The sequence below is a fragment of the Aegilops tauschii genome, chromosome 2, assembly GCF_002575655.3.
Source record: "Aegilops tauschii subsp. strangulata cultivar AL8/78 chromosome 2, Aet v6.0, whole genome shotgun sequence".
NCBI lineage: Eukaryota > Viridiplantae > Streptophyta > Magnoliopsida > Poales > Poaceae > Aegilops > Aegilops tauschii.
The window spans coordinates 484712444-484784532 of record NC_053036.3 but is presented as its reverse complement, the minus strand read 5'-3'; the positions used below and the strand labels follow the sequence as shown (position 1 = coordinate 484784532).

The window sequence follows — 72089 nt, the reverse complement described above, 5'->3', positions numbered from 1 at the left end:
ATAGCGCCCCTAGTTCGGTCTTCCGAACACCAGGGGCTTCGCCAACTTTCTTAATTGCCAAACTCCTATGGCTAAGTGAGGGCTTTAAAGGCCGCATAGTCTGATTGCCTTGTTCGTTGCGCTAAACACCTCCTTTAAGGACCAGAATGTGGAGTAAAGAGTGTTTGGATCTATCCCGAACACCCCCGTACTATCTACGTGGGAGCAAAAGCCGACGACTGGTCAACCCTCAGATTTAATAAACGGCCGCACAGGAGGTAAATTTAAATCATAAGCATTATACTGCATAACATCATTGTTCCACATTACAGGGCAAGGCAATACACATGTTCTCATGGGAATATGATATCCTTCGAACATTGCTCCGCCACAAGGCGGGACCCCTCCAAGACACCATCAAAATAGAGCTCGGGCCGACGATGCTCCTTGCCCTCCGGCGGCCCCTCGGTCATTAGCTTCTTGGCATCCAGGTTTGCCCAATGCATATTGACGCGGGCAAAGGCCATACGCGCACCTTCAATACAGACCGACCGCTTCACGGCTTTGAGCCGCAGACAGGCACTCACAAGCCGTTGCACAAGTCCGAAGTAGCTGCTAGGTATAGGATCGGCAGGCCACAGCCGGACTATCAGGTCCTTCATGGCTAGCTCCGCCAACCTGTGCAGCTCGACCAACTGCTTTAGCTGGTCGCTGAAGGGCACCGGATGTCCGGATCCCAGATATTGGGACCAGAATAGTTTTCCGTAGACATCCCTTCTTCGGCTCTATAATGCTCGGCAGCATCTGATACACTGTGTGGCAGATCTGTAAACGCCCCTGGAAAATCCAAATTCAGGATAAGTACAAGGAACGTTTCTTCTACATACTTGCTATGCATGGTGAAGGACTTACCTGCCGTAATCTTCTTGGCCGCCTGAATTTCCAGGAGGGCGCTCTGGGCTTCGGCTCGTGCATCTTGTGCGCTCTGGTGGGCCTTCGCCAATTTGGACTCTTGCGCCTTACAATCGCGCTCCAAGGACTCAAACCTCTCTATCGCGCCCTGGAGCTGTTGCTGCACCTCGCCAACCCGGGCATCGTGCTTCTCGCGCGAGGCGCGTTCCTTGGCCGCTTTGTCGTCGGCCTCGGCTAGCACCTTCTTAAGGGCCGCCACCTCAGTCGTGGCCCCTAATGAAGTTTATGACACTTTAGTCCGGTTGGACTACTCATTTTTTTGAAATGTACCCATAGGTTACTGCATACCTTGGCTATCCTCCAGCTGCTTCTTCACGAGGCCGAACTCCTCCTCGGCCCGCTCCAGTTTCCGCTTCAGTCCGGAAACCTCCGCAGCATGAGCAGTGGCAGTCTACAGCGATACCTGCTTATTCACGTAGACAACTCATGTTAGACTCCTGCGATATTTATTCTTGATCCTCTGTTCGGTTTCTCCTCCGGAACACCAAACAGAGCATCAGGGGCTACTGTCTATACTGTGATATTTTTCCTACAATCACATTACTTACCTCAAAGCCCGTTAGAAGGCTAGTGCAGGCTTCGGTCAGTCCGCTTTTGGTGAACTGAACCTTCTCTATTACCGTGTCCATAAGGACACGATGCTCATCCACGATAGAGGCGCCTCGTAGCGCCTCCAGCAGATTATCCGGTGCCTCTGGTTGGACGGAGGTCACCGGTGGAACAGGCACATTCCCTCCTTGGGGGGAATGCCATTCACTGGACCCCGGAGCCGTGTAGATCCCCGAAATGGTATCCGGCTGAGGCCCGAAGGGAACTCGGGCCCCGTCACCAGTCCCCGTGGGGACTTTTTCCCCCGTATTTCCGGCGGCCGAGGAGTCATCCTGGGACGTCACCCCGATGATCTCCGGAATCTCCCTCGGCCTGGGAAAGTCTTTTTGGACACCACCTCATCATCACCCTTGGGTGAGACAGAATGAGCAGGTGGCGGAGACATGCTAGCCATCTCCTTCGAGTCCAGCGAATCCTCTGTCGAGGATCGCGGGGAGCCATCGCGTGCCGGACTGCAGTGACAAAGTTTACAATATGTCAATATTACGAACCGGGAAGGCCAGACGTTTGCATATTCTGGTACTTACGAAGCGGCCCAAGGCTTGGTCCGGTGAGGTCGCTCCGGACTGCTGTCAACATCCCACGCGGAGTTATCCGCGAGGGAGCCTTTAACCCTCTTAGGCGCTTTCGCTTCCGGACTCGTGGGGGCCGCTCTTTTCTACTTCCCCACCTCAGGTGGGGAGTCGTCTTCTTCCTCCTCCTCGTCGTCGTTGTCGGTGGACGAAGAAGAAGTTTCCTCTTCGGACGTCACGTCCGGAGCGCCTTTTCGGCAAGGGCCCTTCTTGGCCCCTTTGGCCGCTTTCCTGGCCGTCTTCTCTGGCACGTCATAAGGCGCCGAAAACAACATCTTCGTCAGAAGTGGGAATTCTTGCTCCTCAGGAAGCGGAGCTGGACAGTCGATCTCCCCCGCCACCTCGATCCAGGCCTAACAAAGTGGGTGGAAGAGCTTAGAATCCATCCTCAAAATATGCCGGTGAAAGGTATACTTTGAAAACATTAAAAGACTTATCGGATTGGGCTGACGCTTTAAGCTAAGCCCGCGAACTTCAGTCGTGGGCGGTGGCGCCTCGCCAGCCTTGAAGAGCGCTTTCCAGATACCTTCATGCATCGGGCCGAAGAGTTATAGCAGCGTCTGGTGCTTGACCGGGTCGTATTCCCACAAAAAGCAAGTCCGGCGTTGGCACAGAAGGATCCGGTGAATGAGCATAACCTGGATCACATTCACAAGCTTGATCTTCTTGTTTATCATGTTCTGGACGCATGTCTGGAGCCCAATTATCTCGTCCGAAGACCCCTAGGTTAGGCCCTTCTCTTGCCAGGAAGTGAGCCGCATCGGAACTCCATATCAGAATTCGGGGGCTGCTACCCAATCGGTGTCACGTGGCTCGGTGACGTAAAACCACCCAGATTGCCATCCCTTCACCGTCTCCGCGAAAGAGCCTTCGGGCCAGGTGACGTTGGGCATCTTGCCCACCATAGCACCTCCGCACTCTGCTTGTTGACCGCTCACCACCTTCGGTTCCACATTAAAGGTCTTCAGCCATAGGCCAAAGTGAGGTGGGATGCGGAGAAAGGGCTCGCACACGACGATAAAAGCAGAGATATTGAGGATAAAGTTGGGGGCCAAATCGTGAAAGTCCAACCCATAGTAAAACATCAATCCACGGACAAATGCATGAAGAGGGGATCCCAGCCCACGGACGAAGTGAGTGAGAAACACAACCTCTCATGGGGCTCGGGGGTAGGGACGATTTGCCCTTTTGCCGGGAGTCGGTGAGCAATCTCCTTGGCTAAATAGCCGGCCTCCCGGAGCTCTGTGATGTCCTTCTTCTTGACGGAGGAGGCCATCTAATGAGGACATAGACCTGGGGTCGGGTAATAGGCCTGACCTATACGTCCTACCTAAGGTCCTTGTCCTAGAAGCAAAGAGGTTCAAGAGTAAATAGAGGGGACCCAACAAAGGTGTCGAGTGCAATCCACTCGACCTACCATTGACTCGGAGACCCCCCCCCCTTATTTAGGTCACTCGACCACTAAACCACTCGACGTGCAGAAGACCTAAAGCCACTCCGCACAGCAACGGTCGGGCATTTACCCTTAGACTTAATAGTCATTTATAGAACTTTACTACGGACGTTACCTGTAACGCTCCTTCTTTATGAACATTGAACCCTGTGTAACGGAGGGGAGTTGGGGTCCTGGCGCACTCTATATAAGCCACCCCCTCCTCTGGGACAAGGGTTCGCACCCCCTGTAACACACACGCATATAATCCAGTCGACCACCTCCGGGCTCCGAGATGTAGGGCTGTTACTTCCTCCGAGAAGGGCCTGAACTCGTAAAACTTGTGCGTACAACTTCTCCATAGCTAGGATCTTGCCTCTACATCCCTACCCCCCATTCTATTGTCAGACTTAGAACCACGACAGTTGGCGCCCACCGTGGGGCAGGTGTCTTAGCGACTTGTTGGAGAAGTTGCAATTTTTCCGATCCCCATCAGCATGGTTTCAGGCGGAGGATTGGCCGAGGGCCGTGAGATCCATCTCGGTGCGCTCGTGTTCGTCGCCGACGACTCCGCTTGGCTCCAAGAAGCTCCACTCGACGTCGAGGCGCTCCCATCCGCAGGGCAACGCACTTTCGCGCGTGCGTCCGCGGTGTCCTCCTGCGGCAACCGTCGACCCAGTATCGGTCGGCTCCTGTGGCGTCTTCACTCCCTGCTACTCGCCGGCACAAGCGTTCCAGTCGGTCGAGGCTCCAGCGGTGAGTGAGGCACGCGGTGGCTCGCCAGTCGGCCACCCCCCAAGTCGCAGCAATCGAGCCCAACGAAACTCTCTATGGCCTGTTCGACTGGCTCCGTTGAGACCGCATCTGAGTGCGACAGCAGTGACCCCGCGGCGGAAGTCCTGATGGTCAACAGACCGCGCAATCCTCCTAGCTTCCCCCGCGATGACGGTGGTGATGGCGGAGGCGATCCGTCGCGGGTCCACGAGGAGTACCGCCCCGAGCCCATCTCTTTGCAGCAGAGGGAAGAGCTTCGCCGCCGTAACATGGATGCACTTCACACTCTTATCGTTGGAGAAACCCCCGAGGCCCGGGCCTTGGAGGAGGTGCGCCTGGCCAACTTGGCTGAGCGCACTCGACTGGAGAATCTCCAGCACGCACTCGACGAGCGTGCTCGGCAGCGAGTTCCTGAATCCAGTCGACGACAACTTTTTCCGCCTCCAACCCAGGTATATCAAACTCCGATCCAGAATCTCACAGCTGCTGCCCGAATAGAAGAGTCGATTCAGCCTTCCCAGTCAGAGGCTGGTAGAGGTTTGATGCAGATCCGGGCTTTGCTCCGGGCGGCGGGGGAGCAGAACACAGCAGTGTCACAGTCTCGGAATAGGATTCATAGTAGATCTGTAATGGCAGACACAGTTCAGTCGGCTCACAGCCCAAGATCACCTCCAAGGCGTGAGGGGCGTGGAGATCGACAGGATCAGTACAGAAACTGTGAGCAGTATGATTGTCGTCGAGTACCCACGCCTCCCCCAAGGAGTGGGTCATACGCGCCTCGGCAACACGATGACAGACACCCTCACAGTGGTGGGCGAAGGATTCCAGTCGACCCCCGGGAGCCGGGCTTTGACGCAAGATCCATTCTCGTTCAAGGTCTGGTTGACAGGAACAGAGCACATAGAGATGGCCACGATAGAGATTACCCGACCGGCAGCAGGATGCATGTTTCAGGTCCCGAGTGTTTCAGCAGAGCCATCAGAGCAGCACTGATTCCTCCCAACTTCAGGTTGGCGACTGGAGTCAGCAAGTTCACTGGTGAGTCCAAGCCTGACACTTGGCTTGAGGACTACCGACTGGCTATGCAGATTGGTGGTGGCAATGATGAAGTGGCCATGAAGCACCTTCCTCTGATGTTAGAGGGCTCGGCCAGAGCGTGGTTGAATCAGTTAGCACCTGGCAGTATTTATAGCTGGGAAGAGCTTGTCCGAGTGTTTGTCAGGACATTTGAAGGTACATGCAAACGGCCAGCAGGGCTAACAGAGCTACAGTCTTGTGTGCAGAAGTCGAATGAAACTTTGAGAGATTATATCCAGAGATGGATCACGTTGCACAACACGGTGGAGAATGTGTCTGATCACCAAGCAGTTTGTGCCTTCAAGGAAGGCGTCAAGTATCGAGAATTGAATCTGAAGTTCGGTCGGACCGGAGATATGTCTCTGAGTCGAATGATGGAAATTGCCACCAAGTATGCTAATGGTGAAGAGGAGGATCGGCCCCGGAGTGGCAAGCACAAAATAGTCGCCCATGAAACCAGGGGAGGGAACTCCAGTCGGAAGCAGAAGCGCAAAGCCGAGCCAGCTGCTCCCGGAGAAGCCTTAGCCATGACTCAAGGAAAGTTCAAGGGGAAGCCCAAAGGGCCATGGAACCCCAAGAAAGTAAAAGATCAAGATGGAAATGATGTGTTGGATTTACCATGCCACATTCACACCAAAAAAGATGAGGAGGGTAATCTCATTTACCCGAAACATACCACTCGACAATGTCAGCTCCTAATCCAGCAGTTCTGAGAGAAAAAACCCAAAGAAAAGGAAAAAGAATCGGAAAAAGTTGAGGATAAGGAAGAGGACGATGATGGTTACCCCCACGTCAATTCCACTCTGATGATTTTTGCTGATGTTGAGAACAAGAGTCGACTGAAAGTCATCAACAGAGAAGTGAACATGGTCGCTCCGGCGATGCCCAGTTATTTGAAGTGGTCTCAGACTGCCATGACATTCGACCAGTCTGATCACCCGACACACATAGCCACCCCTGGGAGGCAAGCGTTGGTGGTCGACCCAGTCGTCGAAGGCACTCGGTTGACTAAGGTTCTGATGGATGGTGGTAGTGGCCTTAATATACTGTATGCGGAGACCTTGAAAGCAATGGGCATTCCGATGTCCAGACTCAGTGAAAGCAATATGAGTTTCCATGGAGTTATTCCTGGCAAGAAGGCTGAGTCACTCGGCCAGATCGCGCTCGATGTGGTTTTCGGTGATTCCAAGAATTACCGCAAAGAAAAGTTGACATTTGAAGTCGTCGATTTCCAGAGTGCTTATCATGCTATTCTGGGCAGGCCGGCTTATGCACGTTTTATGGCTCGACCATGCTACGTGTACCTCAAATTGAAGATGCCTGGTCCTAAAGGAGTGATCACTATCACTGGCAATCGGAAGAAGGCAGAAGAGTGCTTCCAGAAGGGCTCAAAGATCGCCGATGCGCAAATGGCAGTAGTGGAATTGCAGGAGTATCAAAAAATGCAGATCCGAGTGATTTGTTGCGAGCTAAGAAGCCTGCCACGGATTCAGCATTTCAGTCGTCTGGTGAAATGAAGCCGATTCATATTCACCCGACCGATCCCAATGCTGCTCCGACTCACATTTCGACAACACTCGACTCCAAACAGGAAGAAGCGCTCATCCAGTTCCTCCATGAGAACTGGGACATCTTTGCATGGAAACCTTCTGACATGCCGAGTGTTCCCAGGGGGCTGGCTGAGCACCGTTTGCGAGTCGACCCAAAAGTGAAACCAGTTAAAGAACATCTTCGACGGTCTGCCGTACAGAAGAGAAAAGCAATCGGTGAAGAAGTGCCTCGGCTCCTAGCAGCTGAGTTTATCCGAGAGATTTACCACTCCGAGTGGCTAGCCAATGTTGTCATGGTCCCCAAGAAGGACGACTCACTTTGCATGTGCATTGACTTCAAGCATATCAATCGGGCCTACCCAAAAGATCACTTTCCTCTCCCCCGCATCGACCAAATAGTCGACTCGACCGCGGGGTGTGAGCGCTTGTCCTTTTTGGACGCTTATTCCGGGTATCATCAGATCCGACTGTACGGACCCGATGAGATAAAAACAGCTTTCATCACCCCATTTGGGTGCTTCTGTTATGTCACCATGCCATTCGGCTTGAAGAACGCTGGAGCCACATTCATGAGGATGATTCAGAAGTGTTTACTCACTCAAATCAGTCGGAATGTGGAAGCATACTTGGATGACATTGTGGTCAAGTCACATAAAGGTTCCGACCTGCTGGCTGACCTTGCTGAAACTTTTGCCAACCTCAGAAGGTATGATATGAAGCTTAATCCATCAAAGTGCACATTCGGAGTTCCGGGCGGAAAATTACTCGGTTTTCTCGTTTCCGAACGAGGGATCGACGCTAACCCATAGAAAGTTGGTGCCATTCTCCGAATGAAACGCCCTGTGCGTGTGCATAATGTCCAGAAGCTTACAGGTTGTTTGGCCGCCTTAAGTCGATTCATTTCTTGCCTCGGAAAAGGCATTGCCTCTTTACCGACTGATGAAGAAGTCTGATAAGTTCGAGTGGACTCCTGAAGCTGATGTAGCATTTGCAGAGCTCAAAGCCCTGCTTTCCACCCAGCCGGTGCTTGCTGCCCCAATCAGCAAAGAGCCTTTACTGCTTTACATTGCAGCCACTAGACAAGTCGTCAGTACAGTACTTACGGTCGAGCGGGAAGAAGAAGGAAAAGCCTGTAAAGTTCAGCGCCCAGTATATTATGTTTCTGAAGTTTTGACTCCATCAAAGCAAAGATATCCACATTATCAGAAGCTTGTTTATGGGATTTATATGACCACAAAGAAGGTTGCACATTATTTCTCTGACCACTCCATTACAGTCGTCAGCGACGCTCCATTATCAGAGATTCTGAACAACAGAGATGCAACTGGTCGAGTGGAAAAGTGGGCGATTGAACTCCTTCCCTTGGATATTAAGTTTGAGGCAAAGAAAGCTATCAAGTCCCAAGCAATAGCAGATTTCCTTGCCGAGTGGATCGAACAGCAACTGCCGACTCAAGTCCACTCGGAGCACTGGACCATGTTCTTTGATGGTTCCAAGATGTTGAATGGTTCCGGTGCTGGGGTGGTACTGGTATCCCCCCGAGGAGACAAGCTCAGATATGTTCTCCAGATTCACTTTGATTCCTCCAATAACGAAGCGGAATATGAAGCACTCTTATATGGGTTACGTATGGCCATCTCACTCGGCGTCCGTCGCCTCATGGTCTACGGCGACTCAATTTGGTAGTCAATCAAGTGATGAAGGAGTGGGACGTCAGAAGCCCAGCTATGACTGGTTACTGCAATGCGGTGAGGAAGTTGGAAAAGAAGTTTGAGGGGTTAGAGCTCCATCATATACCCCGACTGAAAAATCAAGCAGCCGATGATTTGGCAAAGATAGGTTCCAAGAGGGAAGCCATTCCCAGCAACATGTTTTTGGAACACATTCATACACCTTCAGTTCAAGAAGATCCTTTCACTGAAGAGCCCCCGCAGCCTAAGAGTGCCACAGATCCGACTGAAGTCGAAGTCCCAGCCGTGGTCAACCTGATCATGGAGGTTTTGGTCATCACTCCCGACTAGACAGTGCCATACATTGCGTATATCCTTAGGAAGGAACTCCTAGAGGATGAAGAAGAGGCTCGACAGATCGTCCGTCGATCCAAAGCCTTTACTGTGATAAGAGGACAACTGTTCAGGGAAAGCGTAACCGGAGTCAGCCAGAAATGCATAACGTACACCAGAAGAAGGTCGGGTGATCCTCAACGACATCCACTCGGGGACCTGTGGTCACCATGCGTCCTCTCGGACCATTGTGGCCAAAGCATACCGAGCTGGATTTTATTGGCCACGAGCAAATGAAATGGCGAAAGATATAGTCGACAAATGTGAAGGTTGCCAGTTTTACTCCAATATGTCCCACAAGCCTGCGTCAGCCCTGAAGACTATTCCACTCGTCTAGCCCTTTGCTGTTTGGGGATTGGATATGGTTGGACCCCTGAGGACTGGTAGGAGCGGCTTCACTCATGTGCTTGTAGCAGTCGACAAGTTTACCAAATGGATTGAAGCCAAGCCTATCAAGAATCTTGAAGCAAGTACTACCGTCAGCTTCATCAGAGAATTGGCATTCAGATATGGAGTTCCGCACAACATCATCACTGACAATGGGTCGAACTTCGATTCTGATGAGTTCAGAGCCTTCTGTGCTTCCCAAGGCACATGAGTCGACTATGCTTCAGTCGCCCACCCCCAGTCGAATGGACAAGCAGAAAGAGCAAATGGCTTGATTCTCAAAGGACGGAAACCCCGACTGATGCGTGATCTCAAGCACACAGCAGGCGCCTGGGTCGATGAACTTCCATCAGTTCTTTGGGGATTGAGGACAACTCCCAATCAGTCGACTGGCCGAACTCCATTCTTCTTGGTTTATGGAGCTGAAGCTGTTCTACCGAGTGACTTGCTTCACAATGCACCCCGAGTCGAGCTCTTCTCTGAAGATGAAGCAGAACAGGCCCGGCAGGACGCAGTCGATCTCCTAGAGGAGGAAAGAGAGATGGCCTCAATCCGGTCGACCATTTATCAGCAAGACTTGCGTCGATTCCACGCCAGAAACGTGAGGGGCCGAGCCTTTCAAGAGGGAGACTTGGTTCTTCGAGTGGATCAGCAGAAACCACACAAGCTCGCCCCTGCTTGGGAAGGTCCCTTCATTGTCACCAGAGTTCTCCACAATGGAGCATACCATCTTTACAATGTCGAGCATCAGAAAGATGAGCCACGGGCTTGGAACGCGGAGCTGCTCCGCCCCTTTTATACTTAAGTACTCATTCGGATGAGATGTAATAAGAAATACCTTTGTACTTTGTTTATCAAAGACAAGAGATTTACAGTCTTCCTAAATGGTTGTTGTTGCTTTTGTTTGCGTCTGAAATCCCCCAGTGGGTGACTTTGCCGCGAATCCGTTTCGCCTAAAGTTTGAAAAATCCTACCGAGTGGTGAGCAAGCCTCTCACTCGGGGGCTTAGCCGCGAATCCGTTTCGCCTAAGTTTGAAAAATCCTACCGAGTGATGAGCAAGCCTCTCACTCGGGGGCTTAGCTGCAGTCCAGTACTCGCCTAAGTTTGAAAAATCCTACCGAGTGGTGAGCAACCCTCTCACTCGGGGGCTTAGCTGCAGTCCAGTACTCGCTTAAGTTTGAAAAATCCTACCGAGTGGTGAGCAACCCTCCCACTCGGGGGCTTAGCCGTGAAGTTTGAAAAATCCTACCGAGTGATGAGCAAGCCTCTCACTCGGGGGCTTAGCTGCAGTCCAGTACTCTCCTAAGTTTGAAAAATCCTACCGAGTGGTGAGCAACCCTCCCACTCGGGGTCTTAGCTGCAGTCCAGTACTCGCCTAAGTTTGAAAAATCCTACCAAGTGGTGAGCAACCCTCCCACTCGGGGGCTTAGCCGCGAATCCGTTTCGCCTAAGTTTGAAAAATCCTACCGAGTGATGAGCAAGCCTCTCACTCGGGGGCTTAGCTGCAGTCTAGTACTCGCCTAAGTTTGAAAAATCCTACCGAGTGATGAGCAAGCCTCTCACTCGGGGGCTTAGCTGCAGTCCAGTACTCGCCTAAATTTGAAAAATCCTACCGAGTGGTGAGCAACCCTCCCACTCGGGGGCTTAGCTGCAGTCCAGTACTCGCCTAAGTTTGAAAAATCCTACCGAGTGGTGAGCAACCCTCCCACTCGGGGGCTTAGCTGCAGTCCAGTACTCGCCTAAGTTTGAAAAATCCTACCGAGTGGTGAGCAGCCCTCCCACTCGAGGGCTTAGCTGCAGTCCAGTACTCGCCCAAGTTTGAAACCCATCCCTATCCGCAAGGACGACGAGGTGCAGGTCGACTGAAACCTTCTCCTTCGAAGCTGCATCACAAGTACAACGTACGCTCCATCCCAATCCGCAAAGACGATGAGGTGCAGGTCGACTGAAACCTTCTCCTTCAGAGCTGCGCCACAAGTACAACGTGCGCTCCATCCCTATCCGCAAGGATGACGAGGTCCAGGTCGACTGAAACCTTCTCCTTCGGAGCTGCGCCACAAGTACAACATGCGCTCCATCTCTATCCGCAAGGACGGCGAGGTGCAGGTCGACTGCAACCTTCTCCTTCGGAGCTCCGCCACAAGTACAACGTGCGCTCCATCCTTATCCGCAAGGACGACGAGGTGCAGGTCGTCTGAAACCTTCTCCTTCGGAGCTGCGCCACAAGTACAACGTGTGCTCCCTCCCTATCCGCAAGGACGACGAGGTGCAGGTCGACTGCGACCTTCTCCTTCGGAGCTGCGCCACAAGTACAACGTGTGCTCCCTCCCTATCCGCAAGGACGGCGAGGTGCAGGTCGACTGCAACCTTCTCCTCGGAGCTGCGCCATAAGTACAATAGCTGCATCTCAAGTACAAAGATTATTCCAATTGAAAAGCGAATTCCACTCGAAGGCAAACACAAGCATATTCAGAGATAAACCAAGTTCAGATAAATCCTAAAGTTCCGTACGACGGATCAAAAGTATTCGAGCATCAAGCCCGAAGAAGTTTAACCATTACACAATCACTCGGCATTCCGAGGCAAATAAAGGTAGAGCATAATGTTTCTCGGTCACGCGTCAGGAGAAGGACTAGCTGGGTCGCAGAAACTGTCAAGGTCTATGATGTCTGCAATGCGAGTGGCGGCGTCAAGGAAAGTGTCCATGAAGGATTGGAAGGTGTGCCTCTTTGTGTTAGCAACCTTGAGCTCCGCCAGCTTGTCTTCTTTGACGTCTTTGCAGTGCACTCGGACCAAGGATAACGCGACATCAGCGCCACAGCGAGCAGATGACTTCTTCCACTCTTGCACTCGGTCAGGTATTTGATTCAGTCGAGCCATCAGAGACTCGAGGTCTTGAGACAGTTCCGCCTGAGGCCAGAGTTCAGTATCAACCCGAGTCATCGCTGCCTTCAGGCGGGCAAGATAAGCAACCGCGCTGTCCATGCGAGATTCCAACCGCAGCACATTCATCGCAACATCATCCTTGACTGGACAATTTATGGGATCGAGACCCGTCTAGACCCGCCCAGTTTCCGCTTCAAAGTCTTGGCAAAGCTCTACACAGTTGAGTAAATGGTGAGTCGACGATATAATCAAGCTTGACAGTCGACCGTAATAAGTGAGTCAATCATCAGTACCTTCAAGTTTTAGGACCAGCTTTGCAGCAAGCTGGCCCAGATAAGACTCCAACTTGCCCTTCTTGGCCTTGAGGCTCCCAAGCTCGTCAGTCAGCTTGTCCTTGTCTTTCTTCAGTCGCTCGACCTCCCAATTGGCGTCAGAGACAGCAGTCTTCAGTTTGGAGTTCTCCTCTTCTAACTTGCCGACTGAAGCAAGCTTCTTGTCAGCAAGCGCCATTTTCTCTCGCGCTTCCTTCTGTGCAGCAGCAAGATCCAGATCCTTTTTCTCCAAAGCCTGCTTCATTTTCTCTAAAGAAATAACATTCTTCAGACGGGCTTGGAGTTGACGGTTTTCACTACATACATCTGCTCGAGTGGAGTCACTCGGTTCAAAAAATGGAAAGGAAAAGTGCCAGCAGTGAGAAAGACAGTTGACGATTGGTTACCTCCCATGGCAGCTACTTCATCACGAGTAGTCTTGAGATTCTTCTTGGCCAATTCCAGATCAAGGTTGAGGCTGATTTGCTGCTTGTTCATTGTGGAAAGCTGAGCCCCAAGATCACAAGATTCCTGCAGTATAAGGCATATGAGTTGACCGAGATAAAAGACATCACAGTGATAGCTACTCTAAGACTACCGCCGAATCAAACATTCAACGGCAGTCTCGGGGACTACACCCAGTGGGTGCACTTAGCGTGCCCCCACTCGTTTGAATAAACACTCGACATGGTCTGCCCAGCGCGAGAGTAAAAAAAAGCAGTTCTCAGACCATAGTCGACTGCCCGCAGTCAACCACGGTCTCGGGGACTACACCCAGTGGGTGCACATAGCGTGCCCCCACTGGTTCTGGTGTCATTCGACCTGGCCAGTCCAGACCGAGTGACAAAATTCAGATTCTCATACCACAGTCGACTGCCCGCAGTTAACTATGGTCTCGGGGACTACACCCAGTGGGTGCACTAAGAGTGCCCCCACTAGTTCAAAGATTCAATTCAAGACGACTCAAATTGACTCGTGCAACTTCAAAACAGTCACACCCAAGTGGGTGATCGGATGAGAAATATGATCAATCAGAAATCAACTAACCTAGACATTGGTCTGCAGAGCAGCTCCGGCGTTGAAGGCCACCTGACTGGCCTCATGCACCACTTTCATTTGCCCCATCACAAGGTTCAACTGAAGAAGAGCTTCCTTGGCGGCAGTCGGTGGGTCATCCGGGGTTTGATACGCAGTGAAAAGCGATGATGGCAGAGCAGTCGGAGCAACCGCTGGGTCTGATGCGTGGAGTTGTATTGGTGCAGCAGAGGTCTGAGCAGCTGATCCTGATGGGCAATCAGTCGACAGCGGGATAGCGAAAGTGATGTTGGTACGTGCTGGATCTGTCGATCGCTCGACTGCCGTCCCAGGCATCTCAGTTGACTGAGGAACCTGGGCCTCAGGCGCTTTCCCACTTAGTTCCTTGTCCCTCCTCCTCCTTCCCCTCAGCGGTACTTCTTCTTCATCGTCCGGGAGCACAACAACGTCCCGTGGTGCTGCAACAAACAGAGAAAGTCAAAGAGATAGCTGACAAACAATCCAGTCGTCCAAATAAATACGAGTCGGGCAGACTTACTGGCTTTGGAGGTAGCTGCGTCGTCGGTTTAATCGTCGTCTGGGGTCTTGTCGATATCCATATCAGTCGCAGCCGAGGCCGGGCTGTAAAGGTTCATCATCCACTCGGTCAGTACAAGAGAATCGGTCAGAACAAGAAAATACGGGGGAGAACATTTACCCAGAAGCAACAGGAACGTCCATCTTGATTCTAGGCAAGGTCTTCCGAGCCTTCGAAGGATTGATCTTGGGCTGCTTGGTGACCTTCTCAGCCAATTCTGGAGTCGAAGACCGAGCGCGCTTTTGAGATGGAGCGCTCGAGGCCACAGCCTTGCCGCGCCTGCCCGCGGGATCATGGTGCTGCTTGGATCGACGTTCGGAACGAGGTGGTGAGTCGGCTACCTCCTCGTCGTCCGACTCATCACTCTCATCTTCATCATCGTCGGCTGGTGACTCCCACTCGCCGCTCTCCTCCGCGCTGTCCTCGCCTTCATGGTCCTGCTCCAGAGCTTGTTCTCCATTGGGCATTGAGTACATCTCTGTATAAATCTACAAAACAAGGAGCCGAGTGGAAATCAGTCGGATCAACAAACAGTCAGAAAACACATCCAAATTCAATCGGTTGTAGTGGCCAAACCTTGTCTAGCTGGTTGCTGTCGCTGGGTTGACTCTCCTGGCGCCCCTGGGGTTGTCCTTGTTCCCGGTGATGCCCCTTAGCCACTGGGCCACTGTTTTGGCCGCCACCTCCTCCGGATGAACCCGAGCGGTATCACCAGCCCCGGAGTACATCCACATGGAGTGGTCACGAGCTTGGAGTGGTTGAATGTGCCGACTGAGGAACACCTCCAGCAGATCCATGCCGGTGACACCTTGATTGATCAGTTGAACTACTCTCTCGACCAGCATGCCCGTCTCCGCCTTCTCCGCGGCAGTCACTTTCAACGAAGATGGAGTTTGAACATGATAAAAAGAGAAAGGGGGAAGTCCAGTCGACTGGCCTGGGGTCACGATATCCTAGCAATAGAACCAGGTCGACTGCCAGCCCCTGACCGACTCAGGAAGAGTCATCGAAGGGAAGGAACTCCTCTTCCTCTTCTGAATACCCAGACCCCCACACATCTGGATAACATGGGTTTTCTCGTCGTTCGAGTTTGCTTTCTTCACTGTTTGGGAGCGGATGGTGAAAATGTGCTTGAAAAAACCCCAGTGCGGTCGACACCCCAGGAAATTCTCGCACATGGACACGAATGCGGCAAGGTATGTGATGGTGTTGGGAGTGAAATGATGGAGTTGAGCCCCGAAGAAATTCAAGAAACCTCGAAAGAAGGGGTGTGGAGGAAGCGAGAAGCCGCGGTCGACATGAGTGGCGAGCAGAACACACTCACCCGGTCGCGGTTGTGGCTCCGTTTCCCCCTCCGGCAGCCGCGCGGACTCATGGACGATCAGCCCTAACTCGGCCATATCATCCAAGTATTCCTGCCGAAGTGAGGATCGGATCCAATCTCCCTGGATCCAACCCGACGGCAGCCCCGAGCGCGATGAAGATCCCCGATTCGTCTTCTTGCTTTTCGCCGCCCCTGTCGCCTTCTTCGCGCGTTCCAGCGCTGCCGTTTTCTCCTTCCCCATGGCGGCGGAGCGGCGTCGTCGAGAGTGGAGAAGCTGAACGAGGTAAAGGAGCAAGAGAAAGAAGAAGGAGAATGGGCACGCACAGTGCGGACGCCTCAGCCTCGCCGCTTTTAAAGGCCTACTTCCGAGTGGCTGACGCGTGGGCCCGGACGATCCTGTCAAATCCCTTAACAGTCACACACGGGATACGTGCCAAAAAAGGTGGCGCGGAAATTGTAACGTCCTATTTTATCTACTCCGCTTACCATGGCGCGCTCTGCTTGGCGCGCTTCCACCAAAATTTCGAATCCCGCGAAATCCAGGATCCTCTACAACCGATCACACCAAAGATTCCATGTCAAGGATAACACTCGACGGATGACGTTATAAAAACCAGTCGGCCATTTCTGAATCGATCAAGGCGACTGAAACGAAGCCGAAGTTCCAACAACTGGCATCCATTTGGAGATGACAGCAAGAGGCAAACCAAGGTCAACTTCAACCTTCTTTTCACTCGGGCCTCAATCCATTCGGGGGCTAATGATGAGGACATAGACTTGGGGTAGGGTATTAGGACTGACCTATACGTCCTACCTAAGGTCCTTGTCCTAGAAGCAAAGAGGTTCAAGAGTAAATAGAGGGGACCCAACAAAGGTGTCGAGTGCAATCCACTCGACCTACCATTCACTCGGAGACCCCCCCCCTTATTTAGGTCACTCGACCACTAAACCACTCGACGTGCAGAAGACCTAAAGCCACTCCGCGCAGCAACGGTCGGGCATTTACCCTTAGACTTAATAGTCATTTATAGCACTTTACTACGGACGTTACCTGTAACGCTCCTTCTTTATGAACATTGAACCCTGTGTAACGGATGGGGGCTGGGGTCCTGGCGCACTCTATATAAGCCACCCCCCTCCTCTGGGACAAGGGTTTGCACCCCCTGTAACACACACGCATATAATCCAGTCGACCGCCTCCGGGCTCCAAGACGTAGGGCTGTTACTTCCTCCGAGAAGGGCCTGAACTCGTAAAACTTGTGCGTACAACTTCTCCATAGCTAGGATCTTGCCTCTACATCCCTACCCCCCATTCTACTGTCAGACTTAGAACCACGACACCATCCACTTGCCTCCAGCTCCGGATCCCGACATGATTGGAGTGCCTTCTTGAACGAGGAAAAGCTAAAGCTTGGGCGCTAGAGCTCAAGGACGGAAGGACTGAAGAAGAGGAGGGGTGTGGGTAAAGGGAGAGTGTCCTTATCCCCTTATAAAGGCCACGAATATCAAGCGCCTCCCCACTCGTCCTAAAAACTCGCCTATTCCCAAGGGCTGTATAAACGGCACGGTTGGGTTACCCATGCTCGCATTGATGGGAATCTCGCGATAAGGGGACACGATCTCTGCTTTGACAAGACGTGCCAATGACAACCGCGTCTCAAAGAGTGGAGCGACAGACAAGAAACGGTTCGAAATTATGACCGGACAGACGTGATGTTGTGTAATTAAAAAAGCTGTCAGCGGATAGAACTTGTGTGAAAATATATGTTCTCTCTGCGGTTGTGCATGGTGTGTATACGGCAGATCCGGATACAATTGTTATATCTGAAGACTGTCTTGGAGTTCGGAAAGGGGAACCCACCTTGCAATGCCGAAGACAATCTGCGCGCCGGACTCCTCATCATTGAAGCCAGGTTCAGGGGCTACTGAGGGAGTCCTGGACTAAGGGTTCCTCGGGCATCCGGCCTATTATCTATGGGCCGGACTGATGGGCTGTGAAGACATGAAGGCCGAAGACTGTACCCATGTCCGTATTGGACTCTACTTGGCGTGGAAGGCAAGCTCGGCGACGGTTATGAAGATTCCTTCTTATGTAACTGACTCTATGTAAATCCTAGATCCCCTCGGTGTTTATATAAACTAGAGGGGATAGTCCGGAAAGGACAGAGATACACACATTACCATAGTCATACAGGCTAAACTTCTAGGGTTTTTCCATTACGATCTCGTGGAAGATCAACTCTTGTAATACTCATATTCATCAAGATCAATCAAGCAGGAAGTAGGATATTACCTCCATAGAGAGGGCCCGAACCTGGGTAAACACCGTGTCCCCCGTCTCCTATTACCACCGATCCTAGACGCACAGTTCGGGACCCCCTACCCGAGATCCGCCGGTTTTGACACCGACAGCCGGCCCCCCTTTCCTTCTCTCCTTCTCCCTCTTCCTTCTTCTCTAATTCCAACTAGGGAAAGGGGGGAAACCTACTCCCACTGGGAGTAGGACTCCCCCTTGGGCGCGCCATAGAGAGGGCTGGCCCTCCCCTCCTCCACTCCTTTATATACAGGGGAGGGGGCACCCCATAGACACACAAGTTGATTGTTTAGCCGTGTGCAGTGCCCCCCTCCACAGATTTCCACCTCGATCATATCGTTGCAGTGCTTAGGCGAAGCCCTGCGCCGGTAGCTTCATCATCACCGTCACCATGCCGTCGTGCTGACGCAACTCTCCCTCAACCTCTGCTGGATCTAGAGTTCATGGGACGTCACCGAGTTGAACGTGTGCAGATCGCGGAGGTGCCGTATCTTCGGTGCTAGGATCGGTCGGATCGTGAAGACGTACCACTACATCAACCGCGTTGTCATAACGCTTCCGCTTACGGTCTACGAGGGTACGTGGACAACACTCTCCCCTCTCGTTGCTATGCATCACCTAGATGGATCTTGCGTGTGCGTAGGAATTTTTTTGAAATTACTGTGTTCCCCAACAGTGGCATCCGAGCCAGGTCTATGCGTAGATGTTATATGCACGAGTAGAACACAAAGAGTTGTGGGTGATAATAGTCATACTGCTTACCAGCATGTCATACTTTGATTCGGAGGTATTGTTGGATGAAGCGGCCCAGACGGACATTACGTGTACGCTTACACGAGACTGGTTCTACCAACGTGCTTTGCACACAGGTGGCTGGCGGGTATCAGTTTCTCCAACTTTAGTTGAATCGAGTATGACTACGCCCGGTCCTTGTTGAAGGTTAAAACAACACACTTGATGAAAAATCGTTGTGGTTTTGATGCGTAGGTAAGAACGGTTCTTGCTCAGCGCGTAGCAGCCACGTAAAACTTGCAACAACAAAGTAGAGGACGTCTAACTTGTTTTTGCAGGGCATGTTGTCATGTGATATGGTCAAGACATGATGCTAAATTTTATTGTATGAGATGATCATGTTTTGTAACACATTTATCGGCAACTGGCAGGAGCCACGTGGTTGTCGCTTTATTGTATGAAATGCAATCGCCATGTAATTGCTATACTTTATCACTAAGCGGTAGCGACAGTCGTAGAAGCAATAGTTGGCGAGACGACAATGATGCTTCGATGGAGATCAAGGTGTCAAGCTGGTGACGATGGTGATCATGACGGTGCTTTGGAGATGGAGATCAAAGGCACAAGATGATGATGGCCATATCATATCACTTATATTGATTGCATGTGATGTTTATCCTTTATGCATTTTATTTTGCTTAGTTCGGCGGTAGCATTATAAGATGATCTCTCACTAAATTTCAAGATATAAGTGTTCTCCCTAAGTATGCACCGTTGCTACAGTTTGTCATGCCGAGACACCACGTGATGATCGGGTGTGATAAGCTCTACGTTCACATACAATGGGTGCTAGCCAGTTTTGCACATGCAGAATACTCGGGTTAAACTTGACGAGCCTAGCATATGCAGATATGGCCTCGGAACACCGAGACCGAAAGGTCGAGCGTGAATCATATAGTAGATATGATCAACATAGTGATGTTCACCATTGAAAACTACTCCATCTCACGTGATGATCGGACATGGTTTAGTTGATATGGATCACGTGATCACTTAGATGATTAGAGGGATGTCAATCTAAGTGGGAGTTCTTAAGTAATATGATTAATTGAACTTTAATTTATCATGAATTTAGTACCTGATAGTATTTTGCATGTCTATGTTGTTGTAGATAACTGGCCCGTGCTGTTGTTCCGTTGAATTTTAATGCGTTCCTAGAGAAAGCTAAGTTGAAAGATGATGGTAGCAATTACATGGACTGGGTCCGTAACTTGAGGATTATCCGCATTGCTGAACAGAAGAATTACATCCTGGAAGCACCGCTAGGTGCCAAACCCGCTGCAGGAGTAACGCCAGATGTTATGAACGTCTGGCAGAGCAAAGCTGATGACTACTCGATAGTACAGTATGCCATGCTTTACGGCTTAGAACCGGGACTTCAACGACGTTTTGAATGTCATGGAGCATATGAGATGTTCCAGGAGTTGAAGTTAATATTTCAAGCAAATGCCCGGATTGAGAGATATGAAGTCTCCAATAAGTTCTACAGCTGCAAAATGGAGGAGAATAGTTCTGTCAGTGAACATATACTCAGAATGTCTGGGTACCACAACCACTTGACTCAACTGGGAGTTAATCTTCCTGATGATAGTGTCATTAACAGAGTTCTTCAATCACTGCCACCAAGCTACAAAAGCTTTGTGATGAACTATAATATGCAAGGGATAAGACAATTCCCGAGCTCTTCGCGATGCTAAAGGCTGCGGAGGTAGAAATCAAGAAGGAGCATCAAGTGTTGATGGTTAACAAGACCACCAGTTTCAAGAAAAAGGGCAAAGGGAAGAAGGAGAACTTCAAGAAGAACAGCAAAAAGTTGTTGCTCAAGTGAAGAAGCCCAAGTCTGGACCTAAGCCTGAGATTGAGTGCTTCTACTGCAAAGGGACTGGTCACTGGAAGCGGAACTGCCCCAAGTATTTGGCGGAGAAGAAGGATGGCAAAGTGAAAGGTATATTTGATATACATGTTATTGATGTGTACTTAACTAATGCTCGCAGTAGCGCCTCGGTATTTGATACTGGTTCAGTTGCTAATATTTGCAACTCGAAACAGGGGCTACGGATTAAGCGAAGATTGGCTAAGGACGAGGTGACGATGCGCCTGGGTAATGGTTCCAAAGTCGATGTGATTGCCGTCGGCACGCTACCTCTACATCTACCTTCGGGATTAGTTTTAGACCTAAATAATTGTTATTTGGTGCCAGCGTTGAGCATGAACATTATATCTGGATCTTGTTTGATGCGAGACGGTTATTCATTTAAATCAGAGAATAATGGTTGTTCTATTTATATGGGTAATATCTTTTATGGTCATGCACCCTTGAAGAGTGGTCTATTTTTACTAAATCTTGATAGTAGTGATACACATGTTGATAGTATTGAAGCCAAAAGATATAAGTTTAATAATGATAGTGCAACTTATTTGTGGCCCTACCGTTTAGGTCATATTGGTGTAAAGCGCATGAAGAAACTCCATGCTGATGGGCTTTTGGAATCACTTGATTATGAATCACTTGATGCTTGCGAACCATGCCTCATAGGCAAGATGACTAAGACTCCGTTCTCTAGAACAATGGAGCGAGCAACAGACTTGTTGGAAATAATACATACTGATGTATGCGGTCCGATGAGTGTTGACGCTTGCGGCGGGTATCATTATTTCCTGACCTTCACAGATGATTTGAGCAGATATGGGTATATCTACTTGATGAAACATAAGTCTGAAACATTTGAAAAGTTCAAAGAATTTCAGAGTGAAGTGGAATCATCGTAACAAGAAAATAAAGTTTCTACGATCTGATTGTGGAGGAGAATATTTGAGTTACGAGTTTGGTCTTCATTTGAAACAATGCGGAATAGTTTCGCAACTCATGCCACCTGGAACACCACAGCGTAATGGTGTGTCCTAACGTCATAATCGTACTTTACTAGATATGGTGCGATCTATGATGTCTCTCACTAATTTACCGCTATCATTTTGGGGTTATGCTTTAGAGACGGCTGCATTCACGTTAAATAGGGCACCATCTAAATCCGTTGAGACGACACCTTATGAACTGTGGTTTGGCAAGAAACCCAAGTTGTCGTTTCTTAAAGTTTGGGGCTGCGATGCTTATGTGAAAAAACTTCAATCTGATAAGCTCGAACCCAAATCGGAGAAATGTGTCTTCATAGGATACCCAAAGGAGACTGTTGGGTACACCTTCTATCACAGATCCGAAGGCAAGATATTCGTTGCTAAGAATGGATCCTTTCTAGAGAATGAGTTTCTCTCAAAAGAAGTGAGTGGGAGGAAAGTAGAACTTGATGAGGTAATTGTACCTTCTCCCGAGTAGGAAAGTAGTACATCACAAAAGTCAGTTCCCATGATTCCTACACCAACTAGTGAGGAAGCTAATGATGATGATCATGAAACTTCTGATCAAGTTACTACCGAACCTCGTAGGTCAACCAGAGTAAGATCCGCACCAGAGTGGTACGGTAATCCTGTTCTGGAGGTCATGTTACTTGACCATGACGAACCTACGAACTATGAGGAAGCGAAGATGAGCCCAGATTCCGCAAAATGGCTTGAGGCCATGAAATCTGAGATGGGATCCATGTATGAGAACAAAGTGTGGACTTTGGTTGACTTGCCCGATGATCGGCAAGCCATAAAGAATAAATGGATCTTCAAGAAGAAGACTGACGCTGACGATAATGTTACTGTCTACAAAGCTCGACTTGTTGCAAAAGGTTTTCGACAAGTTCAAGGAGTTGACTACGATGAGACCTTCTCACCGGTAGCAATGCTTAAGTCCGTCTGAATCATGTTAGCAATTGTCGCATTTTATGATTATGAAATTTGGCAAATGGATGTCCAAACTGCATTCCTTAATGGATATCTTAAAGAAGAGTTGTATATGATGCAACCAGAAGGTTTTGTCGATCCAAAAGGTGCTAACAAAGTGTGTAAGCTCCAGCGATCCATTTATGGACTGGTGCAAGCATCTCAAAGTTGGAATATACGCTTTCATAGTGTGATCAAAGCATATGGTTTTATACAGAATTTTGGAGAAGCCTGTATTTATAAGAAAGTGAGTGGGAGCTGTGTAGCATTTCTGATATTATATGTGGATGACATACTATTGATTGGAAATGATACTGAATTTCTGAATAACATAAAAGGATACTTGAATAAGAATTTTTCAATGAAAGACCTCGGTGAAGCTGCTTATATATTGGGCATCAAGATGTATAGAGATAGATCAAGACGCTTAATTGGACTTTCACAAAGAACATACCTTGATAAAGTTTTGAAGAAGTTCAAAATGGATCAAGCAAAGAAAGGGTTCTTGCCTGTGTTACAAGGTGTGAAGTTGAGTCAGGCTCAATGCCCGACCACTGCAGAAGATAGAGAGAAAATGAAATTCATTCCCTATGCTTCAGCCATAGGTTCTATCATGTATGTAATGTTGTGTACCAGACCTGATGTGTGCCTTGCTATTAGTTTAGCAGGGAGGTACCAAAGTAATCCAAGAGTGGATCACTGGACAGTGGTCAAGAACATCCTAAAGTACCTGAAAAGGACTAAGGATATGTTTCTCGTTTATGGAGGTGACAAAGAGCTCGTCGTAAATGGTTACGTCGATGCAAGCTTTGACACTGATCCGGATGACTCTAAGTCACAACCGGATACGTATTTTTATTGAATGGTGGAGCTGTCAGTTGGTGCAGTTCCAAGCAGAGCGTCGTGGCAGCATCTACGTGTGAAGCGGAGTACATAGCTCCTTCGGAAGCAGCAAATGAAGGAGTCTGGATGAAGGAGTTCATATCCGATCTAGGTGTCATACCTAGTGCATCGGGTCCAATGAAAATCTTTTGTGACAATACTGCTGCAATTGCCTTGGCAAAGGAATCCAGATTTCACAAGAGAACCAAGCACATCAAGAGACGCTTCAATTCCATCCGTGATCAAGTCAAGGAGGGAGACATAGAGATTTGGAAGATACATATGGATCTGAATGTTGCAGACCCATTGAGTAAGCCTCTCTCACGAGCAAAACATGATCAGCACCAAGACTCCATGGGTGTTAGAATCATTACAATGTAATCTAGATTATTGACTCTAGTGCAAGTGGGAGACTGAAGGAAATATGCCCTAGAGGCAATAATAAAGTTGTTATTTATATTTCCTTATATCATGATAAATGTTTATTATTCATGCTAGAATTGTATTAACCGGAAACTTAGTACATGTGTGAATACATAGACAAACAGAGTGTCACTAGTATGCCTCTACTTGACTAGCTCGTTAATCAAAGATGGTTAAGTTTCCTAGCCATGGACAAAGAGTTGTCATTTGATGAACGGGATCACATCATTAGAGAATGATGTGATTGACTCGACCCATCCGTTAGCTTAGCACGATGATCGTTTAGTTTGTTGCTATTGCTTTCTTCATAACTTATACATGTTCCTATGACTATGAGATTACACAACTCCCGAATACCAGAGGAAAACTTAGTGTGCTATCAAACGTCACAACGTAACTGGGTGATTATAAAGATGCTCTACAGGTGTCTCCGATGGTGTTTGTTGAGTTGGCATAGATCGAGATTAGGATTTGTCACTCCGATTGTCGGAGAGGTATCTCTGGGCCCTCTCGGTAATAGATATCACTATAAGCCTTGCAAGCAATGTGACTAATGAGTTAGTTACGGGATGATGCATTACGGAACGAGTAAAGAGACTTGTCGGTAACGAGATTGAACTAGGTATTGAGATACCGACGATCAAATCTCGGGCAAGTAACATACCGATGACAAAGGGAACAACGTATGTTGTTATGCGGTTTGACCGATAAAGATCTTCGTAGAATATGTAGGAACCAATATGAGCATCCAGGTTCCGCTATTGGTTATTGACTGGAGATGAGTCTCGGTCATGTCTACATAGTTCTCGAACCCGTAGGGTCCGCACGCTTAACGTTCGATGACGATTGGTATTATGAGTTTATGTGTTTTGATGAATTGAAGGTTGTTCGGAGTCCCGGATGTGATCATGGACATGACGAGGAGTATCGAAATGGTCGATACATAAAGATCTATATATTGGAAGGCTATGTTTGGACATCGGAATGGTTTCGGGTGAGTTCGAGCATTTACCAGAGTATCGGGGGGTTACGGGAACCCCCCGGGGAGTCAATGGGCCTTATTGGGCCTTAATGGGAGAGAGGAGGAGGAGGCCAGGTGGAGGGCGCCCCCCCCCTTTCCTTCTCTCCTTCTCCCTCTTCCTTCTTCTCCTACTCCAACTAATGAAAGGGGGGAAACCTACTCCCACTGGGAGTAGGACTCCCCATTGGGCGCGCCATAGAGAGGGCCGGCCCTCCCCTCCTCCACTCCTTTATATACGGGGGAGGGGGCACCCCATAGACTCACAAGTTGATTGTTTAGCCGTGTGTGGTGCCCCCCTCCACAGATTTCCACCTCGGTCATATCGTTGCAGTGCTTAGGCGAAACCCTGCGCCGGTAGCTTCATCATCACCGTCACCACGCCGTCGTGCTGACGCAACTCTCCCTCGACCTCAGCTGGATCTAGAGTTCGTGGGATGTCACCGAGCTGAACGTGTGCAGATCGCGGAGGTGTCGTATCTTCGGTGCTAGGATCGGTCGAATCGTGAAGACGTACGACTACATCAACCGCATTGTCATAACGCTCCCGCTTACGGTCTACGAGGGTACGTGGACAACACTCTCCCCTCTCGTTGCTATGCATCACTTAGATGGATCTTGATTGTGCGTAGGAATTTTTTTGAAATTACTGCGTTCCCCAACAGTTGCCCATGAACTTGCTAAGTTAGCTAGATTTTCTTCTACTTTTGACTGGTTTGAAAAGACGTTGAGTGAAATTGTACCCCTCCTCATAAATGATGTACTTGTTATTGCAAATGAATACAGTTTTGTGTTTTTCACCAAAAATAACAAAGCAACCAAACCCTACTAGGTTGGCCCACTAAAGGCTTCCCTTAAGGTGACTTGAGGTATTGTCTCGCTTAAAGCAAGAAGTAGTATGTGGCACCCCAGCTCAGAGCGACCAGTTTGCCTTGCATTGCCACCCCAGAGATCAAGTCTTCTGGCAACACACAACAACTTGGTACAGAAATACAACCGCTTTATTGATACTAGCGGAACATAGAGTTTGATATTACATCAAGTAGCGAGGCCAAGCGGCACACTCTGTGCTGCTCAACATATGTACATTATTTACTAGACATGAGCAGGGGCCTCGACATCACGATAAGACTACGCGGCAGCGGAATGACGACGTAGAAGGTCTCCATCTCACAGGGACACTGATGTGGACACAGTCTAGACTGCGATGCAATATGCAACTCCAACTCCGGTATGACTTCTCCTGAAACTGGCATGACACGCCAGGTAAGTACTTTGAATGTACTCGCAAGCTCACTAGGTCTTGGGCTCGCCGGAGGGCTCTGGAAGACTCCATGGATCACGCGGCCACTGTGGGGGGACGTAGACGAGCACATGATGCGGGTGGAGACGAGCATAGGGGCACGGGTGCACTGTGCACTTGGCCTCGTGCCCGTGCTCGCTGCGGCAAACTCTGGTGTCGGCGACTGGTAGGGAGGGGTCAAGGGCGATGAGTCGAGGGTGGTGGCGCAGTGCGGCAAGCTGAGGCGAGCTCTGACGCAGGCACGAGCGAAACAGAGACGTTGGCGCGACGTAGAGCGCGTCGACCGCATGCCAGGGGCCTTATCCTCGCGCAGTCACCACATGAACTCTGGCATCACGCGGCTGGCGCTGTGCAGAGCGTGTCTGGCGTGTAGTTCATGCATAGAGGGGTCCAGGGATATAAATGGCATACTGCCAGGTTGACTGAGATGAACATGAGAGAGGGAGCAAGTTTCTGGACAGAAACTTGTGAGCAATGTTTGGATAGGTTCGAGAAGGAGTTTAGAGCTGATCTTTGGGGGTTACTGTTTTCTTAGGAAGGTAATGAAGCCTAAAAATTTCAGCTCCATAGGATCAAGCAAAAATGCACTTCCTTCAAAAGAATATTCTGACCAGAATGGAAAAGATTTTCTGTAGAAAAATATTCCAAATAACCAGGAAATATTTTTGCACAGGGAGGTGTGCCAAGGTCTAAAGAATATTCAAGAATTTTTCCAGTTTTTTGTGGGCAAGAGAAATGAGGGTTGCTTTGGAGTAGAAGTGACTGAAGTCCTATTTAAGAGAGAAAATGGATATTTTTCTTTTGAGAAAATATTCCCAAGGTTATATTTGGGTATATCAGAGGGCAAGGGATGGTTTTGGAGGTGAGATGAGTCACTTGGGTGAAAAACAAAGAAATGCCCAAGTGATGAAGTCCAAATGAGTTGATTCAAAAACTCAAATTCAATTCAAAATGCAATAAAACCCGGAAAAGGGAAAAAGGCAAAAACCAGGGTGTCACATAGTAATGGGTGGAAAATCCTAGGAAAACGCTCTACACTAGACGTCTAATAATTTCCTCCTATTATAGATCAGACTGGCTCTGAGCCGTACATCTCTTAACCAATCCCATGACCAGAATACTCCACCAACTACTATTCCCACTGCCTGTAATTCACGCAAGGAAATGCCGTATTGATGTTGAATCTACCATATGCCCCGATCCACCTCTCCATCCTCTTGCTCACATCACGGCGATGTCGCCTCGAGTGATGGCCCTTCTGGGCAGCGAATGCAACATGTGCGGCCAGCTCCACAGAATGTCATGGTGCCCTCGTCAATAGAAGGAAGCATGACTACCAATGGAAGGAAGCATGATCCTCGTCCGACGGTGCGTTCATGCTGCAACATTGATCCATCCATGGCATCCCCGTCGAATCATTTTCATCCATTGGAACACAACACAAACACCATTTGATGGAAGCACACCCAGTATTTGAAGGAAGCACAATTCTCGCCTAGCAGTGCATCAATACTGCAATGTCGATCCCCTGGACTGACCACCATCTGAATGAAGCACACCCATCACCGAAAGGAAGCACGAACACTATTGGAATGACAATGCACCCATCCGAGAAATAGGAGGACATCGGCCATGACTAATTCTATGTTTAGACATTAGAAGCAAAATATATTCAATAATGAAGCAAACTAACATGACGTTGGAAACCGATGTGCTACCGTAATTAATTTTTTTCCATAAAATCCAAACCAGATTCTGAAAAAAATAGCAATCACGGTTGGTTACTGAAAGAAAATCATGAGACATTAATTTGTTTCAATTTTTTGTGTTGGAAACTCCCGAGTGGGGTGGGTTGTATGCGACGGTGCTTCATCCACCATCTATAGGGCTTCCATCTGACAGCCACAAGGTGGTCTGATGGGATGTCGGGGACCAGTAGTCTGATCCCTAGCGGTTTCCTAGTCGCTTGACTACACATGTAGAACTTGGCTTAAGTGAGGCGGGGTGGCACTTTTTGCTTTTTTGTGGGTTGAAGGAAACCCTATTTTTCTAGTTTTGGTTATCCATGTCGTATTTCTTCTTCTTCTTCTGATTTATCTTGTGCATGTGGTTGTTTCGGCAAGAGGCGAAGCCCTAAAGACGCAAGATAAGAGGAGAGGGTCATGGGATAACGACTGTTGAGGTCATGTCCGTGGAAGTGTTTTTTTTCTTCTTTTTTTGCCACTCAATTTTTTGGCATTTATTTTGTTAAGTTCTTTTTACTAGTGGTACATCCGGTCTTCACGTGCAACTGCACCCAACGTACACCCAGCGCAACAGCAAGGGACATAGCATGCATGCAACTAGGGTGGCTGCAACATTTTGCCAAAGACAACGCCATGTTCATCAACATTATGATTTTTTTTTCTTTATTTGTCTTCTTTTCCACCATGTGCAATAGTACAGTAAATAGGGAGTTTTTAGGTTTTCTATATCAAACTTGCGGGCAACTGCAAAGGGCATAATGTGCTTGCGACTAGGATGTAATTTTCTTTTTTATTATTATTGGGGGGTAAATAGGGCTATATCGAACTTCGGGCAACTCTAAAGCGCATGAGACTAGGATGTAATTTTATTTTATTATTATTATTGGATGGTGATGGGGCGGGGGTGTGATATTACCACCAGTTGCATGGCATGTTTGCCCTCATGCACAATGCATGGAACACACATACAAGGGTTGCAAGTCTTTTGGGGTTTTAATGCAACTATAGGGGAAGCAACACACACACAACTAGTGGGTGCAGTTTTTCCAGTTTTTCATGCAAAAGTGCACCAGTTTTGCACTTCCCCCTCATGCGCAACTACACCGCAGTACCCCTCATGCATTCACAATGGCCGCAATGCGCATGCAACTAGGGAGTTTTACCAACGAAAAAAATACACAAAATGCAACACTAACAAAAAAAAGTGAGATGAAAGATCATAAAGACCAAAAGAGCCCACAAGACAAGCCCAACTCTATGGAAAAGACAAGACAAAACATCATACAAGATGGCGTCAATTTTCATGAAATTTACTTAAATCTCATCCAGACGAGAACTAGAGGAACTCAAAAGATTACATTAATAAAATCTTTTTGTGTGTGTCTCGTTTCTCTCCTATTAGTGTCTATCGTGTTCAACCTATAGAAATGGTTGTCCACCTTACGTGTGTTCATCTAGGATTTATGCCAACATTTGGTACCAGAGCTCTAGATTCTTGATCTTGGAGCTTGTATGAGGTGGCAGCGATTGATGAAGCCATAGTGACGGTGATTGGAAACGGATGACAAGTCTCTGATGGCGGCGACAATGGTTAAAATTGCACGCGGCCCAACAAGAGGTTGGTTGTCGACGACACGTTGGTGGAAGGAGCCATCGTGCAACAAGCTATGTCGAGGGGGTGCGGCATCACTGTGCAATACATTTAGCCCACTAAGACGGTTCATGTCCTATGGGATATGAGTATGAGATCCTTCTCTGCTTAGTAGGGGTTACAGTCAAGAGAAGAGAATGGCTATCGCAGAGCAAGAGACCGCAAATGATGCATGGGAAGCAATTTGATACATGCGTCATAGAACACCGTGTCAATATGGTGCAAGTGAAGGAACCAAGGAGATCGGTGACAGTGAGACGCCGACTCTCGGTGTAATGGTATATTATCAAAGGGATATACCCTACTAGGTGAATATATTACCACAGCCGTGATGGCAAAGTAGATACTTGGAAGAGATAAGGATGTATGCGTGATTTCTAGGATTACACTATCCCACGAGACATGTTCCATATAACTGCGGGATATTAATTGTATCATACGCTTGTATCTCCTCCAAAGATAGCTCCTAATTACCAACAGGGGTCAACCTATGTAAGGCCAGTTCTTTTGCTGGTTTCTAAAATAAACTGAAATAAGTTGTCCCCAACTAGCTTATTTTAAAACCTCAACCAGAAGACATTTTTTAAAAGGCTAGTAGTTAATACTTGACTAGTAGACTTCAAAAAAATTGGTGGGCTTCTAGAATAAACTGAATAGGAGGCAGCCCAAAAAAGATAGTAAAAGAACTGGCCCTAAAGGCCCAAGCATCTCCCATCAACGAGTCGTTTTCTTTGGTGAGACTACACTCATGTGACCTATCTTTCTTTTCCATCTACGCTCTATAACTCTTTGTCGATCTATCTAGATATACAAGCATGGGGTAGGGCTATAAACCATCTAGGAGCCTGATCCTAGATAAAAACCATCGTGTCTCCATTGCTACCGACGATCCCTTCAGCGCCATCCCTCTCTCTATTGTTCTTCACAATTCGTCGTCTGATCATAAGATCACTGCTGAGTCAATCACTGATACATCCTAAATGTATTATCTTTTGAAGTTTTCATGTCATTATCTTTAACAAAGCATGCATTGTTTTAAATTTATTTTGATTAACCTATCAAAAAATGGTAGAAAAGTCAGTTGCATGTTTCTGGTGGTAGAAACCATCATGAACTAAAAAAACTGAGAAAAAACAACAATTGATTTTTCCCCAAAGAGAACACCTAACAAAAGACAGGGCTTGGGTGCTGTGGGGCCCATGCGCCCTGAAGCTAGTGCAAACCCAGGGCGCTTGGGGTCCCACTCCCATGGAGTTTCGTGCCGCCACCTATATATGACCTCAAAATCCTCATCCAAACTATCATGTAATTTTCCATTGCTATCACTTTGCAACCCGAAATGAAACTCATCTTGAGCCCTCTGCTCGCATCCTGCCAGAAGGCCAACCCTCCGCCTTTCATCAACCATCGATCTATGTTGCTCTCATAATGAGGTTGAGTAGTCTATCCCCTCGACTACACGGGTTTGTAGCATTGCTATCTAGCATCCTCTCTCCATTGCCTCAATAAAAAGATCACATGGGCTTCTCTACATGATTGTGATCCATATGATGTTCACTAATTTGTCATGTGATGAATAATTACTATATAGTAAAATTATACTTACATGTTGAGGGGAAACGAGTCCAATTTGAAATTGTTGATGTTTATATTGGTCAGTCATAAAATAGTTCGCATGGATTGTTTATATATGCATGTATATTGCTCTCTAATTTATTAGTCTAATCATCGGGCGGTTTAGGTTAATAGAGTGAGTGGTGTGGATTAGATGGAGTATGTCCCTATTTGTGAAGTACTACTTCCGATGACAAATAAGAGAGGGAATACTTGAATTTACCTCACTAAGGATAAAAAGATTGTATGACTTGTTATCACTTATTAACGCGGGTAATAAGATAGATTCTTTCAACTATACGTCAGCATGCCCATTGCAACACCTTGTTTCATTACTTAAATATTTGAGGTGAATTCAAGAGGATTTTGGACACCTTTATGATAGGTATAAGGATGCACCGGTCTTTTGATGAGATGATATCAATTTTGTTTATGGATGCAAATTCCTTTGAAGCATAGCGTTAGGATGGAAAATCCCCGTTCTGACATAATATTGGAAGTGATGACCACCTTTTCTTTGAAGTGCTCTCTGCCTTTAGCTGGTGGAGTCTCGCTTCGGTAGAACCCCCTACTAAACGTATAAAAGGTGATATGGACATTTGACAAACCCATCGTATGTAGGGTGGATCAGTAATAGCAACCGAAACAGGACGTAAAAGTCACAAAAATAAGCTGCGACGTGCAGCCACGACTTGAACTCCTGATTGTCAAGCCGTGACATGTGCTGCTAGCCACTCGACCTGTTAACTCCTTATAATAACTTGTAGCGCGAGTTTTTTATGAACGCATAGAACTGGCAAAGATTAAAACGTTCACTGGAAATTGTGAACATTTATGAAATACCAAATATATTTTACATTTTGTGATTTTTTTTGAAAGCACAAACATTTTTGAAAATTTGATAACAAAATATGAAAACACGAACATCTTTTGAAATCCATGAACATTTTTTGAATCTATAAACAATATTTAAAAATGGAAAAAAAATAAACCACGAATAATCTTTAAAAAATTGGAACACATTTAAAAAATGGGAACAAAACTAAATAATCTGGAACTTTTTAAGAATATGTTCACTTGAGCAAATTTTGAAACTCTGAATTTCTTGAGAACATGAACACATTTTGAAATTCAAATATTTTTTTAAATGCCAAACAAATTTTTAAGGCATGAAGAAAAATTTGAATCTCCCATTTTTTTGGATAACATCAACAAATTTAAAAATTCTGAACATTTACTTAAAACACGAAAACATCTTGAAAGCATGATAAAATTTTAGAATTTTCCATATTTTCTAAAAAAAGGGAGAATTGTTTAATGTGTTGAATTTTTAAAATTTACAGTTTTTTCCAAAAGAAATAGAAAATCAAAAAGTACCAGGAAAAAAGCAAAAAATATAAATAAAACCAAGGCCATTTTTTTCTTCAGAAAACCCGGTTTAGCCCATCTAGAGGGTTCCCAAAACGTGCCAACAACCTTCCAGAAGATTCACAATACCGGTGGCTCGAACGCTTAGATGGACTGGCCAGGAACCTTCCAGAAGATTCACAATATTAGTGGCTCGAACGCTTAGATGGGTCGGTCGTTACCATGATTGTGTGAGTGATTGCCTGAATATTTGCCGCATAATGTGGGAAATAGGAAATTTTGTACGTTTGGGGAGTAGCATAAAAAAGACGGTGCCACGCACAGGGAGCCACTCGACTAGGCTGGCACATTATCGCGCGCGGAAACTGGAAATAATTCACCGAAAAAATAATGGCAATGCGAGCTATCAAACCCACTAACTCCTGCTATTAACCGCTCGTTGCTAGCCACACGAGCTGATAAGCTTCAATCTATATTTAGGAAACACCGACTACAAAAAGTATCCATCAACAACCGGTTTATTATAGCGAACCACTCTTTTTCCTACTATTACTTTTTATTTTTTTCTGCTCGCCTTTTGTTTCTTTTTTTATTTTTTATTTTTCTTATTCAAAAAATGCTAGTGCTTTTTCAAATTGTTCAAAATTTCAGAACATGTTTGCCTTTTCAAAAAAAATTCATCAAATATAAATATTTGTGTTCTAGATAAATTGTACAGACATTAAAAAAAGTTCATGTCTATCAAAATTGCTTAGAATGTCAAAACACGAACATTTTTTAAAGAGAGCGAACAAAATTCAGAAAGCACATACAAAGACCAAAATGCTCCATTTGAAACACATTGTTTCTTGACATCCCTGGAATGAACCCAATATTTTTCAATGGCTTGTATGAACAATTCAAAGCACCATGCCAAGTTGTTCTGATTTTCGACAGATTTTGTATTTTCTGCAATTTTCTTGGTAAAAAAAGATCGATAAATGGTTGAACGTGTCGCAACTTGCATACGGTGTCGAAAATCGTTCAATCCTGCCATTGATGCCATCATGGGCATGCCAACCTGCTCGTAAAAGTTGGGGTCATTTCAAGAATATCCACGAATACACCATACTCAGTGGAGGGTGTCCGGGTAGGTCAGAAGACTCCGTCTAAGAGCACGTTGTTTCTTGACATCCTTGGAATTGCGCTGATTTATTTCATCGCCTTGTATGACCAATTCAACACACCATGCTAAGTTGTTTGATTTTTGACAAGTTTTGTATTTTCTGAAGTTTGCTTGGTGTAAAAGACCGTAAATGGTCAGGCGTGTCGCAACGTGCACGCGGTGTCGAAAGTCATTAAAACCTGGCATGGTTGTCTAGCATGAGCATGCCCACCTGATAAAAAAAGTTGGGGTCATTTTAAAGATGTCCACAAAAGCACCATGTTCAACATAGGGTGTCCGGATAGGCAAGAAAGCTCCGTTTGAGAGCATATTTTTTTTGACATTCGTCAACTGACCCTAATTATTTATCAACAATTTTGGAATATCAAATTGTGTATGAAAATTTTCACAAACTTGAACACTTTTTCCAAATATTTTAACAAACTCCCAACAATTGATGAAAATATTGATCACAAAATTTGAAGATTAAATTTTATTGACTTCCCAACAACTGAACTTTTCTAAATTTTATAAAAACGCAAACAATTTTTGAAGATTAAAAAAAAGCTGAAGGCGTCAAATAGTGTGGTTTTCCTATTTGCCACACGGCGCAACAAATTGTCGCTGCAACACACAAGCAGATCGAGCGAGCGTTCGGGGTTGGTTTCAGCGATTCTTGTTTTGGGATTCTAGAAGGTTCCTAAACCAGTTGTTTTTCCCTTTTTTTATTTCTGTTTCTTTTTTGTGCCCTTTTTAATTTTTAATTTTTGTGTTTATTTTTTCCTTTTTAATTCTTCTGCTCTTTTTTCCTTTTCAACAAAATATTTGCTTTTTTTTAAATGTTCACTTTTTCAAGAAAAAAAATCTGTTTGGAAAATTTTCTTACAAATCCTTAAAAAACCAGAATTTAGAAAATTGTGAGCTTATTTTTGAAAAATGCTCCAAATTTTATTCCTGTTTTTCAAATAATGTTCGTGTATTCATAAAATTGCTTGTGATTTTAAAAAATGTTCATGTTGTCAGTTTTGGTCCTATTTTTCCAAAAATCTTTTGAGATTTCCAAAGTATGTTTGCATTTCAAAGAATTTAAAAGTGTTCGGAATTATGAAACAATTCTAAATTAATTTAAAAATCGGATCCGCCAGTAGTTATTACTATCGCCATCCTATAATCTAATAGGTTTTTTTTACTCTAGTGTAGTGTCAAAGTACGTCTTACATTATAAGACAGAGAGAGTATAATTTAGCGCAGCTAATTAGTCACTTGGACTCGCTAGGTTCAGTTTAACTCCCTTTACCATGTTTCTAAAAAAACTCCCTTTACCATGAGGTCCGGGGTTCAATTCCGAGACCCATCTCTTTTTTTACATTTTACTTCGCACCGAGGCGTGCTTGACTGTTCGGGCAGCGCTGCCAATAGGCCGGCCCATTTGCGGGGGAAACGACAGTCCTTCTCTTTATTATGAAGAGATCTAGGGCGTGTTCGGGAACCCTCCACGACCGAAAAATCCTCAACTCCAGCGCCACGAATCCTTCGCCAGCTTCTCACTCGCGATCCGGGAGCGAACGAACCGTTCGGCTACACAGCTTCTCGCTCGCACAAGGGAAGCCCATAAAATCGCCCATATCTGGCCCATCTGGAGCAGGCTGTCATTCCAAACGGTGTGGGAAAGTGGGATTGGGCCATTGGCCTGGTCGTTGTCTAGCGAGGGGTGGTTCGAGTCGAGCGGAGGAGAGGAATAGACGCTCGAACCGGTACGAGTTATTTCACTTGGCGGTGGCACAACAATGTAAATTCTGTCAACTCCAGCTTCTCAGAGAAACAGGAGCGCGGAAAACCCAGCTCCACAAATCCTTCTTTTTTGCACTACGCTGCGCGCCAGCTTCTCGCCTTAAACTCCTGGAGTTGGAGCGTTCGGCCCAACTCCGTAAGTGGAGCAGCAAGAGCGAGGAGCTGGAGGGCTCCCGAACACGCCCCTACTCCCTTATTATGTTGAGAGAAATCCTTATTTGGCCCTTTCTTAAAATTTGCTTCCTTTTTTGACCCAAAAAACTTATTATTTCCTTTCTTGACCCTTAAACTTCATTTTGTTCCCTAGATGACACTTCCATCCAGTTTTCCATCCGGCTGTGTTAACTATGACGTACAAAGACAATTTTACCCCTGATGATATTGTGTCAAAAAAAAGAGAAGAGAAGGGGCGTGAACACGTTCAAATATCCATATCCGCTACCGCCCAAACACAATCGTGTTGCAGCTCCATCCGCGAGAGCTTGCCACGGTACCCGATGCGCTAACAAATACACTGCGCTGGATGTTTACGGTTACTGCTGCTGTGGGCTTTCCGTGTCCCCAACATGATACTGCACGGATACCTGTATTGGCGCCGTATCGAATGTATCGGCAACGTATTATATGCGGACACGCTGATCCTGGACGTATCGATGCTTCAGAGGAGCTAGCACACGAGTACGTGCAAACCTAGCAGCTTAATTGATTTTGCCTGGAACGTAGCAGTGCACGCTCGTCTCATGTGCGTGCACGGCCGGTAGAAGCTAGCTCTCAATCAACTGGATCGATTCGATCTCGGCGGAGGGCGGAATACTCTCATAACTATCTCATGGATTCGTGTATATATGGGTAGTGACTCACTGATTCCTGTGCGTAGTAGATGATTATTAACCGTAATATTAATGGCAATATTAATACGTAGAAATTTGTACGCTACAATATGATTGGATGGGCCGTCATTGTTCCACTCATAATATAATAATAATTATTAGATCTCCGCAATATCTTTTTATGACTAGCCATATAGTACTATTTTTGTTTGTTTATTCAACCACAAAAATATATATATCACGTTACCTCTGTGTTTGCATGTAAATAATCTGGTCACATACTGCACTAGGGGTAAAACAGTTTTTTTAAATCAGACTTAACACCGTTAGTAGCCAAAACTGACGGAAGTGTCATATAGGGAACAAAATAAAGTTTGAGTGCAAAAAAGGAAGAAAATATTTTTAGGACCAAAAAAGGAATCAAATTTTAAGAAAGGGCCAAATAAGGAATTCTCTATTAGTATGTTTAGGGGTGTTGTACCGAAGCAGAAATGTAGCTGGCGTTTGCGCCATGCCAGCTACGGCTTTGAATCTGTAGGGGAGTTTTTGGGACGCGGATGTTGATCTGGATTTGTTCTTCCGCTCTGGTATGCGCAACGTGGCTAGCTCGCGATGTTCTCATATTTTGAGGCCAAGCTTATCCGTTGTCCTTCGGATGTCACTTACAAGATTATCATTCTATTGCGGTATTGAAGAAAACTGTGGAAGGAGAAGCCTTAGGTTGAAATGAATGGCACAGCAGCAGCGTCAGGCTACAACAAGTGCTTCAGGGAAATCAACCAATGACACAGCTGCTTTTTCTTGTGCTATCTTGTAGGGCAGTTATATGTGAGGATGATATGTTGGGGAGCTCATTTTCATCTTTCTTGCGGGCATTCCTTCTCTGATTTTGTTTGTTTGTCTTCTAATCCACTTTGTGCTAAAACTGGAGCAATGATGGAAGCAGATTTTGATGGGGGCGTCGTCAAGCTGAAACAACTGCTTCCGGATAAAAAATGAAAACCAGCGATGCTACTGCTTTCAATTATTATTTTCATGTGAGATGTTATGCTGGGGAGCTAGTCTTTACCGTTCCTGAAAGTTTGTTTTTTCTCCTCTGTTTCTGCACGCCTGTTATGTAAAACTAGGAATCTCCTTGGTTTCTCTCTTTCTGCTACACTGTGTACTGAACCACGAGCTTATAATAAAGCTTGGCTGAAGCCTGTTCCCTAAAAAACACAAGCAACAAATAACAACAACGCAATCGTCAGGCATCGTTGTATCAGCGATTTGCAGGGAGAGCATCTAGCATATCTAATTATGTACTCTGTCGACGATCAACTCTGTACTCGGACACGCTACCGCGTTTGAAGACGACTACTTGACTGCTTTCTGTTTCTCCTATCGAGTTCGAGATCAGGACACAGCTGGTTGACACCTTCATTTCATCCAACACGAACGCGTTAGTTGGCAGGATACGGTGGCCGGCCGGTGCAGCCGGACATACATTATACATACGTCGGTAGGATACGGTGGACAGTCGGTGCACGCGCCAAAAGGAGTAGTAATACGCGCCACATGCGTGAGCAACCTTACAATCTCCATATACGTTTCCTGCCGACGCATGACTAGAACTGAAAAAATAGTGCGATCTTCAGAAGCGCAGAGAAACTTCATGTGTATGTGCCTTGGTTATGGACATCCTGAGATGAGCAGTAAATTAAGGATGGTTTTGGTGTTAGGATCTTCATTCATGTGACATTCCCTCCTGTATCTTACTTTAACAATCGAAACATTGTATGAAGAGGTATGCGGTAGTACGATAGGTGAATAATACAGTGTTAGTCATTATACTAAAGTCTAGATTGAACTTAGTGAGCAGAGTACTGAAACTGCAAAAACTAGATGCAAGATTGAGAACTCAGAGACGGCCTCGTACAGTGTTGATGGAACTAGCAAGTACGGAGTTACCACTGGCAGCTCTGGAAGGCACGAGTTTTACTTTCTTGAACCAGTATATTTATCATGGAAACTTATCACACACTGTACCCTTTTATAACTTACATCAACAAAGTTCTACCGGCTACCCAACACTACCAAGTCATGCAATTGCAATCTTTGGCATTGGAAGCTCTGGAAGAACGTTGCAAACATCAACTTTTAGAAATTACAATGAAAAAACAGTATAATCACTGGAGCCTTCTGAAATCTGAAGCAGCTGCTCTTCCATTCCTGGATCCTCTGTTCAACAGATAGGTAGGGGCTCGCCGTTCCACTCCTTGAGACACTCCAGCAGCGCGTCGATGTGCTTGCCCTGGTTCATGGCAACGAACACCTTGTCCACCTCTTCGCCAGGAGACCGCGTCTTCTCCCCGGTCAAGTACTCTGTTCCAAGCTCCTTGCGCACGAACCGGTAGAGCGGGTATGACCGACAATCGGCGATACGGTTTTGCTGTGTTGCAGTGCCATTCTCCACGGCACTGCGGGCGGCCTCGACCTCATTTGGCAACACTGCACGGAGCTCCTGCTCGAACATGGCAAGCTTGGCAAACACCGACGTCTCCACGTCGCGCTCGGCCTCACCATTGGCCAAGGCGTGCTCCACAAGAACTGCACGCATCTTCTGCATGAGGGGATAGTTGGCGCTGCAGGGGTCATCTGCGTACACGAACACGGCCTCACGGTCGATTGTGAGCAGAAGATCCTTCTCGCAGAAGCGTGCCTTGTGGAGATGGCCATTGTTATCAGTGCTCAGTGTCTTCCTAGCCACCGTCTTCACGCAGCTCTTGACAGCATTCTTGACATTCTCCTCGAGGTGGCGGAGGTCGATAGCCTGGCACAACGCGACCAAGAATGTCGAGGACATGAGCTTCAATATGTCAATGGCCTCTGCGGTCTTCCTTGAGGAGATGAGACCAAGAGAGTTGACATCTTGGTTGTGTTGCTCCGCGCTCTGGACATGGTTGGTCACAGGGTTGCCCAAGAATTGGAGCTCGGAGCAGTACGAGGCCATGGCAATCTCGGCACCCTTGAAGCCATAGTCCAAGCTTGGGTTGCGCCCACCGGAGAGGTTGGAAGGCAGACCGTTGTTGTAGAAGTCGTTCACCAGCTCCGAGAACTGGGCAAACATGAGCTTGCCGATCGCAGCAATGGCAAGCCTGGTGTTGTCCATGGACACACCGATGGGCGTGCCCTGGAAGTTGCCACCATGGATAGCTTTGCCGCGCGAGACATCGATGAGTGGGTTGTCGTTGACGGAATTGATCTCCCGCTCGATTGACTTGGTGGCAGCACGGATGACCTCAATCTGAGGGCCAAGCCACTGCGGCGACGTGCGGAGTGCATACCTATCTTGCTTTGGCTTCATCAGTGGGTCAAGCTCACCGAGTTTCTTTGCGAGCATCATGTAGGAGCTGCCTTCAAGGATGTGCTCCATGATGGCCGCAGCCTCAATTTGCCCGGGGTGGTGCTTCAACTTGTGGGTCAAGTGGTCGGTGAACTCCGGCTTGCCGTTCATGACCTCGCAGAAGACGGCCGACAAGACCTCAGCAAGGAGGCTAAGGACGTTTGCCTCGAAAAGCACCATGGATGCAAGGCCTGAGCCCACCGCCGTGCCATTCACCATGGCAAGGCCTTCCTTGGGCTGTAGCTCGAAGAAGCCGTGCTGGATGCCGGCGATCTTAAATGCCTCTGCAGCATTAACCTTCGAACCATCCGGAGCTGTCGCCATGGAGTTTGGGCGGCCGGTGACCAGGCCGGCGATGTAGGAAAGTGGGACGAGGTCACCCGACGCGGTGATAGTGCCCCGAAGCGGTAGGCATGGTGTCACGTTGGCGTTGAGAAGTGTGGCGATCGTCTCCAGGATCTCGAAGCGGATGCCTGAATATCCCTGGAGCAAGGTATTGACTCGGACGAGCATCGCCGCCCTCGTCGCCGCGGCAGGCAGAACGTGGCCGTCGGTGCCGGTACCGAAGGCTCCAGCGTTAAGGAATCTGAACAGGCAAACAACACAAGAAAAAATAAGGCTTCCATAAACGCAACTCATACACATGACAGAAGTGCTTAACAGGAAGTAGAAGTGGAACTTCTTCGGCGGTTCAATTCGTACCGGATGAGCTCCCTCTGGAGAGCGCCGCCCTCCTTGGTCCTCCGGTGAGAGGTGGCGCCGAAGCCGGTGGTGACACCGTAGCTGTCGGTGCCGTTCATCATGCTGTTCATGACCCAGTCGCTGCTCTCCTTGACGCGGCCGCGGGCGGACTCGTCGAGCTCGACCCTGGTGTCGCTGCCGGCAGCCACCGCGGCGACCATCGCGATGGTTAGGCTGGCGCCCTCCATGGTCACCACCGGCTTACGGTACTCTTCTACCATCCGCTTCACCGCCTCCAAATGGCTCCCCGAGAGCTCCTCCGCCGCCTTCCCCCAGTTGAGCGGGTCAGCCCGCGCCGGCTGTGCCACGCACAAGCCATCTCCATTGACGTTCTCGCACTCCATTGAAATATGCACAGACGTACTAAACCAAGTGTATGTGTATCTGGATTCCGAAAGTAAGCTAGCAGCTAGACGTCGGCACTCGGCAGGTGGTGTATGCGTATCTGGATTGATCTGTGTCCTGAAGAAAGGGTTGTGCTGAAGAGGAGCTGTAGCTGCAGATGAAGCTGAAGCTCTTCTTGGAGGGGAATGGAGGGAGGGGAGGGAATAAATAGGCAGCGGAGGCGCAACCGAGTAGTAGGAGTAGGTGTGAGGCAGTGGGTTGGTGTAGAGCTGGACGGCGAGGTTGACCACTGAATTGGTTGGTGCGGAGCTCCTGTCGCCACGGGAGCGCACGGAGCGGGGGCGGTGGCTACGCGCGGTGCTCGCTTTGTGGCAGCCGGACTGAGTCGACGTGGGCAAAGCACGAACTGGTTGGTGCGCGCCGCGCGAGGGGGACGGGGGTTGGTGGCACGGAGGGCTATCTGCCCTGCTGACTTCGTTGTCCGAGTTAATTTTCATTCCGAGTTATCTACTCCCTCCGTTCGACACTTTAAATGGACTACAACGTATGGAAGTATGTAGACATATTTTAAAATATAGATTCACTCATTTTGCTTTGTATGTAGTCACTTGTTGAAATCTCTAGAAAGACTTATATTTAGGAAAGAAAAGAGTAAGATGCAATGCTATTTGTTTCTTCAATCTTGTCTCCGAGGAATCTAACTTTGCTACGGGCAACGTTGGTATGGACTGATGACATTACCATTTTTTTCTGGGAGGTTCACCTTTTTCTATACGTGCATGCATCATACTCCCTCCGTTCCTAAATATAAGTCCTTTTAGATATCCCACTATAAAGACTGCATTCAGATGTATATAGACACCTTTTAGAGTATAGATTCACTTATTTTACTCCGTATGTAGCCTACAGTGAAATCTTTAAAATGACTTATATTTAGAAAGGGAGGGAGTAGTATATGTTTTCAGTTGTCTGAAATGTGTGTTTAGAGGTTGATCAAAGCTTGGTTAGGTCTCGGATCTCGATAACCTCGACCCCTCCTAATGGGCTTATCACTCCGTGGGTGATTGGTGGACTCAACTGCCACCGGTAGCAAGGCATTAGTGTCCCTTGTGATGCTCAGCACTTGGTCAATCCGAAATGAGAGAAACATGAAGGTCTTTCGAAAGAAATCTACGCCACCGCGAATCAACTTTTACATTTTAAAGAACAAGCAAAGCTTTGGGTTCTCGCAGGGGTGAAGCGTTTGAGTAACTTGACGTCGGGAGTACACATGCTCCGTGGTGAAGATGGAGTCATTCTACAAAAAGTGCTCTTTTGATCCCGAGCGCACATGCTCCGTGGTGAATAGTAAAATTCAAAAACTACAGTAACAAATTAAAATAATTCTGAGTTTTTTTGTGACAAACATTGATGAATGTTTTAACTAGGTGCAACTTTTTGTGATGAAATGACAATCGATTTTGTCAATTTTTCTTATGCCACCCTAGATTTTGACATTTCACTTTTGCCACACTTAGCTTTTGAGAATTATCACAATTGCCATTCCGTGGCAAAAGCAAAATCATTTATTTTATTTTTGTCACTCTTAGCTTTTGACAATGTATCACAATTGCCACTCCGAAAATTTAGCTTTCGCCACATAATGGCAATTGTGATAATTGTCAATTGTCAAAAACTAAGAGTGGCAAAAGTGAAATGTCAAAATCTGGAGTGGCGAACAAAATTTTCCCTCCAACAATAGTCTTTTTAAAGCATTGATTTTGCCTTTTTTGCCCAGACCTGCACGATTGTGATTTCATCACAACATTTTGCACGGTTGAAGCGTTCATCAATGTTTACCACAAAAAAGTCATAATTTTTTTTATTTTTCGAACTTATTTTCTGATTTGACTGTTCATTACAGAGCATGTGAACTCAGGTTCAAATACTACATGTTCTCATTCTTGTAGATCCGCACTAAGGCTCTCTATTCTAGAAAATCGAAGAGACACTGAAACATGTCCACCTTTCACATGCTCCCATGCTCTAATTTTAAAGTAATCACATTAAGATGTTTCAAAAAATTCTGAAAAAATGGTGGATGTTCACAAGACATAGTCTATAACCCCTAAAAAATTCAGATCAAAATTCGAAATATACATTGAAAAAGAAAATTCCTTTTGCGAATAGTGTTATTTCTGTCACTATTCATGTTTTGTCTTCTTTTGGAACAATTTATTTCAGATTTTTTTCCCCGGTGTGTGTTTCGAAGTTTGATCTGGATTTTTAGCTATAATGCTCCACCTACAAAGTTTATCGGAAGATTTAGGTGATAATTAGGAAAAAACTGACATGTCCTGATTTTATTGGCCTAAATAACTCTTTTAGTCAATTGACCTAATAAATAAATAACTTCTCCTAATTAAACCCTAAATTTAAGTGCTCCGGCCAGCCCGTAGATCCCCCCTGACCTATCCGTGGACGTAGCATTACTCATATTTTAGTTGCTGGCGCCAAAAACAATTCCTCATCCCTCTCTACCTGCGCCTCTGTGACGCCCCCGATTTGACCGTACACTAATCATGCACGCAAATGTGTACGATCAAGATCAGGGACTCACGGGAAGATATCACAACACAACTCTACAACATAAATAAGTCATACAAGCATCATAATACAAGCCAGGGGCCTCGAGGGCTCGAATACAATTGCTCGATCATAGGCGAGTCAGCGGAAGCAACAATATCTGAGTACATGCATAAGTTAAACAAATTTGCCTTAAGAAGGCTAGCACAAAAGTAGCAACGATCGAAAAGGCAAGGCCTCCTGCCTGGGACCTCCTAACTACTCCTCGAAGCCGAACTCCATGTAGAATCATCCTCGGGATCTCTAGCTCCTGGACTCCAGCATCTGGTTGCGTCAATCAGGTATAGACAGGGGAAAAGAGGGAGAAAAGCAACCGTGAGTACTCATCCAAAGTACTCGCAAGCAAGGAGCTACACTACATATGCAATGGGTATATGTGTAAAGGGCCATATCAGTGGACTGAACTGCAGAAAGCCAGAATAAGAGGGGATAGCTAATCCTGTCGAAGACTACGCTTCTGGCAGCCTCCATCTTGCAGCATGTAGAAGAGAGTAGATTGAAGTCCTCCAAGTAGCATCGTATAGCATAATCCTACCCGGCGATCCCCTCCTCATCGCCCTGTTAGAGAGCGATCACCGGGTTATATCTGGCACTTGGAAGGGTGTGTTTTATTAAGTATCCAGTTCTAGTTGTCATAAGGTCAAGGTACAACTCCGGGTCGTCCTTTTACCGAGGGACACGGCTATTCGAATAGATAAACTTCCCTGCAGGGGTGCACCACATAACCAAACACGCTCTATCCCATTTGGCCGGACACACTTTCCTGGGTCATGCCCGGCCTCGGAAGATCAACACGTCGCAGCCCCACCTAGGCTCAACAGAGAGGTCAACACGCCGGTCTAAATCCTATGCGCGCAGGGGTCTGGGCCCATCGCCCATTGCACACCTGCACGTTGCGAGGGCGGCCGGAAGCAGACCTAGCCTAGCAGGCGTTCCAGTCCAATCCGGCGCGCGCCGCTCCGTCGCTGACGTCAAGAAGAGCTTCGGCTGATACCACGACGCCGGGATACCCATAACTACTCCCGCGTAGATGGTTAGTGCGTATAGACCAAATGGCCAGACTCAAATCAAATACCAAGATCTCGTTAAGCGTGTTAAGTATCTGCGAACGCCGACCAGGGCCAGGCCCACCTCTCTCCTAGGTGGTCTCAACCTGCCCTGTCGCTCCGCCACAAGTAACAGTCGGGGGCGTCAGGAACCCAGGCCCACCTCTACCAGGGTGGAGCCACCTGTCCTTTCAGCCCCCTCATCAGAATCACTTGCGGGTACTCACCGAGCCGACCCGACTTTAGTCACCACATGTGTCATGTATATAATGTATATAGTATATACCCGTGATCACCTCCCGAAGTGATCACGGCCCAGTAGTATAGCATGGCAGACGGACAAGAGTGTAGGGCCATTGATGGAACACTAGCATCCTATACTAAGCAGTAGGATAGCAGGTAAGGGTAACAACTGTAGCAACAATGACAGGCTATGCATCAGGATAGGATTAACGGAAAGCAGTAACATGCTACACTACTCTAATGCAAGCAGTATAGAGAAGAATAGGCGATATATGGTGATCAAGGGGGGGCTTGCCTGGTTGCTCTGGCAAGTAGGAGGGGTCGTCAACTCCGTAGTCGAACTGAGCAGCAGCAGCGTCGGTCTCGTAGTCTACCGGAGAGAAGAGGGGGGAAGAAACAGTAAATACAATGCAAACATAAGCATGACGATGCGTGACATGACAATGAGCGGTGCTAGGTGTGCCCTAACACGGCAGTAGGAGGTACCGGCGAAGGGGGGGGACATCCGGGAAAGTATTCCCGATGTTTCGCGTTTTCGGACAAACGGACCGGAGGGGGAAAGTTGCGTGTTTGCTATGCTAGGGATGTGTGGCGGATAAACGGGCTGCGTATCCGGATTCGTCTCATCGTTCTGAGCAACTTTCATGTACAAAGTTTTTCCATCCGAGCTACGGTTTATTTTATATTAATTTTAAAAGGATTTTATCATTTTCTAGAATTAACAGAATTAATTTAATCCTAAAATGCATTTATGACGTCAGCATGATGTCATGCTGACGTCAGCAGTCAACAGGGGTTGACAGGGTCTAACTGACGCGTGGGTCCAGTGGGACCCATGTGTCATACTCTGTTAGGTTAATTAGGGTTTAGTTAAACTAATTACTGTTTAATTAAATTAACTAATTAATTAGATTAATTTAAACAGGATTAATTAACTTAATTAATTTAGTTAATTAATTAATTCAATTTATTTTTATTATTTTATTATTATTTTTTTACCAAATCTTTTCTTTCTGTTTTATTTTTGTCTCTTTTCCTTTTCAGGGAACGGGCCCCATTGGCCAGTGGCACACGGCCATGCGTCCTGGTTGTGCGCTCTTGCACAGAGAAGGCGTCGGCGACGAGCGCCAGCACCAGGCGCGGAGGGGGGGGGGCCCAGGGCCACGGCGACCGGAGCCGGCAGCGGCTAGCGCGTGCGGCCCCCGTGTGGGCGGGCCCAAGGTCATGGCGGCGCAGACAGTTAGGCGGGGAGTGGGAGGTAGGAGGCGCGGCCAGGCCGGGCGAGCGGGATGTGGCCGTCGCGCTCGGGGCCGGCGTGGCTGAGTGGAGGGGGGTGGCACCAGAGGGTCGTGGCAGGAGGCGGCGACGGCTGGAGACGGGCGCGGCGTAAGGGCGGACGGGGAGTGAAGCAGGGGCGACGAGCGGGGCGGATGCGAGCCACGGCGGGGGAAAGGGCACGACGGCATGGCCACGGCGCAGCTGGACGCAGCCACGGGCGCGGCAGAGAGGCCTCAGCGGGGGAGGCGCTGGGCGCGGCCAGCGCGCGGGCTACACGCGGCCAGGAGCGGGACGGAGCGGGAGCAACGGTGGGCGCGGCAGGAGCGCGACAGGCGAGGTGAGCGCGGGCCGCGGGCGCGCGGGAGCGCGTACAAGCACGCGCCGGGCGCGGCGGGGGGGGGGGGGGGGAACGGCGCCGGCGACAGAAAAGGGGGGTAGGGAGGAAGCTCACGGCGGGGAGTAGGGATCGGGGCAACGGGGGGATGAGGAGGAAGTCGGGGACGACGGCGCGACGGAGAGGAAGCAGGCCGGCGATGGCGTCCGTCGAGGTAGCCCCGGTGACGAGGTGACGGCGATGACAGCGGGGCGGCGTTGAGCGGGTCAGTGGTCGAGCCCTCGATCTCGATCCAGATCGGGGGGGGAGGAATGGGCGACGGCGAGCATGGGGCATGGCATCGTGGTGGCGACGGCGAGGCGCGCTCGGGATCGGGCCCCCATGCCCCGATCCGTTCTGGATCGGGGGAGGAAGGCACGAGGAGGAGTGGGACGAGGGAGAGGGAGTGGGGCGAGTGGGGAAAGGGGATCGGGCTAGGGTTCGGTCGGTCAGGGGGATAAGGGGGAATGGGGTGGGCCTCCTGGTGGCCTGGATGCCCAGTTGGGCCGAATGGCCCAGGGGGAGGGGGGCTTTGTCTTTCCTTTTTTTTTGTTTCTTTTCTGTTTTCTTTTCTTTATCTATTTTCTTTTCTATTTTATTCTTTTAATTTCTGTTTTATAAAATATAAATACAACTCCTAATTTAATGTTATAATTTATTCTACTGCCCCAAAAAGTTTGACACCTAATTAAAATAGTTTGCATTATTATTATTTTTAAAAGGCATTTATTTAATTGTCATAGCTGCTATTTTAATTACTTTAGAGCCTTTAAACATTTTATAAAAGTGTGGTTTCTCCACAATAATTACCTATGCCTTATTTGGCAACACCCCAACATTTTAGTTTTAATATTTGAAAATCTTTACCGTTTGACTTTATTTTAAGTTTGAATTTCGAATCGATTTTGAACTAACACGAGATTAACAACAGTAACCGTGGTGACGTGGCATCATTAACGTGGGATTACTGTACCTAATTATCCGGGCGTCACAATTCTCCTCCACTACAAGAAATCTCGTCCCGAGATTTAAGAGGGGAAGTGACGGGAAAGGGATTTGGTCACGAAATTCTAAGAGCGTTCTCGATCTTGGTTGCTCTTCTCGAAGCGGTTGATCCATTACGTTGATGTCTTCATTTTCCTGCTTCTCTGATAAGAAGAAGTCAAGGTCTCGGTTCCGTATTAAGTAAAGATAAGGAACCCGCCCAGAGGATTTCTTCGGTTTCGGTAGGGAAGCCACTCATCATGATGAAGCTGGCATCCTTCCTTCGGGAACTCCATCGTACTTACGAAGGACAAGGGGTAACTTCGGAATAATAGGCCTCTGAACGGTTGACTATCTGGTTGATAACATCGGGGAAGGTGACGGAAAGTAACTCTCGAATGGAAATTTAAGACAATATCGAGAGCAAAGTAAGGAGGTATCGTGGGGAAGTTTCGAGCGGGCAGGCAATCGTTTGATGCCTGAAGGGTTCTGAGCAACGGGAATAAGTATTGTGTCTGATACCAAAATTGAGCACTAGGAAGGTGACCCGTGAATTACTTACGAAGTCAAGCAAAATTAATAGCTTTGGCAACAGGGGTGTACAGGAGAGTCAGTTTTCGATCCTGTGGAACTGTGGGTTATGGGCCCACCATGTGGGGGTTTTTTTTATAGGAGCAGTGACATGTTGCATGGTCATGATAGCAAGGCATGTCAGAGAGTACCCTGTCAGTTATGTCGGCAACACGTTGGTACCAAGGGCGAGGGACGAAGAGAACCATTTTCCTGCTCGTTGAAACGAGGCGGACCATAAGGCAAAGTTCTCGTCCATCGGTGGCTACCGGGATGTCATCAACAATAGTAACAGGGTCTTGCTGACAGAATTGTACACCGAGGTGTTTACATAAGCAGGAGAATATTACTGCTTAGATCATATAGATCACCAGAAAGGTTAAACCAAACAATGGGAAGGAAAATATGATTATCAGATTAAACAGAAGAATGGAAAGGAAAATGTGTTTAAACACATATTTCAAGGGTGTATCCTTCCCTAGGACAAGCAGAGCATGATATCCATGACATGATATAATGTAGAAAACTCTTTAGGTACGGGAGAGAATTTTCATGACATTACCCATACAACGGTGTTTGGATAATTGAGCAGGAAACAATTAGCTTTGGGCTTCAAATGTTCCTGTTGAAAATCAGAGTACCATAGACATGCTTCGAGATAGCATTGACATGGTCAATAGGTAAGATCAGGCCATGGATACACAAAGGATCCATCAGGAACAACTTATAGAGTAAGTCTTACAATTTCCTCATGGAAGAATAGTTAACCTTGCTAAAAAAGGAAATTATAACAAAAGGTCCTCTGGCTAGGGGTGCTAAGCAAAGACACCACCTTACCGGGTTATGTAGAGACCAATGTTATAACTCTTGGAAATATGTTCCAACCATCATATTTGACCGAGATTCAGATTGGATTGGTGTCAGAATAACTCAGACTCAGGATGCCTGAGAAGAAAGGTGCAACACAAATTGTCGAAACGACATCGAAGATTCTCGGGAGATGAACTATGGAAGCGAGTTCCGAACAAGGGTTCATCATTAAATCAAGGAGAGGTGAGGAGGTGACTGATTGACTCAGCGACAATCCATTGAGATTTCCAAAAGATGGATTTCCACAACTATGTGAACAAGGAGATAGCAATAGCTAGATCGAATGACTTAATGATGTATGCTCGAGGAAAACATACACAATTAAACATTGGTTGAAAGGTGCACCCGAATATGGGCTTAGGTAGCATGATCAAGGTTAGAATGGTGATTCGATAACCAATCCACAAGGAATGAACTATCGTTCATTAACTTACAAGCAATAGGGTTGCTGGAAGTTTTGAATTTTACACATCACAGTTCATTTGTGGGTACTTCGGTTAAAATCAACATGGGGACCAAGAACTGAATGTAGACGGTAAGATGTATTACTATATCAAGAATTCTAAAGAGGTGGTGAAATTCTCACGACATTCTTGATATAAAATTTGGTAATACTCCAAAGTAAAGAGGAACAAATGCTGGATAGCAAGGATCTCAAGGTATAACACAAAACACGAACAAGTTTGTGTTGGAGGGAAGGCAGTAAAGTGGCCGATGATAACACAAATCATCAAGGGAAAGGATGGTCTTTCTCATCATGAATTCAATTGATATTCTGGAAGGACTCAGAATGCTCATGATGATCACGACACATTTGTCGAGAGATTTCATGAAGGTGTAATCGATCGGCGATGACATCAAGTCAAAGGAATGATGAAGCGAAAGGTTATTGAAACCACGGGTACGACACAAACTCGAGACCAAGCTTGTTGTCCAAGGCGAATTGATAAGACGAGGAAGGTCGGCGTAAGCTTAGCTCATCGTTGAAAATCGTGCTTCGGAAAGAAGGACCAGATAGCACAGTTAAAAAGTTGCATGATAATGACATAGCCGAGCAGGCTAGGGATGACGTGATCGAGTACAAACTCGTAAGGAAAGGAGATTACTAAGAGTTGTTTAATCGTGATGCGGACTCGATTCAGTTATCGATGTCCTTGAGTGTTTAATAACTCGGGGCTCGTGAAAAATTGGAATAAATGAGAATGTAATACTTGATGGAGAACTCATAAGAAGTTATGCAGTTCCGTGATAATCTCGGGATACCAGGGGGTAATACTCGACGACAGATCAAGGTAGAGGTTGGACTAGGGTATTGCTTTGCAGAAGACAAGTGCTCAAACTTGCACGAGAAACGGAATCAAGGAGAAACATGGTCGGATCCACGATTGCAAAGGATTAATTCACCGATACTAGATGATATTATACCAGGGAAATAGCTATTATTATAAGAAGCTTCCATGATAGGATCTACATCGTGTCCATGGGCATGAACACAAAGGTTCAAGGTCGACTCCCACTTCTGCAATGCATAACCTTTCATTCACTGCTCTATTAAAAATAATTTGAGTGCGAAGACCTACCTGGTGAATTACCAGAGGAGTATGAACCTTGGAAAACTTTCGGGTTCACACAGATTAAGGAAGGCATAGGTTCAACCCATCAGGGCATCTTAGGAACATATACCACAAACTTCGGAGTAAATATTACAAGCTCGAAAGAAGAGCATTGTTCCAAAGCAGATGATACAATTTACCAAAGGCATTAAATACCCATGGAAAGGCTCACAAGGTTATTCAATAGGAAGGACGCTGTCGGATAAAATCCAACAAAGGAACCGATGGTCCACAAGGGATCTGATATGAGCATCGGTACTCAACCAGAGGAGGAAGAATGCAAGGAGATCTGATTATAGAAACAACTGACTAACTCAAAGTTCAAATGTAAAAGAATTATGATTTCCAAATCAGGGGGTCAGAAGCAACGCTCTGATCAAGGATGGATAAGTTGAGTAGGCTTAGGGGTACAATCGATGACGATTTGATTGGTCGAGATCCAGCTCATGTTAAAAATGATGTCTGAGCCGGAAGGATGAATTCTAGGATCTGATTGAGGATTGCGAGCATTCGCAACATATTGAATCAATGGACTCAAAAAGATAATGACAAAGGGTGCCAATAAGATTTCGAGACTTATGGGATTAATCATAATGCTAGTAAGCAAGAATTTCAAGAGCAATAGGCTCCTGAGGATTTTCAGAAGATCGATTGGTATTCTAAACACTTTTGTGATATACTTGAATTCAACTGGGGATGAGCGGATACTCGGTAAGTGCGAGAATTATCCGTAGGGGTATTCAGGTGACAAAGAACAGCAAGGCAGTAAGTTCAAGGATTCTCGGAACAACAGAGATAATTTCGGGGTATCTTGTAATAACAAGATCAACTGGGAAACATTGTATGAATGGCAAGTATACGCGGTTATCCATAGGAGTTTATCGATGAAAGGGAATTGCAAAAGCGATGAACACAAGTTCTCGGGTTATCAGCGGAGAGTATCTTCAGGGTCTTCACGTGCAGCAGACGATCATCAGTAATAAGGGGCTCTCCGGGTGAAAGTGATAACGAGATCCTAATGTTAGATTTAGCAAAATTCATTTAACCCGAATAGGAGAGAGATCAGAGTCCCAGAGTATAGACAAGGAGTAAAAGATCCTAATACCACCCAATGGCGACGTGGGCCCGTAAGCCACACAGCCATGTTAGTAAAAGTTTTGTAAAGGCTAGACTCGACTTCGGCCAAGGAGTTTGGAAGGGGGATTCCTACAGGCAGTCGGCTCTGATACCAACTTGTGACGCCCCCCGATTTGACCGTACACTAATCATGCACGCAAATGTGTACGATCAAGATCAGGGACTCACGGGAAGATATCACAACACAACTCTACAACATAAATAAGTCATACAAGCATCATAATACAAGCCAGGGGCCTCGAGGGCTCGAATACAATTGCTCGATCATAGGCGAGTCAGCGGAAGCAACAATATCTGAGTACAGACATAAGTTAAACAAATTTGCCTTAAGAAGGCTAGCACAAAAGTAGCAACGATCGAAAAGGCAAGGCCTCCTGCCTGGGACCTCCTAACTACTCCTCGAAGCCGAACTCCATGTAGAATCATCCTCGGGATCTCTAGCTCCTGGACTCCAGCATCTGGTTGCGTCAATCAGGTATAGACAGGGGAAAAGAGGGAGAAAAGCAACCGTGAGTACTCATCCAAAGTACTCGCAAGCAAGGAGCTACACTACATATGCAATGGGTATATGTGTAAAGGGCCATATCAGTGGACTGAACTGCAGAAAGCCAGAATAAGAGGGGGATAGCTAATCCTGTCGAAGACTACGCTTCTGGCAGCCTCCATCTTGCAGCATGTAGAAGAGAGTAGATTGAAGTCCTCCAAGTAGCATCGTATAGCATAATCCTACCCGGCGATCCCCTCCTCGTCGCCCTGTTAGAGAGCGATCACCGGGTTATATCTGGCACTTGGAAGGGTGTGTTTTATTAAGTATCCAGTTCTAGTTGTCATGAGGTCAAGGTACAACTCCGGGTCGTCCTTTTACCGAGGGACACGTCTATTCGAATAGATAAACTTCCCTGCAGGGGTGCACCACATAACCCAACACGTTCGATCCCATTTGGCCGGACACACTTTCCTGGGTCATGCCCGGCCTCGGAAGATCAACATGTCGCAGCCCCACCTAGGCTCAACAGAGAGGTCAACACGCCGGTCTAAATCCTATGCGCGCAGGGGTCTGGGCCCATCGCCCATTGCACACCTGCACGTTGCGAGGGCGGCCGGAAGCAGACCTAGCCTAGCAGGCGTTCCAGTCCAATCCGGCGCGCGCCGCTCCGTCGCTGACGTCAAGAAGAGCTTCGGCTGATACCACGACGCCGGGATACCCATAACTACTCCCGCGTAGATGGTTAGTGCGTATAGACCAAATGGCCAGACTCAGATCAAATACCAAGATCTCGTTAAGCGTGTTAAGTATCTGCGAACGCTGACCAGGGCCAGGCCCACCTCTCTCCTAGGTGGTCTCAACCTGCCCTGTCGCTCCGCCACAAGTAACAGTCGGGGGCCGTCAGGAACCCAGGCCCACCTCTACCGTGGTGGAGCCACCTGTCCTTTCAGCCCCCTCATCAGAATCACTTGCGGGTACTCACCGAGCCGACCCGACTTTAGTCACCACATGTGTCATGTATATAATGTATATAGTATATACCCGTGATCACCTCCCGAAGTGATCACGGCCCAGTAGTATAGCATGGCAGACGGACAAGAGTGTAGGGCCATTGATGGAACACTAGCATCCTATACTAAGCAGTAGGATAGCAGGTAAGGGTAACAACTGTAGCAACAATGACAGGCTATGCATCAGGATAGGATTAACGGAAAGCAGTAACATGCTACACTACTCTAATGCAAGCAGTATAGAGAAGAATAGGCGATATCTGGTGATCAAGGGGGGGGGGGCTTGCCTGGTTGCTCTGGCAAGTAGGAGGGGTCGTCAACTCCGTAGTCGAACTGGGCAGCAGCAGCGTCGGTCTCGTAGTCTACCGGAGAGAAGAGGGGGGAAGAAATAGTAAATACAATGCAAACATAAGCATGACGATGCGTGACATGACAATGAGCGGTGCTAGGTGTGCCCTAACGCGGCAGTAGGAGGTACCGGCGAAGGGGGGGGGGACATCCGGGAAAGTATTCCCGATGTTTCGCATTTTCGGACAGACGGACCGGAGGGGGAAAGTTGCGTGTTTGCTATGCTAGGGATGTGTCGCGGACAAACGGGCTGCGCATCCGGATTCGTCTCATCGTTCTGAGCAACTTTCATGTACAAAGTTTTTCCATCCGAGCTATGGTTTATTTTATATTAATTTTAAAAAGATTTTATCATTTTCTAGAATTAACAGAATTAATTTAATCCTAAAGTGCATTTATGACGTCAGCATGATGTCATGCTGACGTCAGCAGTCAACAGGGGTTGATTGGGTCTAACTGACGCGTGGGTCCAGTGGGACCCATGTGTCATACTCTGTTAGGTTAATTAGGGTTTAGTTAAACTAATTACTGTTTAATTAAATTAACTAATTAATTAGATTAATTTAAACAGGATTAATTAACTTAATTAATTTAGTTAATTAATTAATTAATTTTTTTTATTTTTTAATTTTTTTTACCAAATCTTTTCTTTCTCTTTTGTTTCTGTCTCTTTTCCTTTTCAGCGAACGGGCCCCATTGGCCAGTGGCACACGGCCATGCGTCCTGGTTGTGCGCTCTTGCATAGAGAAGGCGTCGGCGACGAGCGCCAGCACCAGGCGCGGAGGGGGGGGGGCCCAGGGCCACGGCGACCGGAGCCGGCAGCGGTTAGAGCGTGCGGCCCCCGTGTGGGCGGGCCCAAGGTCGTGGCGGCGCAGACGGTTAGGCGGGGAGTGGGAGGTAGGAGGCGCGGCCAGGCCGGGCGAGCGGGATGCGGCCGTCGCGCTCGGGGCCGGCGTGGCTGAGTGGAGGGGGGCGGCACCAGAGGGTCGTGGCAGGAGGCGACGACGGCTGGAGACGGGCGCGGCGTAAGGGCGGACGGGGAGTGAAGCAGGGGCGGCGAGCGGGGCGGATGCGAGCCACGGCGGGGGAAAGGGCACGACGGCGTGGCCACGGCGCAGCTGGACGCAGCCACGGGCGCGGCAGAGAGGCCTCAACGGGGGAGGCGCTGGGCGCGGCCAGGAGCGGGACGGAGCGGGAGCAACGGTGGGCGCGGCAGGAGCGCGACAGGCGAGGTGAGCGCGGGCCGCGGGCGCGCGGGAGCGCGTACAAGCACGCGCTGGGCGCGGCGGGGGGGGGGGGGACGGCGCCGGCGACAGAAAAGGGGGGGGGTAGGGAGGAAGCTCACGGCGGGGAGTAGGGATTGGGGCAACGGGGGGGTGAGGAGGAAGTCAGGGACGACGGCGCGACGGAGAGGAAGCAGGCCGGCGATGGCGTCCGTCGAGGTAGCCCCGGTGATGAGGTGACGGCGATGACAGCGGGGCGGCGTTGAGCGGGTCAGTGGTCGAGCCCTCGATCTCGATCCAGATCGAGGGGGGGGGGAGTGGGCGACGGCGAGCATGGGGCATGGCATCGGGGTGGCGACGGCGAGGCGCGCTCGGGATCGGGCTCCCATGCCCCGATCCGTTCTGGATCGGGGGAGGAAGGCACGAGGAGGAGTGGGACGAGGGAGAGGGAGTGGGGCGAGTGGGGAAAGGGGATCGGGCTAGGGTTCGGTCGGTCAGGGGGATAAGGGGGAATGGGGTGGGCCTCCTGGTGGCCTGGATGCCTAGTTGGGCCGAATGGGCCAGGGGGAGGGGGGCTTTGTCTTTCCTTTTTTTTTGTTTCTTTTCTGTTTTCTTTTCTTTATCTATTTTCTTTTCTATTTTATTCTTTTAATTTTTGTTTTATAAAATATAAATACAACTCCTAATTTAATGTTATAATTTATTCTACTGCCCCAAAAAGTTTGACACCTAATTAAAATAGTTTGCATTATTATTATTTTTAGAAGGCATTTATTTAATTGTCATAGCTGCTGTTTTAATTACTTTAGAGCCTTTAAACATTTTATAAAAGTGTGGTTTCTCCACAATAATTACCTATGCCTTATTTGGCAACACCCCAACATTTTAGTTTTAATATTTGAAAATCTTTACCGTTTGACTTTATTTTAAGTTTGAATTTCGAATCGATTTTGAACTAACACGAGATTAATAACAGTAACCGTGGTGACGTGGCATCATTAACGTGGGATTACTGTAGCCTAATTATCCGGGCGTCACAGCCTCGGTCGTGATCGTGGCCACCCGAGCTTGTCCGGTAGCTCCATCGTGCTGCCCAAGCCCAGTCCATGACATTCTTGTGCATCTACTTGTTTTGCAACTGATAACTAGACATGTATGTGTGTTAACTATAATCCATATATCCTACATAGATAAACCATGATACAAGTCATTAAATAGCTATTTGGTTGCATGTGCAAGCTTCCATGTTATCAAAATTATTGTAACTAACAAATTTACACGTTTGGTCCATAACGTTCTTATCATGTGAACATGAGAGCATGTCTACCATGCAACCATAGTTTTCAAAACGGGACCGGCAACTGAATCGATGAGGTTGTCAGTTTTGATTTTCACCGGTCGGACCATCGGTTTAGCTGGTTCATTGGAGATGAAAAACCTAAATATTTAAGCCATTTTTTTAATAATATTGCTATGTGATCAAATAAATACACATAAGATGTGTTACCTCAATAAATCACAAAATATAGGCAGCCTAGTGTGTAATGGGTCTTCATTATCTGGTGCTTGAGCTCAAAGTTCTTTTTGTCTTAAACACCATTTTCTGAATATTTTCGGTTTGTTGCTAAAAGACCAAAGCATCTTCAAAAATAAGAGAAGAGGTCAGCTGCGGGTTTTTTCGATTGGACTGTTGGTCAAGCTTTAAAATTGGCCAGACATCATCCATTAGAGCATTCTAAGTTGGTTGCAAATCTCACTATATTTAATTGTATCATGTTCAAATTTTCATGTTAAGTTGTTTCTTTTCCTTTTCCTTTTTTGCAAGTTTTTTGCATAGTTTAAATTGTAATGAATGGTTTTTTAAACAAATAAAGGGTCTCAAAGGACCCAGATGCTATATTGATCCAAGTGAAGGTACATAGCATCTTATGGCATGCCCCAAACTAGAAAGAAATGACAACCAAGTCCTTGTACTTTACGAGAAGGACCCCGAAACACGGATATATAGTGCAATCAGGTCCAACATACCCACCTCACAGAACAAACTTAGTCAGTGCCGGGTACGCAACCACTTGGTTCAATGAAATCTTCATAGAAGCACACCATGAACTCTACTTGAAGGATGCACTACTTCCCTTGTGACATACGTGGCCGCGAGGAAGAAAACTGGCCGCTCTTTGGCCAAGCAAATCGAACACGTGTTGGAACGGATCAGTCATTGACAGCCGCAGTGGATGCGTAGGATAATCCAAAGCAGTCGCCCAAGATCCACTTGTCCCCAACAACATCTTCACCACCTTGCATCTGGATCTTCCTGCAAAAACAAGGCGAGTTGGGAAACCTCTTCCTGCAACATAGGAACCAACCAAGCCGGTGCCAGTCGCACAGATCCGACACAACAGAACAACAACAAGGCAAGGAGTGCTTGGATCCGACACATCTCTTCTTGCCGCCACCTCGACGGCTAGAGAAAAATAGCGACCTCACCACCTCCACCACTTACCAGAGCATCGGAGCAAACTTATTGAGGGGGATACTGCCAGATCCATGGCCCTCCTCTTTCCTCCACCATGGGGGCAAGGAAGAAGACAACATCGACGACCAAACGACACCACTCATAAGCTATAGGCTGGCATATGGCACCAAACCACGACATAAAGCCAAGATTAACTAGGACTTCTACTATCCTAATATGCACATGGAGGACCCGGGAACCTCTATGTAGCCATCGCCGGTCGGTAGTGCCGTCGGACGAGGCGTTGGATCGGGCCGGGCAGCCCTGGTCGACTCTCAAGAGAGGGGGCAGAGGAAGAGAGTTGAAGGGAAGGAGAAAGGAGATTTACCAGGGAATGAATTTATACGGTGAATAAAATATTTAAAATATTTTATATGTCTAGATACATCTCCTTTTATCCATTTTGATGACAAGTATTTCCGGACGGAGGGAGTACATGTTTGTTAATTAGTTACCCATCACACCAACCGCATGAAATACACATGCTGCATGCTATAACCTACTAATTGATAATTGATAGTCTGATTCGAGTAACCGTGCACTACGAGTTCTATTTTTGCTTTTTGTTTGAGGTAACGCTGCACTAAAGTTTTTTTTGAAACGGAGGCAAAATATTTGCCTCGTCGATTAATTAAGAAGAAAAGAATTGCCCAGTTAATTTTCGGAAAACCGGGCGAAACCGATACAAACAACCCGAAACAGGCTACTCGGGAAGCACGAAACACCGTGACCACACAGACAACCCGTCACATGCTCCTAACACACAACAATCGTACCTCACCACACTTGCACAACTCAACAGAACCCTAACAAGAACACCAACAACAATGACTTGGACAATCACATCGACAACACAAGAAACGAGCATCATCCATCAAGAAACCGCAGACGCCTTCCTATTAGCGCACACACCGCCCACATCAATATCCTCAACCACATGCATCTCCGACCCGAAGGACTCAGAAGATGCCTCTGGATGTTCACATGACAAACATGAATCATCTCCCACACACGAGGTCACTAGTGAGTCCACCTTCATGTGCTTCACTGACAAAAGCGAAGCAGAGCTCATACATAGCTCCCTAATCTCGGGCATGATTTGCAGCACCGGAGCCACGAGCATGGCAATGGACTCGTCTTGAGAGGTACATAACACAGGGGGCAAGGCAGACATCAACGACGAAATGTCCCCAACATGGGGGGAGAAACAACCATATAACTTTGCCTCCGTGTCCTCCTCGGAGCAAACACCAACTGCAATAGGAGGATGTGACGTCATAGCAGTTTGCAGCATAGCCGGCATAAGGGAGAGTCTACTCAGAGCAACCTCCGCCCGCTCCAAAAAGCTCCCAACCCGCACCAGGCAGCCTTGCAGCAGCGCAATCTGATCAGCTAGAGCGGACTGCAGCACCACTTCAGATGAGGTTGTCGAGTCCGCCGTAGCAGATACAACAGACGCCCAGGACCCACGGTGAAGCGCCTTGGAGGGGGGCGCGAATTTCATTGGACCCTTGCGTAAAGCTGATGTAGGACCATGCATGGTGTTGACGCTGGCCACGGGCGGCGTGGCAAGGCATGCCAGCGAGCTTAGAGGACGCCAGGGATTGCGACATCCGTGCGCACGATGACCATTCTCCAAACAACGTGAGCACCGCAACGGATCTCTGCAATGAGCCGCACCATGCCCATGAGCAAAGCATCTGTAGCATCTACCGTGAAGCCAAGCAGGAATGGGACGAGGAGCTATTATCGTGGATGACGGCGGCAATGTCAGCCGATGCGGGCTGCACCGCGGCAGCACCTCCTGCCAACCCCCACCCATGTCCACCTCATGACCCACACACATCTCGCCAGAGTCGACGGCCTTGGCTGCAGCCGGCGGCATCTGAGGGGCCAGCTCCTCTTCGTCTTCGTCTTCATCGTCAGCGGCAGAGGCCCACAAAACAGATCTTCGCGCACTGGTCAGCAAATCCCCCATGCCAACGATGATGCCCTCTGCGTTAGCTGATGGAGACAGGGAGGGCAGCTCCTCTTCGCAGTCCATGCCGTCGCCATTGGCCGGGGCAACAAGAGCCGGCAACAGCAGGCCCGTGGCGGCATTGGCAAGTAGGGCGGGGGTAGCAGGCGGCGGTGCCGAAGCAGCTGTTGTCGCGGTCTTGGAACGCAGCGAGGCCTTAACACCCCCAGCTTCCTTCCTAAATCTGAAACTTGGGGGCACCGGCCGCAGTCGAGGGATGGCGCCGGTAGCCGGGACATTGCCTGCAGCCGGGGCGTTCGACGCTGGCACGACACGCGCAGGCAGAGGCTGCCCCGACCTGGTCTCCACGGCTGCACCCACATCACCGGCAACCGAGGTCTGACGACCCAGCAGCTGCAGCGACATGGCAGAGGACTCGCGAGCATCTGGACTCGGGGAAGCAGAGGAGACCACGGCAGAGCTCAGCCCTCGAAGGACCAACGCTGGCGGCTGGAGGACGGCGGCTGCAGCAGTGGAAGACGGACAGAGATCAGGTGACATGCACCTTTGCATGTTACTGTGTGCCTTGCGGCCCGAATTCAAATTTAAACATTGCGAAAAAATCTGAAAAAAATCATGCATGTTCACAGCACATATTAAGATAACTCCTAAAAAATTCAGATCAAAATTCGAAACATACATCGAGAAGAAAAAAGAGAAATCTGTCATGAATAGTTGCGAATGGTTCTCTGTATACTATTCACATATGAGTTTCTCTTTTTTCTTCTTGATGTATGTTTCGAATTTTGATCTGAATTTTTTAGAGGTTATTTTAATATGTGCTGTGAACATGCATGATTTTTTTCAGATTTTTTCGTAATGTTTAAATTTGAATTCGGACCGCAAGGCACACGGTGACATGCAAAGATGCATGTCACCTGATCTCTGTACGTGGAAGACGGCGCTGGAGCGGCTCCCGCGGCGGAGGTTCGCGAGAGTGGCGTCGCGGTGTTGATGAGGGGACGGAGCGGCGCCGAGGCTGGTGCGGGAGAGGACGCCGCGGGGAGTCCGGATCCGGTCTCGGCGGCAGCAAAGGAGGCCCGAGGCCGGAGATCCGGCCGGCGGCGGCGCGCGCCCAGCCGCCACCTGCGCGGTCGCGAGAGCGCCATCCCCTGTTTTGGCATGTACGATTATAACGATGAACTCCGCTGCACTAAAGTTACGAACGTGCAAACTGTACTCATGTAAATCATGTTCTGTGTCGTCTATAGTGAAACATTTAAAACAAGCAAGGCGGCTGCATGCAACATGTACAAACTACCAGAAAGGAGATCTTAAACCGAAAAGGAGATAGATTTGTTTAGCTAAAGAAAGTGGAGTCCTGCTATGGACAACGGAGTCGTTATCTGCTCACTAGGCCACTAGTACTACTGCTTTGGGGTGTGAAGAACCCCACGTACTACACTAGTAACCAAGCACACATGGTTAGATGGGGCTTAAACTCGATCATGATCTCGAGTATTTTCCTATCCTTTTCCTGCTGCTTTCCTATGGATTAATTATATTAATCCACTGATCAGTCCTCCCACGGTGAGTCAGTCACCGAGTCCCGCGACGGAAACACGCCGGTGATCAGTATCACGTGGATTTGTTGATTCCTTTATTATCAGCTCCACTTGATCTACTGAAGCTTCGTCTCAAGATCTGGAAACCCGCTTTTGTTCCCGTCTTGGTCGTCCGTGCAATTCCATCTCCATATGAGTAAATGACGGTCTGAATGTGAAGCCATTCTGATGCATACTGCCGGTCCTCCGGTGTGAAGTTTCGCTCCTCAGTGCACACTTGACTGGACAGACTTGACTTGTGTCGACCAGATATTCTGGAATCTCAGCAGTACACTGCAAAGAGTTCGACTGTGGAGAGAGTCCGACTGCAGCATGTGGCGTCCTAATCAGTGATCGGTGGTACGGAGATCGGGCTTCATTGCGCGCGTTTGCACGCCAACGCGGCATGTGCCCTGTCGCCTCACGCACGGACTCACGCGTTCCACGGCAAGCGACGTTTGATTTCTCTCCCGAGTCCTGAGCCTCAATTCCGGCTGTTCCATCGGAGAGGAACCGGCCGGTGTCCACTGGTCCTGCGTCCGGCCTTTCCTGGTCGGTCACCGCGTGCACACCGACGCGACACCGTGACCACGCATGCCATAGAAATTGCTTCCTTGAAATTACTGATGATAAAGTTTACATCGTTGTGTCCACCAGATTCGTCTGGGTGGTCAAGTGATTGGTCGTGCGAAGTCAGGGAGCGTATTTTCCATAGCCAATCGGCCAGCTCTTACAAAAACAGGTTGGTCGAATGCATGCATACATGTGCACATTCTTGTTTGAGCTTCAGTCTATAGAAAGAGATCGTTGAGGACCTGATCCGACGACTCGCAAGGACAAGAACCCCGGCTTGTATCAGTATGATCACACTGCATGTGATTCTCTGGAGGTGAAAATGCACGTGGACACTCGAGCTGTGCAAGTAGTTTCTCCCGAAGGAGTGAATCAGTTTAGATTAATTCAGATGTACTATAATTTGCAACCGTGCAAGTTCAGGCTGAATAATATTCACTCCGTAATGTCGCGGTTTTAGTGAAGTTAGTTAGACAGGGTGTTTGCCCGACATTCCCTCTGAAGCAAAAAACATGCAAACTCCTCCAAACTATTACAACTAGATGTTTTCAGTGATCTTCAGTTATAAATGATATACACTACTCTTCATCGGTGGTGGTTAATATTCTGGTGCGCTGGTCCTATGGAACCTTAGCACGACGACTTCCCGATTGTATACTACAATAAGTTTTGCCCGGCTCCGGTGAGGGAGTGGCGATGACGGCGGCGCGCCTTCGGCTCGCTTCAGTGCTTGTAATCGTCGCTAAGTGGTCTACAGATCTGGATGTAATTTTTATTATTTCTGATGTTCGTTATACCCCTATGATTGAAGATTAATAGACTGGATGTTTTCCCTGAAAAAAATAGATTTTTTCCACCTTTATATAACCGGTGCCCATGCCAATGAAGCAATAACGATGAGAGCTAGCTAACTGCCTAACTCAAGAAATGTTTTTGAGACCATTTGGTTGTTGGCTTAAATCTTCTATAGCTAAATAGCTAGCCTCCACTAACTATTTCTTTCAACATGCAATCATGTCATATCATCGAACAACATGCGTGAGAAAAGGTCCACCCCACTGCATATGTCTCTTAACATGCAACCATGCCACTTCATCATGAAACATACATGAAAAAAAGACCCACCTCAACATGCAAATATAGATGAGAATTTTCATTCTATTATGCTATTTATATTTAATAAACATTTTACAACTATATAGTAATCAAACGTAATAAATTATATGCATTATTTAGTTTTAGGTTTTGTATTATTATTTCAAATATTCATGTTTTCAACAACGAAACACAATGAAATATGTTACAAAATATTCCCGCAACAACGTGCGGGGGTATTATCTAGTTAAGTTGAACATCAACGCCCATGCTAATCAGGGAATATCCACAATTTTCTTCCTGAAACATTCTTGCACCCTGGGTGCTAAAGACGTAAGACCGGCAATTGCCTAATTTCGACCTCATCTTTGTTGACGTTAGACTTGTTCTGCGAGGATATTAATATTCCGCTTGACCTATGGTTGCCAAGAACTCCACCACCAAATCATCAGCGTTCAAGTTGTTGACCATTGACTTGCTAACATTTTACCATGCATCAGTTTCCCATGCATGCACGAACAACTGCATTTTTCCCTTGAATGAACAACTCAACTGCATATGTTGAGTGTGCTTAAGAATCCTACCAACTGTAATTGCACCCCTAACATAACCCCAAAATATTACTCCCTCAATTTCTCCTCAAATCTTAATCATATATGAGAGGGATCTTTGATACATGAGGGCGGGGTTTTAGCGAGGCATGTATGTCACTTCATCTTGTTAGCTTCCTTTGAGTGCCCTTTAAATTACATGTGAACATGATATTTGGTTTAGTGAACATTTTTATGGACGAAAGAAATTATTTGTGTTCGGCCGCCAACAAAGAAATGAGAATCTTCTATCTAAAATATGTTAATAGCACCAAGTTAGGAGAACAACATATTATGTGCTTTTGTTATGTATTATGTGCATTTGTTACATTTCAGGCTGAAGTTGGTAAATAGAACACTTAAATAGGAACAAGTGGGTACAAGACTGAGAATTCAGAGAAGCCATCATATTTTGTGGACGGAAGCGGAACTAGCCACCACGAAGATAACAACGACCAGTGATTGTGTTACTACGTAGGAACCATTTTAACTTCTTTTTATTAGAACCAATGAGTAGTCTACCGAATCAGAAGTGCAGCTGGTGTTGTTTGCGCCATGACAATCGCTGAGCTACGGCTTTGAATCTATAGGGGAGTTTTCGGGACGCGGATGTTGATCTGGCTTTGTTCTTCCGCTCAACGTGGCTAGCCCGCGATGTTCTCATATTTGAGGCCAAGCTATCCGTTGTCCTTCGGATGTCACTTACAAGGTTATCATTCAATTGCAGCATTGGAGAAAACGGTGGAAGGAGAAGCTTTAGGTTGAAATGAATGGCGGCGGCGTCAAGCTACAACAAGTGCTTCAGCAAAATCAACCAATGACACAGCTGCTTTTTCTTGTGCTATCTTGTAGGGGAGTTATATGTGAGGATGATATGTTGGGGAGCTCGTTTTCATCTTTCTTGCGGGGCTTTCCTTCTCTGATTTTGTTTGTTTGTCTTCTAATCCACTTTGTGCTAAAACTGGAGCAATGATGGAAGCAGATTTTGATGGGGGCGTCGTCAAGCTGAAACAACTGCTTCCGGATAAAAAATGAAAACCAGCGATGCTACTGCTTTCAATTATTATTTTCATGTGAGATGTTATGCTGGGGAGCTAGTCTTTACCGTTCCTGAAAGTTTGTTTTTTCTCCTCTGTTTCTGCACGCCTGTTATGTAAAACTAGGAATCTCCTTGGTTTCTCTCTTTCTGCTACACTGTGTACTGAACCACGAGCTTATAATAAAGCTTGGCTGAAGCCTGTTCCCTAAAAAACACAAGCAACAAATAACAACAACGCAATCGTCAGGCATCGTTGTATCAGCGATTTGCAGGGAGAGCATCTAGCATATCTAATTATGTACTCTGTCGACGATCAACTCTGTACTCGGACACGCTACCGCGTTTGAAGACGACTACTTGACTGCTTTCTGTTTCTCCTATCGAGTTCGAGATCAGGACACAGCTGGTTGACACCTTCATTTCATCCAACACGAACGCGTTAGTTGGCAGGATACGGTGGCCGGCCGGTGCAGCCGGACATACATTATACATACGTCGGTAGGATACGGTGGACAGTCGGTGCACGCGCCAAAAGGAGTAGTAATACGCGCCACATGCGTGAGCAACCTTACAATCTCCATATACGTTTCCTGCCGACGCATGACTAGAACTGAAAAAATAGTGCGATCTTCAGAAGCGCAGAGAAACTTCATGTGTATGTGCCTTGGTTATGGACATCCTGAGATGAGCAGTAAATTAAGGATGGTTTTGGTGTTAGGATCTTCATTCATGTGACATTCCCTCCTGTATCTTACTTTAACAATCGAAACATTGTATGAAGAGGTATGCGGTAGTACGATAGGTGAATAATACAGTGTTAGTCATTATACTAAAGTCTAGATTGAACTTAGTGAGCAGAGTACTGAAACTGCAAAAACTAGATGCAAGATTGAGAACTCAGAGACGGCCTCGTACAGTGTTGATGGAACTAGCAAGTACGGAGTTACCACTGGCAGCTCTGGAAGGCACGAGTTTTACTTTCTTGAACCAGTATATTTATCATGGAAACTTATCACACACTGTACCCTTTTATAACTTACATCAACAAAGTTCTACCGGCTACCCAACACTACCAAGTCATGCAATTGCAATCTTTGGCATTGGAAGCTCTGGAAGAACGTTGCAAACATCAACTTTTAGAAATTACAATGAAAAAACAGTATAATCACTGGAGCCTTCTGAAATCTGAAGCAGCTGCTCTTCCATTCCTGGATCCTCTGTTCAACAGATAGGTAGGGGCTCGCCGTTCCACTCCTTGAGACACTCCAGCAGCGCGTCGATGTGCTTGCCCTGGTTCATGGCAACGAACACCTTGTCCACCTCTTCGCCAGGAGACCGCGTCTTCTCCCCGGTCAAGTACTCTGTTCCAAGCTCCTTGCGCACGAACCGGTAGAGCGGGTATGACCGACAATCGGCGATACGGTTTTGCTGTGTTGCAGTGCCATTCTCCACGGCACTGCGGGCGGCCTCGACCTCATTTGGCAACACTGCACGGAGCTCCTGCTCGAACATGGCAAGCTTGGCAAACACCGACGTCTCCACGTCGCGCTCGGCCTCACCATTGGCCAAGGCGTGCTCCACAAGAACTGCACGCATCTTCTGCATGAGGGGATAGTTGGCGCTGCAGGGGTCATCTGCGTACACGAACACGGCCTCACGGTCGATTGTGAGCAGAAGATCCTTCTCGCAGAAGCGTGCCTTGTGGAGATGGCCATTGTTATCAGTGCTCAGTGTCTTCCTAGCCACCGTCTTCACGCAGCTCTTGACAGCATTCTTGACATTCTCCTCGAGGTGGCGGAGGTCGATAGCCTGGCACAACGCGACCAAGAATGTCGAGGACATGAGCTTCAATATGTCAATGGCCTCTGCGGTCTTCCTTGAGGAGATGAGACCAAGAGAGTTGACATCTTGGTTGTGTTGCTCCGCGCTCTGGACATGGTTGGTCACAGGGTTGCCCAAGAATTGGAGCTCGGAGCAGTACGAGGCCATGGCAATCTCGGCACCCTTGAAGCCATAGTCCAAGCTTGGGTTGCGCCCACCGGAGAGGTTGGAAGGCAGACCGTTGTTGTAGAAGTCGTTCACCAGCTCCGAGAACTGGGCAAACATGAGCTTGCCGATCGCAGCAATGGCAAGCCTGGTGTTGTCCATGGACACACCGATGGGCGTGCCCTGGAAGTTGCCACCATGGATAGCTTTGCCGCGCGAGACATCGATGAGTGGGTTGTCGTTGACGGAATTGATCTCCCGCTCGATTGACTTGGTGGCAGCACGGATGACCTCAATCTGAGGGCCAAGCCACTGCGGCGACGTGCGGAGTGCATACCTATCTTGCTTTGGCTTCATCAGTGGGTCAAGCTCACCGAGTTTCTTTGCGAGCATCATGTAGGAGCTGCCTTCAAGGATGTGCTCCATGATGGCCGCAGCCTCAATTTGCCCGGGGTGGTGCTTCAACTTGTGGGTCAAGTGGTCGGTGAACTCCGGCTTGCCGTTCATGACCTCGCAGAAGACGGCCGACAAGACCTCAGCAAGGAGGCTAAGGACGTTTGCCTCGAAAAGCACCATGGATGCAAGGCCTGAGCCCACCGCCGTGCCATTCACCATGGCAAGGCCTTCCTTGGGCTGTAGCTCGAAGAAGCCGTGCTGGATGCCGGCGATCTTAAATGCCTCTGCAGCATTAACCTTCGAACCATCCGGAGCTGTCGCCATGGAGTTTGGGCGGCCGGTGACCAGGCCGGCGATGTAGGAAAGTGGGACGAGGTCACCCGACGCGGTGATAGTGCCCCGAAGCGGTAGGCATGGTGTCACGTTGGCGTTGAGAAGTGTGGCGATCGTCTCCAGGATCTCGAAGCGGATGCCTGAATATCCCTGGAGCAAGGTATTGACTCGGACGAGCATCGCCGCCCTCGTCGCCGCGGCAGGCAGAACGTGGCCGTCGGTGCCGGTGCCGAAGGCTCCAGCGTTAAGGAATCTGAACAGGCAAACAACACACGAAAAAATAAGGCTTCCATAAACTCAATTCATACACATGACAGAAGTGCTTAACAGGAAGTAGAAGTAGAACTTCTTCGGCGGTTTAATTCGTACCGGATGAGCTCTCTCTGCAGAGCGCCGCCCTCCTTGGTCCTCCGGTGAGAGGTGGCGCCGAAGCCGGTGGTGACACCGTAACTGTCGGTGCCGTTCATCATGCTGTTCATGACCCAGTCGCTGCTCTCCTTGACGCGGCCGCGGGCGGACTCGTCGAGCTCGACCCTGGTGTCGCTGCCGGCAGCCACCGCGGCGACCATCGCGATGGTCAGGCTGGCACCCTCCATGGTCACCACCGGCTTACGGTACTCTTCTACCATCCGCTTCACCGCATCCAAATGGCTCCCTGAGAGCTCCTCCGCTGCCTTCCCCCAGTTCAGTGGGTCGGCCCGCGCCGGCTGCGCCACGCACAAGCCATCGCCGTTGGCGGCGACTTGCCCATTCTCGCACTCCATTGGAATATGCAGCGACGTACTACAGCTCGCAAGTGAGCTAGCTGGACGCCGGCTGGTGTATGTGTATCTGGATTCTGAAAGCAAGCTAGCTAGAAGTGGGCAGGTGTATGTGTATATGGAATTGATGTGTGTCCTGAAAAAAGACGTGTGTCGAAGAGGAGCTGTAGCTGCAGATGAAGCTGAGGCTCTTCTTGGAGGGGAATGGAGGGAGGCAAGGGATTAAATAGGCAGCGCAGGCGCGGCTGAGTAGTAGGTAGGTGTGAGGCAGTGGGTTGGTGCAGACCTGGACGGCGAGGTTGACCACTGAATTGGTTGGTGCGGAGCTCCTCGCCACGGGAGCGCACGGAGCGGGGGTGGTGGCTACGCGCGGTGGCGGCTTTGTGGCAGCCGGACTGGGTCGACGTGGGCAAAGCAGGAACTGGTTGGTGCGCGTCGCGCGAGGGGGACGGCGGTTGGTGGCACGGAGGGCTATCTGCCCTGCTGACTTCGTTGTCCGAGTTCATCTTCATTCCAAGTTATCTAAGATGCAATGCTGTTTGTTTCTTCAATCTTGCTTCCGAGGAATCTAACTTTGCTATGGGCATCGTTGGTATGGACTGATGACAATACCATTTTTTTCTGGGAGGTTCACCTTTTTCTATACGTTGGTACGGAGTATATGTTTTCAGTTGTCTGAAACGTGTGTTTGGAGGTTGATCAAAGCTTGGTTGGGTCTCGTGTCTCGATAGCCTCGACCCCTCCTGATGGGCTTATCACTCCGTGGGTGATTCGTGGACTCAACTGCCACCGTAGCAAGGCATTTTTTTTGCACCGTAGCAAGGCATTGGCGTCCCTTGTGATGCTCATCACTTTCAATCTGGAATGAGAGAAACTTGAGGGTCTTTCGAAAGAAATCTACGCCAACGCAAATCACCTTTTAGGGCTCCTTTGATTCAAAGGAATTCTATAGGATTTTTGAAGGATTGAAATCCTTTGGATTTTTTCCTACGTTTGTCCTTTGATTCATAGGATTGAATCTCATAGGAATTTTTTCTATGGAATAGTTTGTACTACATTTCATAGGAAATCTAACATCCACTACAAGCTCTTTTTACAATTCCTTTGATTTTCCTATGGCATCAAACACTCCTTGCTAATCCTATAGGATTCACGTGGGCATGCTACTCCAATCCTACACTTTTCCTATTCCCGCGTTTTCAAAATCCTATGAATCAAAGAGGCCCTTACATTTTAAAGAACGAGGCGAAGCTTTGGGTTCTCGCGGGGTGAAGCCTTTGAGTAGCTTGATGACGGGAGAGTAACGACCGTTTTATTTTTGAGTTCTTGGTTATCCTCTGTATTACTTCTCTCTTAATTAATAAATGAGTCAAGTTTTTTGCCTCTTCTTTCCAAAAAAAGATATTGCTAAATCACAGTTACTACAAATTCGTATCATCCCGCAAAATAATAATTGTATAGCAGATCTTAACCCCCTCACCGTCTAAAGTTTTATCTATATATAGAAGACGGAGTCATTCTAGCAAAAAGTGCTCTTTTGATCTGAGCTCACATGCTCCCTAGAGAACAGTAAAATCCAAAATAACAAACAAATTGAAATAATTATGAGTTTTTTTCTTGATAAACATTGATGAATGTTTTAACTGGATGCAATTTTTCATTATGAAATGACAATTGCGGAGGGCTGAAAAAAATGATGCTCCAAAATGCTTTCAACAATAGTCTTTTTAAAGCATTGATTTTTGTCTTTTTGCCTAGACCTACTCAACTGTGATTTCATCACAAACTTTTGCACGCAGTTGAAGCGTTCATCAATGTTTACCACAAAAAGTCAGAATTTTTCTATTTTTTACTTATTTTTTGATTTTACTGTTCATTATAGAGCATGTGAGGTTGGGTTCAAATACTACATGTTCTCACTCTAATAGATCCCCACTATGGCTCTCTATTCTACAAAAATAATCAAAGAGACATTGAAACATGTCTTTCATTTCGGGTAGATATCTGGTTATACCACCCTTCACATGCTCCCATGATCCAATTTTTTTTTAAATCACATTCCAAAAGATTATAAAAAAATCGTGGATGTTCACAAAACATATGTCTATAACCCCTAAAAAACTCAGATCAAAATTCAGATATACATTGAGAAACAAAAAGACAAATCCATATGTGAATGGTATTATTTCTAACACTAGTCATGTTTTGTCTTTTTTGAAACAATTTATTCCAAATTTGTCTCTTTTGTTTCTCAATGTGTCTTGTTCACATCCACATGTAAAATCAGAAATTTGTGAAACATTTAAATATGACTTTTCAAAAGATGGAGCATGATGGTAGCATGTGAAGGGTGGTATCACCTGATCTCTATCCATTCAGGATATCTCCCCATTCATCCTATACATTCTTGAATGGATAGAGACCCTCTATATATTTTAGCTATAATCCTCCACCAACAAAGTTTCATGGAAGATTTAGGTGATAATTAGGAAAAAAACTGACTTGTCCTAATTTTATTGGCCTAAATAACTTTTTTTGGTAATTGACCTAAATAACTAACTTATCCTAATTAAACACTAAATTTAAGTGCTGGCCCAGTCGACCATCCCGTAAATCCCCCCTGACCCATCCGTGGACGTAGCATTACTCATATTTTAGCTCCTGGCGCAAAAAACAATCCCCCATCCCTCTCTTCTTGCTCCTTGGTCGCTCCTTGGTCGCGATCGCGACCGTTCGAGCTTGTCCGGTAGCTCCACCGTGTTGCCCAAGCTCAGTCTATAACATGCTTGTGCATCTGCTAGAGTATGACCCAAACTTAAGGAATGTTTTGCAACTGATAACTAGACATCCATGTGTGTTAACTATAATCTATATATCCTACTCCCTCCGTACCTGCGCATAAGTCATCTTACGTTGTGCATGCGACCAAGGTAGAGGGGAAAATGATAGAACTTAATATTTATTTTCTAATTATTACCATTGCATGCAATGAACTGACCACTACATGCCTTGCTAGGTAGACTCAAGTCATTAAAAACATGCACACCCCACGTCTCTTATTGGTTGATTCTTTTATTCATGTCAAGAAACAAGAAACGAGGTGGAAGTTAATGCACTGTGCCTAAGTGTTTTGAGATTATTTGTTTTTTGTAAGATGACTTATGTACCGGTACGAAGGGACTACATAGATAAACCTCGATACAAGTCATTAAATAGCTATTTTGTTGCATGTGCATGCATCCATGTTATCAAAATTATTGTAACTAATAAATTTACTAGCTTTCTCCATAACGTTCTTATGATGTGAACATAAGAGCATATCTACCATGCAACCATAGTTTAAAAAATGGGACGGAAACTGAATCTATGCGGTTGTTAGTTTAGATTTTCACTGGTCGGACCATCAATTTAGTTGGTTCATTGGAGATGAAAACCCTAAATATTTAAGCCATCTTTTTAATAATATTGCTCTCTGGTCAAATAAATACATATAAAATGTTTTACCTCAATAAATCACCAAATGTAGCTAGCCTAATGTGTATTGCTTGAGCTCAAAGGTTTATTTTTGTCTTAAACACCATTTTCTGAATATTTTTCATTTTTTGCTAAAGACCAAAGCATCTTTAAAAAATAGAGAAGAGGTCCGCTGCAGGTTTTTCCGGTTGGACCGCCGGTCAAGTTTTAAAATTGGGCACACATCATCCATTAGAGCATTCTAAGTTGGTTGTGAACCTCATGTTCAAATTTTCATGTTAAGTTGTTTCTTTACCTTTTGCTTTATTGCAGATTTTTTTCATAGTTTAAATTGTAAGGAATGATTCTTTTTAACAAAAAGGGTCTCAAAGGACCCAAATGCTACATTGATCAAAGCGAAGGTACATAGCATCTTATGTCATGACCCAAACTAGAATGAAATGACAACCAAGTCCCCGTACTTTACGAGAAGGACCTCGAAACGTGGATACATAATGCAATTAGGTCCAAAATACCCTCCTCACATAACTTAGTCGGCGCCTGGTACACAACCACTTGGTTCGATGAAGTCTTCCCAGCAGCACGCCATGATCTCTACTTGAAGGATGCACTACTTCCCTTGTGTCATCGTGGTCGAGAGGAAGAAAACTGGCCGCCCTTGGCCAAGCAAATCGGCCACGTGTATGAATCGATCAAACATCGACTGACGCAGTTGATGCATAGGATGATCCAAAGCAGTCGTCGAAGATCCATTCTGTCCCCAACAACATCTTCACCACCTTGCATCTGGTTCTTCATGCAAAAACAAGGTGAGTTGGGAAACGTCTTCCTGTATCATAGGGACCAACCAAGCCGGTGCCAGTCGCATAGATCCGGTGCAACAGAACAGCAACAAGGCAAGGAGCACTTGGATCCGACACATCTCTTCTTGTCGCCACCTCGACGGGTAGAGAAAAATAGCGACCTCACCACCTCCCACTACTAGGGAAAACCCTAGTAGTAGCGCTTGTTTTAAAGCTAGCAGTAGCGCTTGTACCAGCGCTACCACTAAGGCGCTACAGCTAACTAGTAGCAGTAGCGCTGGAAAGGGAGCGCTACTGCTATACCTAGTTACCAGTAGCGCTTTCCTTGGGACAGCGCTACTGCTAGTAGCAAGTAGCAGTAGCGTTTATTCTGAAAAGCGCTGCTACTAACTTTTCCTGTATTTTTGAAAATACAGCTTATTTTCGTTGTGGTTTT

General features: G+C 47.3%; 2 protein-coding genes across 2 annotated transcripts; both read right to left on the bottom strand.

Annotated features, from left to right (window-relative positions):
• Window positions 1-38224: 38224 nt before the first annotated feature.
• On the bottom strand, window positions 38225-40907 carry LOC109750202 (phenylalanine ammonia-lyase). Its single transcript, XM_020309157.4, has 2 exons — window positions 40337-40907; window positions 38225-40220 (listed from the first exon to the last, which is right to left on the bottom strand). Exons 1-2 carry the CDS (start codon window positions 40717-40719, stop codon window positions 38474-38476), a joined length of 2130 nt encoding a protein of 709 aa, XP_020164746.1. The 5' UTR covers window positions 40720-40907; the 3' UTR covers window positions 38225-38473.
• Window positions 40908-64872: 23965 nt separating this feature from the next.
• LOC109750201 (phenylalanine ammonia-lyase) lies at window positions 64873-67569 on the bottom strand. The gene is made up of 2 exons (XM_020309156.4): window positions 66985-67569; window positions 64873-66868 (listed from the first exon to the last, which is right to left on the bottom strand). The coding sequence occupies exons 1-2, from the start codon at window positions 67377-67379 to the stop codon at window positions 65122-65124; spliced, it is 2142 nt and encodes a 713-aa protein (XP_020164745.3). The 5' UTR covers window positions 67380-67569; the 3' UTR covers window positions 64873-65121.
• Between the last annotated feature and the right edge of the window lie 4520 nt (window positions 67570-72089).

Bases quoted from the DNA above. Each gene is read 5' to 3' on its own strand.
- LOC109750202 (XM_020309157.4), bottom strand. From the start codon at position 40,719: ATGGAGTGCGAGAACGTCAATGGAGATGGCTTGTGCGTGGCACAGCCG. The intron at 40,221-40,336 runs GTACGAATTGAA...TTGCCTGTTCAG, and splicing joins CTCCAGAGGGAGCTCATCCG to ATTCCTTAACGCTGGAGCCT.
- LOC109750201 (XM_020309156.4), bottom strand. From the start codon at position 67,379: ATGGAGTGCGAGAATGGGCAAGTCGCCGCCAACGGCGATGGCTTGTGC. The intron at 66,869-66,984 runs GTACGAATTAAA...TTGCCTGTTCAG, and splicing joins CTGCAGAGAGAGCTCATCCG to ATTCCTTAACGCTGGAGCCT.